Genomic DNA, 54,548 nt, shown 5'->3' with positions numbered 1-54,548 from the left:
GGTTTTGAACATAATCTACATTTTTTTTTTTTTAACTATTGAAAAAAGCACCTCATGATTGATCACCCGTTAGTATGTAAGAAACCTTGTATTTCTAGATTTACTGAATGAATAAATGAGATGAAATAAAATGTATATATGTATGTATGTACGAGTATATATAAGTACAGTGTGTCTAATATTAGAGACACGATCGGCAAAATTAAAGCTTAGAGCTCCGTCATAAAAAAAATTTAAGTGCTGCTAAATAGGCGTATCCTTTTCGCAATTCGCGTTATGCAATTCGTTAGTTTTATGAGGAATTTTGAAAGTATACTTTGTTTTTATAAAGCGACTTGAAGCAGAGTACACTCCCTAAAGGTGCAAAAATGTCACGTGCATCTTTTTTTTTATTTTTATGGAGGTGGCAAAAAGCACTGAAAGCCGAAAAAGTTTTCGTCGCGCGGGACGACCGTTAAGTAATATAAGGTTGGCAAAGAAGTCTTGCGATATTTCCGCAAGCTTGTCTTTGCAAGCGCGTAGTTCTGGTTGTATTCGTCGCATCGGTTCACGCTAGAGCTTTTTGGAAAGCTCTTTTCACGTGTTTGCTTTTAGTCGTTCGTGAGTTATAGCGTCGCAAACATGGAGCAAAATAAAGAGAAAATACGGAATATTTTACAGTACTACTACGATAAAAGCAAAAATGCATCTCATGCTGCCAATAAAATTTGTGCAGTTTATGGACCCGATACAGTTTCCATTTCCACCGCACAACGATGGTTTCAACGTTTTCGTTCTGGTGCAGAGGTGATCGAAGATGCGCGACGGTCCGGAAGGCCTGTCGTCGAAAATTGCGATAAAATCGCTGAATCGCTGATCGAAAGAGACCGGCATAGTAGCAGCCGTAGCATCGGCCAAGAGCTGGGCATGAGTCATCAAACCGTTATAAACCATTTGAAGAAGCTTGGATTCAAAAAGAAACTCGATGTATGGGTGCCACACGACTTGACGCAAGAAAACATTTTTGCCCGTATGGATGCATGCGAATCGCTTCTGAATCGCAACAAAATCGACCCGTTTTTGAAGCGGATGGTGACTGGCGATGAAAAGTGGGTCACTTACGACAACGTGAAGCGCAAACGGTCGTGGTCGAAAAGCGGTGAAGCTGCCCAGACGGTGGCCAAGCCTGGATTGACGGCCAGGAAGGTTCTTCTGTGTGTTTGGTGGGATTGGCAGGGAATCATCCACTATGAGCTGCTCTCCTATGGCCAAACGCTCAATCCGGACCTGTACTGCCAACAACTGGACCGCTTGAATGCAGCACTCATGCAGAAGAGGCCATCTTTGATCAACAGAGGCAGGATTGTCTTCCATCAGGACAACGCCAGGCCACACACATCTTTGGTGACGCACCAGAAGATCCGGGAGCTCGGATGGGAGGTTCTTTTGCATCCACCGTATAGTCCGGATCTCGCACCAAGTGATTACCACCTATTTCTGTCCATGGCGAACGAGCTTGGTAGTCGGAAGTTGTCCACAAGAGAGTCCTGTGAAAATTGGCTCTCCGAGTTTTTTGACAATAGGGAAGCGAGCTTCTATAAGAGGGGCATTATGAAGTTGGCATCTCGTTGGGAACTCGTCATCGAACAAAACGGCGCATATTTGACTTAAATCGGATTATTATAACCAATTTTATGAACAATTGAAAATTCAATAAAAATACCGCAAGACTTTTTTGACAACCTTATATATATATATAATTGGCGCGTACACCCTTTTTGGGTGTTTGGCCAAGCTCCTCCTCCTTTTTGTCGTGTGCGTCTTGATGTTGTTCCACAAATGGAGGGACCTACAGTTTTAAGCCGACTCCGAACGGCAGATATTTTTATGAGGAGCTTTTTCATGGCAGAAATACACTCGGAGGTTTGCCATTGCCTACCGAGGGGCGACCGCTATTAGAAAAATGTTTTTATTAATTTTGCTTTCACCGAGATTCGAACCAATGACCTCTCTGTGAATTCCGAATGGTAATCACGCACCAACCCATTCGGCTACGGCGGCCGCAAACCTTAGCATATAATATTTGAGCGAATAATTTATGCCGCATTCTCGGACCGGAGCGGATAGATCACATCAACTATCGCCTATGTTACAACGATGAATGCCTAGCTGAGCTAAACGACTTCCAAATCGCCGACTACATCAAGCTTCAGCGTCGTAAGTGGGCTGGACATGTTCTGAGGATGGATCCAAACGAAATTGTAAAAAAGGTCTACAATAGAAAGCTTATGTGCCTTATAACAGGGGTCGCCCGAAGAAAACTTGAATTCATATAGCTAATGATGGCGCCAAAATCTTTGGACTGAAAAACTGGTGGAAGTCTGCAAAGGGTCGAGAGTCTGGGTCAAAGCTATTGAGGGAAGCCAAGGTTCAACCCGCACTGTCAGGCCAATGATGATGATGATAAAAATTGTAACTTTCGAAAGAATTTTTTATTATTCAAAATTTAGGCGTAATAAATTCCTTTTTGCTTTTTATCGATGGTTTCTTCTAAATTTGGGTGCTTGAATTTGTTATTTTACTAAAATTCAAGATGAACTATTTGCCATTCTTTGGTACCCCTAACTTTGGTAAATTTTGGTGACATTATTGAACATTTATAGTCAAATGCAACTAAAAATTGAAGACTTAAATATTTTTTTATAATTTTGAAGAAAATAGTATTTATTAAAATTTAATAATAATAATAATTTTTTTTTTCGGATATATGAGGGAGTTATCAAGGCAAATTCGGCTGATTTGAAGCCGCTTACTTCCACAACACGCGCAGAAATCAATAAAAAGTATAACTCAAAGATGTGAAGCCGTTAGAGGTAATGGAGGTAGCTATGCCTTTTATTGAATAGAAAAGTAAGTACTCTACGTCCATGCAAGGCAGTTTGTTGAATTGGCCAATCAGTGTCCAAGTTATTGCGGTCACACTTCTATTACACAGATTGTGTATATGTGTATGTTTGTGGAGCTTTAGAAGCATTCCCAAAAGGCTAAAATTTGATGTTGCAAAACAACAACTTCTACATTTAGTAAACCACAGTTACATCTTTTAAAAGTATTAATCGATTAAAATTTATTATTTAACCAGCGAATAACAGTATAATCTAGTATGGACAAGCTCACTAGCACACACATACATACAAGCTTTTATGTATGTTTATATGTATTTGCATACAATTAAAGTGTAACCTTGGCCATTGGCAGACCCTTCGCACCTAAGCCAGTAATCTTGTAAGTGGTGCCAGCCGGTGCAGGTTGGTCGAATTTAGCCGATGTCGTCACATACAAAATATCGAGATTGGGACCACCCCAGGCGGCTGAAGTGATTTGCTTGGTGGGGAACTTGATTTCCAGAAGAACTATGCCGGTGCTGCAGAAACAAAAATTTAAATAATAACTTCTCTTTTCATTACATTTGCTTCAACTTGCCTTGGGTTGATCTTGTAAATGGTGTGACCGTTGAATGTGCACACATAGAGATTTCCATCGCTGTCAATGGTCAAACCATCGGGCAACAGGTTGTCCTTCGGGTTCGATTGACGCAAATTGAAAACAACTTTTGGGTTACCTCCAAATACAGAAATAAATGAGATCAGATAAGTTAATTTCATTTACTACTTTTCGCACTACTTCAGCCCTTCTTACTTGGTACACCGGCATCAAAGTCATAGTCGTACTCCTTCACCTCGTAGTCGGCCGTGTCAATGTAGTACATTTTCTTCGTCTGCTCGTTCCAAGCCAAGCCATTGGAAATGCCCACATCCGTCTTCACCACCGATACTTTGCCACCCTTTTCATATTTGTACAATTCACCGAAACGCTCCTTGAACTCATCGCCCACATAAATCATGGTGCCGGCAAAGAGGCGGCCACGTGGATCGGCTTTGCCATCGTTGAAGCGGTTCCTAACATATTTGTCACCGGGTTGCACTGAAAAGAGTACGCGATCTACTTTGCTTGTCTCGGAAACGCCGTCCCATGAGACAACTACCACACTGCGTCCGGCACCGACGACAAACTTGTCACTCTGACCCGCGACGGGCACGATGAAAGAGGCTAGATCTATACCCTCGACTTTGCTGCCGTACACTTTGTTCTCCTGGTAGTCGTAGCGCAATATTTTGCCAGCTTCGATATCGACGTAGTAGAGACTCTGCGACTCGACGTCCCAGTGAGGACCTTCACCGAGGTGGGCGTAAGAGTTGGGCAATGGCTCGATGTTGAACGACATCTGTGTGAAGAAAAGTAAATGATAAGTAGAGGCTATGTTATTTGAAGCTAAATGAATTCATGGGAATGGTAGGATATGTTTCTTTTGACGTGATAACGTCTTATAATTCGATTTAACAGGCTGCACGCACGAAAAAATGTGTCGTTACCTTGCTCATTAGCGTTACCTTGCTCATTGCCGTTACCTTGCTCATATGTCGTTACCTTGCTCATTGCCGTTACCTTGAATGAACTGCAAGCGAAAGCGCGGAACGAACGACAAAGCAAATAAAGCAAATGAACGGCAACGTTCGACATCTTGCTCTCTCCTACTTAAGTGAGCGTATATGTGTATGTATATGCGCATATGTACATATATAAATTCACGTATTTGTATTTGCATATGCCTTCTTATTGATTATTATTAATTTGATTTACTTGAAGAATTTGAAATAAAACCAAGTTTGTTAATAATACCTGTTGTTTTAGTGTTATTATTATTTTTTGACGTGATAACGTCTTATAATTCTATGTAGCCAGCTGCACGCACCAAAAAATGCGTCGTTATCATGCTCATGCGTCGTTACCTTGCTTGAACAGCATGTTATGTTGTGTTATGTTATGATATGTTATGTTATGTTATGTTATGTTATGTTATGTTATGTTATGTTATGTTATGTTATGTTATGTTATGTTATGTTATGTTATGTTATGTAATGTAATGTAATGTTATGTTATGTTATGTTATGTTATGTTATGTTATGTTATGTTATGTTATGTTATGTTATGTTATGTTATGTTATGTTATGTTATGTTATGTTATGTTATGTTATGTTATGTTATGTTATGTTATGTTATGTTATGTTATGTTATGTTATGTTATGTTATGTTATGTTATGTTATGTTGTGTTATGTTATGTTATGTTATGTTATGTTATGTTATGTTATGTTATGTTATGTTATGTTATGTTATGTTATGTTATGTTATGTTATGTTATATTATGTTATGTTATGTTATGTTATGTTATGTTATGTTATGTTATGTTATGTTATGTTATGTTATGTTATGTTATGTTATGTTATGTTATGTTATGTTATGTTATGTTATGTTATGTTGTGTTATGTTATGTTATATTATGTTATGTTATGTTATGTTATGTCATGTTATGTTATGTTATGTTATGTTAAAGTATATTATGTTATGTTAATGTTAACTCATTCTCTATATCCATACAAAATATCTATCAAACAAATAAAATTAAAATTTTCTTTTGAAAAATGCAACCATTCAATTAGTATTTTCTTATGACGTTATCACGTTAAACTATCGTCAGTAAACCGACTTTACAGACAACCTCTTTTTTTTACTTAGTGTGGGTTTGCATCCAAGCCCTATCTGCTTGACTTTATTGTGCATATTTCAAAAATTTTGGGTTATGCTTTTATAAAATAAATCTGATGAGGTGATTGTCTTGTATTTTTCCATTAAAGCAAAAAAATATTTCAGTGTTATTGTCTCACAGCTGCAATGTAATAAATATTTCGCAAGGTTTACAACAAATTGACGAGGGTTATCAGCCTTTTAACCTTTTCAAGCAGCTGGTTTAAGTATAATAAAATATTTACAAAATCAAAATCAGATACTTTTTTTGTTTTTTTTTTCGAAGGAAAACGTTTAAGTTGTGTTTACAATTAATTACAGGCAATCAAAGCGACCAAATGTGTGACCATATAAATGAAAGTGGGACCATCGAAATGAAATAGTAAATGACAAAAATATTTCTTCTTCTTAATAGTAATTACGGCTCGGCGGCCTTTGGCAAACTTCGTAGTGCATTTCCGCCATGGCGCGACTTCTGCCACCAAACTACCTAATAAAAGTTTGTCAGTCAGAATTCGTTGAAAGATGAGATCAGAAGAGATTTTCAAAGTATTTGAACGCATTTGACGATCGATGCATTGCCCGAAAAATTTGATCTTTATTCAACGTTCAGCCAAACCAAAAATCGGAACTAAACAAAGCTACGGAAACATGGCGGCGATAGTGTAAAGACCGGTATGGAAAATTCGGAATTAATTGAAGGGAAGTCGGATAAAATATATCAAAATATTATAATTAAAAACAATTTGTTTGCAGTGTTGGGAAAGTGGGTATACTCGAACAAATCTGGTTGTGTTAAGAGCAGAAGGTCATTCCTGTTTCATATGGAACGGGGCTAAGTGAACGCCCCGACAGTCGGTTCTTTATTTACTATATATTCGGCCAAGGACTGTCATTCGAGCAGCACTCCCTGTACTTGTATAGGGAATGTTTATGCCGCTACAACAACAACAACAACAGCGCTACTGGAGGAATGGCGAAAAATTCCACATGCCATTACTTGGAAGTTTGTCGGTTTAATAGCAAGCAGTCAACCGGCTTTTATTAACGCAAAAGCCCATCAAATCAAACTATCCACAAATTTTTTCAACCTTTAACCCGGAGCTATGTATCAAAAAATTTCTGTTATTAACTTTTCAGTGTTTTTAGTTTTTACGCTGTTCGTCAAGAATTTGGTAACATAAATCGCCTCTTCTGGCTAAAATAATCACAGTGAGTCTCAATGAAAATCGCACAGTTATTTTGCTGGCAATATCTTGAGACTTTGCTTTTGTTTTTTGTTAATTTCTCCTAAAAATATAGTCTAAAATATGCCAAAAAAATTTAAAATTAACCTCTTTAACTAAAGTCACAAAACTCGAAAAAAAGTTCATAAAATTTCAAATATTTCAAAAATGTTATTAAAACTCCAAACTCTTTAACTATGGTAAACTTAAAAAAATCGAAAAAAATGCATAAAAATTTTAATAATTTTATTCACTTTTTTTAGAACTTTCCAGATCGTGAAATATTTGGCTTATTTAATTTTATTATTACATAATCGAGTGGAAGTTCGAAGTAACTACCATCACCGATTTGGAGGTTATGAGGTTTTTTACAGATACTTTTTGCTATAGAACGAATTCTCGTAATTTACATTTCTATGAACCAAATTCACAAGGCATAATTTTTAAATAATTTTTAAATTGTAAGCACTGGCCACTTATAACTTGCCCCATACTAACGGAACTTCATGTGGTTGCAATTATTGAAATCTTTTCGCTTCATTGTAAATTTTGCAAAAAATATTGTTTGTTAGGTTATGAATTATATTTTTATTATTCGGGAAATTCCGATTAAAATTTTGCAAACTTTTTGAATTTATTATAGTACATTCTTTTAAACATTTTTAAATTATTTTTTTATTAAATTGTTCATTCAGTTTTTTAAACAATTTAGAGTATTTTTTTTTCGTTTTAACAATATTTCTACATTAAATAAACATAAAAGTAAAAAAAAAACGAATATTGTAAAAAATATGTGGATGTGCGTTTTTCCGTGACGCTCACTGTATATTTTACCACAAGCAGACAATCGCATTATTTAATTATTGTGTTTTAATTTTTAAATTATTATGATTTAACCCTAAAACAGGTACTGTATCAAATAAGTCGCGAGTCACTGTGTGTGCGTGTGTTCAAAATTGTTTTCTAACAGTTGGAAAATAGAAATTTTTTATATATTATATTAATATAATATTTAAAAACATTAGTTATTAAAAAACTTTAATTATTTATAGGCTTTTCCTGAATTTTATAGAAATGTCAGCAATTTAAACTACATTGGCACCAAATTTATGCCTAACGCTGTACCTTTTCGTAACATAAAATAATTTGCCTTGAAAACTTCATACCCAGCTGAGGTCTCTTTGCCTCAGAAAATACAGTTCGCGCAATAAAAAACGCATTTCAAAGTATGACAAAATCTAATCATAAAAAAATCACTTAGTTCCGTTTCACAACTTTATGAATATTTATGGTTTACTCCCCAAACACCACTAAATAGTTTCCTTTTATTTCCCGCTGCTTATTTACCATTGCTTCCTCGTCAATTTCCGCCTCATTAGCGTTTGAGCACAAAATAAGTGAAATTATTATTAAACTTAACAGATCCATTGCTTTAATTTATAAGAAAAATGTACTCAAGTACTAAATTCTGCCTCCGCAAAAAACAAACCGAATGAGGTACAACACAGCGCGGCGTTACAAGACACTACTGAGGCCTTGAATGTGACTGCAGCGGCGCTTTATAAGTTTACATTTTAAGTTATTGCCAATCACCGAAGTCAGCTGGTCGCAGAGACAGTGTGCGAGTGCTTATTCATACATACATACGGATATGAAGCACTGCTAGCAGAGAATGCAGCATTAACATTCTCTGCTGCTAGTGCATTGAGAAAAAAAAACTACATATAAAAAACTATGCAGTTTAGGGCATCTTAAATAAAGGGTCGCTTTCAAAATTTTAATTCATTTCATTATCCTCTATGAAAAAACATTGTCAAAATGTGCTTAGATATTCTGTTGCTGCAGTGACCTCCACTTGACCCTCACCAAATCACATATTATCTTCCCACTATGCACGATTAATTAATAAACTATCCAAAACTTGACTAGTTACACGAACTCTAAAGTTCTGTAGTGGCTGCAAATTATCACTTTGTATCTTAAAATCGCCATGTAAAAGTAATTATTGAAAGCATTGCGCGTAGAGGAGGCATAACTAGTGACATCCCTTGAAAATGAAGTTCTGCGCTAGTGCTCAGGTTTACTCGATTTACTGCAGAGAAGCTCCCGCAACGCCTTGCCAAATACCAACTAAGCGGCGAGCATTTTGAGTGCAAGAGAGGAATTTACAAATTGCATTCACTTCTGAGGGCATACATTCTCAAAATGCTAATTGAAATGCCTTTCAAATAACAAAAAATACAAATCGATTACACAAACAATTCTCTGCTGAGTAACTCTTAAACTTTGTGAGTACGCCCGTAAACGGCATCGGTATTATATGAAGTTTATGTGAATATGAATTTGTGGAGTTGAGAGAGCTTTAGACACTTCACGCACTTAAGCTGGGATAAAGTATTTTTCATCCAACGCTTTTTAATGGAAATGGAAATCAGTTAATAAACTAACAATAAGAAATAGTTTCCTATTCTCGTTCAATGCCAGTTATTTCACTTAAATTCTTGTTAATCGCTAAAAACACAAATCACTTTGCACCAAAAACACTTCTAAATTTTGAAGTTCGTATTCGTACCTTTGCACTTATTTAGCACTTTTTGAGGATCACGAAATGATTAAACAACAGAAGACGCACTGAAAAGCAAACTGAAAAGCAATGGGCTGAAGAAATCTTTTTATAGGCAAATTACCGGCAAAATAGTCTTATGCGCGCTACACTCAACCCACTCGGCACTTCTTTTATTAGATGATCGGCAAATATTGGGAATTTAAGAATTCTTTGAATTAGCTGTGGTATATTTACAATAATTTCCTTACTCTAAATTTAGTTCTATTTGCAAAATATTTGCTCTTTTTTAGGAAATTTTTTACTTCAAAAATACAATAGATTAAAAAACTTTCTTCTTAATAAGACCTTTTTCAGTGGCGCGATCGAATGGTTTTTTGGTTTGGAACTGCCATTGCGACGGTGTTCGTTCATATCACCCAAGGAGACTAACTTAATGAAGGTTTTCGGATACTTGAACATTATTTTTCAACGCCACTGCCTATTCGTAAAGGGCAAAAAGGTGGTAAAACTTCGATTTCAACTCAAGAAGCTCACTTACCAGCTAATAAAAATAGTTGGCAATATATCGTTACGATGACCAGAAAGTGCCTGTTTACTAAAAAAATCAAAATATTTAGCGATATTCGTAGCGCCTCCATTGCTTCGTCTATGCTGATTCCTCAGATAGAAGACTTTCCTTGATAAGCCAGCAGCAACTACAGATGGGTGGGGATGTATGTAGTTGTGTTTTGTATTGTTTTTATGCCATAAGTGAATTATTGTGCGTAAACTCATTCTGGTATACATAAATACAGATGTTTTGCCATGTGCGTGAGTCCATTTGTAAGTGATTATTTGCATGCGTCTGTATGTATTTTCGAATGCCGGCTGTCAATAATAAATTAAAATGTTTTTTATTAAAAAACATAGGAAGAGTGGCTTTAACCGAGTATACTCGTAGAGCTGCCAAAATCTTTGAATCGTGGAAAAATTGCCAAATCTGTTGAGGCAGGGCCTGCAGCTGGTCTAAGATCGCTTTTGGGTGGTCTGAATTTTTCAAGAAGCCATCCAGCGCTGAAAATGTTAATTTTCAAAATTCAGTTTGATTAAGCAAACGAGCAAAATAAATTATTTTTATTAAAGAGATAATTTATTTTTATTAATTTTATTTCTTTATCTTAATAATCCAAAAAATTGAATTTTACAAACAGGCAAAAGAGTTGCAATTTCTGTATGGGGGAAATGCGGAAAAAAGAGAAAGAAGCTATTCAACTCTTCTTGTTATATGACTACCACCTCAGATATCTGGGAACCCCTTCCATCAAATCCATGAGGATCCGAAAAGTTTCGACACAGTCCCGTTGAGGGTTTGACTGAATTTGGTAAAGATCTAAATGATTTAAGAGCGTGCATGAATGGGACCGCGGAAATCTTTCCGGACTTCATGATGGAATTCCGAGGCAACCGCGACAACTGTTGCTGTTGAGAGCAGCCTTTTAATCCTACCTGATCTAGGTTAGGTTAGGTTTGGCAGCCGCATCGCACATAGAGACAACGATGCGACTTAGACCACAAAAGGGGTCCATTGTGAGCCGCGGGGGCTGGGCTACATTTCCCTTACCATACTGAACCATCCTGAGTTTTTGACAAAGCGTAAAAGGTTGTTGATACCTAAAGTGTATAGATTATCTATATTCGTTAAGAAGTAGGATTTTAAAAATCGGTTGTTACTTCTGGCTAGAGCTGGGCATGTGCAAAAAAGGTGTTGAATTGTTTCCAACTCCTCCTCATTTCTGCATCTACGACAGAAATCATGCGTGTAAACGCCTAATCTCTTTGCATGATTTCCTATGAGACAATGTAATGTGAGGGCCCCACTAAGGTCCTAATTTGAAGTCTATTCAGTTTTATAATACTCTTGGACATACGTAAATTTAGCCTTGGCCATGTTTGCCTAGTAATTTCACATGTGTTAACGCCAATCCATCTTTGATTTGCAAAACTGATTAATGCATCCTTAATGAGAAGCTTACAAGTTGCGAGAGGTATCTCCATAAAATTACTTATGTCTGGCATACAGGTACCTTCTCTTGCAAGTTGGTCTTCCCTATAGTTCCCTGGTATATCTCTGTGGCCTGGAACCCAACATAAGATTATACGATATTGTTTGGCCATCTCATTTAGAGATTGGCGACAACGTAAGACACCCCTTTATGTGGTTTGGAATGCACCCAGGGCTCGCAGCTTGGCTGTCTGATAGAATGCAAATATCTGTTGATGATATTCTGTTTATCTTGAACCATTTTAAGGCTTCATGAATAGTTTTTATTTCCGCTTGAAAAACACTACAGTGGTCCGGTAGTTTAAAGGATTCACTAATAGAAAGCTCTTCGCAAAATAACCCTGATCCTACACCGTTGTACATTTTAGATCCGTCTGTGTAGATCTTAACGGGTGTGTTGGGTGTTGGATCTTCCTCAAACCATTCCAGTCTAGAAGGGATTTTCATTAGGAAATTCCTTTCGAAACAAAGAATGGAAGGTTGATAATCATAATCTCAGGGTATATCCGTTTAGGAGTCTAAGATGGTTGAATGTCCATGTGTGACTGTCCTCCATTGTGAGCTCGCTTTGAGCCTTAAAGCGGAGCAGGCCACTGAGTATTTTAACTTTACATATAAAATTCTATACAAAATCAAAAACCAAAGTTGATGAGGTCCTTTGTTCAATGGGTAAATCCTTTTTAAATTCACTTTATTATTATAAAAATTATTCAAGAACTGTTTAGGGATCCATTCGATTTGAGTTGAAGAAGTTTTTCTGCTATCGAATACCAACACTCCACTCACAAAATATGGCTCATATGTCTATTGAGACTCAAACTCACAAAGCACTATTTGGGATTGCAGGGAGTGGAACACTCCTGATAGTTTTGACTGCTTCCTTGGAGTTCGAAATAAAATTTGTTGGCCATAAACCAAATTTTGTCGCCAACAGAAGGCAAAACACGATTGAATAGGTGACGCATTTACGCGAACAGTTTAACGATGGAGTCACCACCTTATTGAACTTCAAAAAAGAGGAGTCCAGGAGACTCCTAAATCAGGGTTATGCAACTTCAAAAGAAGAGAATAAGGCTGAATATGAGCTCAAGCCAAAATAATCGATGTAGGGAGGCAAAATGATTTTACATGATTTGAAAATTCTGCGGTAATATTTTTATTTATTTCAAGTCTAAAACCTAACTACAGTTTTCACAGACCACTTAGAGTTATATTTGAACTTAAATCACTGCAGGTAGTTAAATAAATAAATTTAAAGAAAGAATTAAGAAATTTATAAAACTTATTCTTTGACACCGGAAAATAAAGCGGTCTCAGGTATCAAGTTGAGATCTCATTGAATTCTCTTAGAGTGCGGGTTCCTATTGCCCTCTCCTATATGCGCATAATTCGTGTTAGAAAATTTAAGATGAAGTGGATGAGGATTGCGTAGAGATCTATTAGGGACATGAAAGTGAATGCTCCGTAATAGGGATGAACAATCAATTTCTCCTTTAATTACACTAAAAACAAAGACAGTGAGAGCATAGACCTTCTACTCTCTGGAGACTTTACAGACTTTAAGTTAATTCAAATCAAATGGGAATTATAACAAGGAATAGGAATTTCAAGACTTGACAAGATGAATAAGTAGGGCAGACGAAAAAAACCTAATAAATAGTCAGACAAAATCCTTACCGAAGGTCTAATGATTATTATAGAAATCGTTGCTAAGCCCTTCAGCTTCCAGATGTCAGTGTGAGTCCCAACACAGCTGAGAAATGGAAGCTGTGAGCTCAACGCCTTGCTGGAGGAGTCAGTGATTGTGACCCTTGCACAATTTTGTGACCCTAAGGTATCCGTCAGCTATTCATAGGAAAGACTGGTCAAAAGACGAAGAGTAAAGCTACTGAATTCTTACTTTTTAGATCTTTGTAATATTTCACTATTCCTATTTTTCATTTCCTATTTATTACTTCGGTCAACTCTGTTCCGAACGTCCAGCTTTTAATAAAAGGTAATCATTTGAAATTCCCTAAAGAAAGTCACGACTTTCATAACTTTAGAAGTAAATTATAAGAAACTACGACAGGCTGTAATATTTTTAGTAAGTCGGACCTGTCTTTCTATTTTTAGTATTTTTGCCCCAGAAACGTGGGGGAGGCCAACCAAAATGTTTCTTCGTTGTGGTTCTTTTAGTAATGAAAATTTTAAAATAAATTGATTTTTAAAAATATATTTATATGTATCTATATTACTTTCCTAGAACTTCTCCAGCCATTTGTTTATACTTTTGGGTTACGTTAAATGTATTTCCTTCTCTCATAGAAAAGTCTTCACCGGTTTGTATGGGGAATCTGCCTTAATTTATGGCAAAGGCACTACCCAACTGAGCTCTTATTTTTCCTAATTGCATTAGGAAACGTTTTTCTTTCGAAAGATTTATTGCACAGGAAAGAATTTGTTATAAAGTGTTTTTTTAATAAGAGGTATTATTTTGATATTCTAAGAAAAATGCAATTTTTTAATATAAATGATGGGATGTTTATTTCATTATAAGGTGCAAGGTATGCCGTTAATAGAGGAAAATAACATCAGACAAATGACCACCACGACCACTCTCACAAAACAATATCCTTTTCATGAAATTTTCCATAACCGAATTGCAAAGTGGCTGTTCTATGTCCTCGATAGCCTCACGAATTCCATCTTTGACGTGTTGAATCGACCTTTGGCTGTTGGCGTAGACCTTCTTTTTCACGTGGCCCCAAAAGAAAAAAGTCACAGCGTATTAAATCACAAGATCTCTCGTTGGCCAATTGTGATCACCTCTTCGAGAGATAATAGTGTCCGGAAACTTTCCCCATAAAATATCAATGGTCTCATTGTTTGTGTGGCACTTAGCGCCGTCTTGTTGAAAATAAACGTTGTCTAGATCAAAACCATCCAATTCCGGTCATAAAAAATCGTTAACCATCTCTCGATAGCGCATCCATTCACCTATAATGTCTCTAATTGGAAAACCCTTTACATAAAAGGTGTAGCTATTGTCATATCAGACTGACCCTGTAAAGCCTTTTACTCTGATGACTGGGCAGATGCTATGGCATTGAAGACCCTGGTGCAGTGATACCTCAACTAAGTCTATAGTTTCTTATTCTGCAACTCACTACCTAAGGGGAAAAGCGAATGTAAAGGCAAATATTTCAATAAATAAAATCGCAACACTTTCAGACAACTCCCTCAGCTGCGAAGGTAAATATTTCCTCAGTTTATTACCCCGGGACATTGACTGAAAGGGCGGAAAAATATCTAAGAACCAACAAATTATACTTTTTAGTGTTGGCAACTCTGCTAATGGCTTCACCCTCGCCTGATTCTCTTCTTGAAGATGCGCGCCTCTTCGGATTGTTTGCGTGAGATGTCGCACAGCTGACCTTTGCTTATGATTTGGATTAAACATTTTTGTGTAATAAAAAATATGATTTTCTCTGCCTATTAAATATATTCACATCTACAAAAGTGGGAAATTAATACAAATTACAATTCTGTGTGTATGTCGATTCTTTGTTACCCGAGCGCACTACGTCACTGTAGCTACTGCGGCCGAAGCTTCAAGTTCCTTTAAATCTATAGCCAAATATTCTGCTTATCACTTTAATGGGCTTGTAATTTATATATTTTAATTGTTCTAATGACATTTTAATTAATTTCGAAGATTTATGAGAATTGCGTGCGGATTTTATAAAATTATTTGTATATTTAATTAGTTAAATCTGACTGGTTAAACTGATACGGAAGCTAATAAATGGGGATCCCTACAAAATGCTGTATATCAAAATTCTTTTCGTACGAAATACTGTAAATTAACGTAACAAAATTCTGCAGTGACAAAATTCTGTATTTACAGAATTCTGTATTTACGAAATTCTGTAAAAACAAAATTCTGTATTGAAAAAATTCTGTATTAACAAAATTCTGTATTGAAAAAATTTTGTGTTGACAAAAGTCAACGAAAAAAGGAGTTCTACGCAAAAATACGGTGGATTGCGTAGCCGGAGTTGGACTGATGAGGGTTATTTTTTTGAAGCGCGGCCGAAGGCCGCCCACGCGAAGAGGAATTCTACGCAAAAATACGGTGGATTCTATCGAAACTGAAGAAAAAAAGTGCGCACTTTTTTTATAAAATTTGTTGAATTTCTTATCATTTACTTACAGCATTTCATCAATACAGAATTTCATCAATACAGCATTTCGGCAATACAGAATATTTTTTACAGAATTCTGAAATACAGAATTTTGTATACAGCATTACGTACCCAACCCTTATAAATGTCATCTAAGTATATTTTTTATGTTTTCATTCAACTTTCTGTCATAAGAGGGAAAATAGTGTTAAAATTTTTCGACGATAAAAAAGTGAAATACCCCAAACATATTACTCTAGTATATAAGATTTGTAAACTTATTGTTAGTTTCTTATAAAAGAAAGATTCAATAAATAAAGAAAAATGGAAAAAAACCCCAATTTCGAAACAGTCCCGTGATCCCCATATAACAAACTAAAGTATCGAAAATTTACATCCATCTCGTCTTTAAACGTTCAAGTTTTGTCTTTCAATTTGCTCACATTTACGACTTGTCAAGAACCATTCGAATTGGCAGCTATGACGTCGACTGCGAGCAATTTGATAGGCAACTTCATTTTCGAGATCCGTTGGCAGGGAAACAACTGAAAATCTTCTCTTAATAATTTCATCTCAGCTTGAAAAGTAAAAATTGTATGCAAGCTGATGATCAAACTGAGAAAGTGTGAGTATTTTGGAAATTGAAATCAAATCGCGTGAAAAGTTGCAGTTTGCAGGTACAATCGTGATGAGGCTCAATCATATTGATTGGGAGAGGAAAGCCCAGAAACGACAGCAGTAGTTCCCACAACGGTAGCAGCATTTTTTTTTATTGAAAAAAAAACCTCATACTATATATTTCTTTTGCTTTTTAAAAATGTTATAAGCACCTTTGCTAGCAGCTTGCCAGTGGAGATGAACTGTTTTAGACAAACCGACGACAGATACAGACGGTTGAATCCAACACTCATTACAGCATCAAACAGAAGACAAGACAATAGTTTGTGAGTGTCGGACTATTGCACATTCTCCGATGTTTCATTACCCGATGTTACAGCTTTTGACGCAGTGAGAAGAGTGGATGCTATCGTTGGCGTAGAGTCTCCATACGACCACAGGAGCCTGAAGGCAGAAACTATTTGTGTCAATAAACACAAACCCAGCTCTACCTTGAAGAAATGCTAACGCGATTCCAGGGTGGAAATCAGTCGACGAGGAAGAATGTTATAGTGTTAGTGGGAGCATGCCGCACATATCATTGATGTGACGGCACCTTTAGTAATGTTTCTGGCATCTTGATTTTAACCCCCTTACCAAAACGAAAAAAAAAAACAAAAACAAAATAAAAATAAAGGCTCCATAAATATTAAAGAAATTTAGTACAATATTCAAAATAATTTATCGGCAAAAGCGGATATAATAATGCAAAAACAAAAATTGTTGTAGAAAAAAATGTATGTATATATACTTGCAACAAAAAATTTGCAGATACAGCCATGTTCATATAAATAGCACATTTAGACTTTGAAAGCAAAGAGTTGAATATGTTTTTAAATAATTATTTTTTATTGGAAAAACAGGCAACATAAAATATAAAAAACTTATTTACTTCCACTTTAAAACAAACGTTGATATCTCACGAAACCTCCTGGACGTATAAATAGCACATCCAAAAAAATTCCAAATAAAAGCAAAAATATAGTAATAAACAAATCAGATAGTTAATTAATAATATTGTTTTATCGGGTTAGTATTTTGTAGTCTACCCACCGTTTTTGATTACTTCTTCAAGCCGTCGCTCCATGGTTTCTACAAGCTTGTGGCATCTTTGCTTTGTAATCGAGTACCAAGCCGCCTCAACTGCGGCCCACAAATCATCAAATTTTTAAAATTTTTGTTAGGGATTTTGACCTTAACGTGATTCCACAAATTTTCTATTGGATTGAGATCAGGGCTCTACCCCGGCCAATCCAGTACATTGACATTTTCTCTTCCGGCCCATTGCTTCACTGTCTTTGCAGTATGCTTTGGATCATTGTCCTGCATAAATGTCCAATTTAATGACATAAACTCAAACACAAATGGCTCAATTTTATTCTGGAGTATATCCAGATACTGAAATCTATCCATTTTACCAACCAGGCGAACAATCGGCCCAACACCATGCCAGGAAAAAGCTCCCCTAACCATGATGCTGCCGCCGCCCTTTTTAATCGTCTTTTTTGTGTACCTAGGATTTAGCGCTTGATTTTTTGGACGACGGACAATAGTTGTCCTATCTGGTCTCATTGTATTTATTTTGGTTTCGTCGGTCCAAAGTACGTTTTTCCAAAACTGAATAGATTTGTCTTTGTGTGTCTTTTGCAAAGGCAAGTCGGTGTTTGATATGTCTTTTTGAGAGGAGTGTTTTTTTCTGCTTATGCGGCCAGACAGCTGGGCTTCGATAAGCCGCCTTCCTACAAGCTTTCTGGACACCTGTAGACCAGATTCTTGGTTTATTTCAAGCATTATTAGGCGGCCGCCGTAGCCGAATGGGTTGGTGCGCGACTACCATTCGGAATTCACAGAGAGAACATCGGTTCGAATTTTGGTGAAAACACTAAATTAAGAAAAACATTTTTCTAATAGCGGTCGCCCCTCGGCAGGCAATGGCAAACCTCCGAGTGTATTTCTGCCATGAAAAGGCTCCTCATAAAAAAAAAATATCTGCCGTTCGGAGTCGGGTTGAAACTGTAGGTCCCTCCATTTGTGGAACAATATCAAGGCACACACCACAAATATGAGGAGGAGCTCGGCCAAACACCCCAAAAGGGTGTACGCGGCAATTATATATATATATATATTATATATTAGGGTGGTCCAAAACAAATTTGTATGCTACCGGATAACTCAGTTTCTCTTCATAATTGGTCAGGGAATAACAACCAATTATGAAATAATTAATTTTTTTTGTATTAACTATTTTCATAAAAGTAATATAAAATATTGTTTTTCGATTTTTTCTTAGATTTTCGTTTTATGGGGGCTTTTTGGGGTTCTATAAAAAATAGTTAATACAAAAAAATTAATTATTTCATAATTGGTTGTTATTCCCTGACCAATTATGAAGAGAAACTGAGGTATCCGGTTAAAATATATTCATTTTCCAGGTTTTTACATGAAATCTACGAAAAAGTATTTTTTTCCCATGCAAAATACATGGGATATTTCAAAGCCCCGGCGGCACCATTAAATATGGTCTGATTAAAAAAAAAAAATACGGGTCTTTTTATTTTTCATTCTTTACCATTATGGGGGGCGGCAGCATAAAAATTTTAATATAAATTTTTTCCCGTGCATTTTTGGACCACCCTAATATATATATTCAAAGTGCCGACTTGATCGGGGCCTCATATTAGTCGGCTTCCAAAAAATCGATTGTTTTTTTGCTGCAATCGATAGATATATTATAGGAGAATACGCCCTCAAAATTTTATAGCGGAATTCAAAATGATTTCGGAGTTACAGGCCTGTGTACCGTCCCTCGTGTGAGTATACTGTCTACCTTCTGAAAACTTTGAAACACGTTTTCTCAAAATCATGTTTTTGAAAATGGCGCGTAAGATTAAAAGAAATGACGGAAGTTATCGTTTCAAACCGATACTCTATATAAAGATAATTAAAATGCGCAACAAATTAACCAACAAAATACAAAAAAAAAATTCATTTTTTAACGTTATTTCACACCTTTTTTGAAAAAAAATAGCGAAAAAAAGCACTTTTTTCAATAATTGATTGGGTGTTAATTTTTTCATATTTTTTTACAAGAGTAGTCTATTATATGCGGGAGAGCTTTCTGAATAAGATAATATTTTTCTTTTATGTTTCAGGTGAAAACTATGACCGCAATCTTACACGCCGTTTTACTAGCGCGCAACGAGAAGCTGTGCGAGATCCCTCATATGTCCGCCATTTTGTTTTTTTATTTATGTTAAAAAATTGCTTATTACTCTTCAATCATGAATTCAAATAAATGCAAACGATTATTCCTGTGTGTCGCCTTTTTCGCCTCGAAAAAAAATTGAGAAAAAACACCTTTTTTTGAAGCCACTGATAAGAGGCGCCCCCCTTAAAACGATCTGCTTTGCTCTTGCGTATTATGGCTCTATCCACATTAACATCAGTTTTTCGCGGCTTTGGTTTTCTTTCCGTTTTTTTGCTTAGATACGATGAGTCTTTCTTAATAAATTAAGAGCATTAAAAACCATTTTCCGAGAGCACATCATCATTTCAGCTATTTCTGCATAACTTTTTCCGTTTCGACTCATCCGGTATATAGGTAAGAGCTCTTTTCTCCGGCGTGCAATGTTTTTCATGTCCCATTTTTAGTAATTACTTTAAAATTTTATTTAAAAAACAAAAAATTATACTAAAAATCGCTGAAACAATATTAAAGTTTTACTCTCCGCTGCACAAGTTGAAATGTGCTATTTTTGTGTCCACTTCAAAACATCAAAAGTGTAGGTAGGTAGGTGAAATTATTGAAGTACCAGACTTGCAGTCCACAAGTAGCATTAAAGCGCGGTTCTGATACCATTTTGAGACCTCCAACGGGCAGAAGTAAGTTGTGCAATTCCTCTTTAACAACATTCAGAGGGGTGCCGTTGCCCGAGTGGGGGACCTCTGAGACCAATTCAATCGACCACTTCATGTTTGTACATCACTCAAAAATATAGTGGGAACTGATCATTTGAAATTCCTTTTAAACGGATTGTCGAATTAAAAGGGTCAATCGGCAAATAAAGTACATTTCGGTTGTTTTCGGTTCGTGTAGCACTTGGCGACTTTTGCATGTGTTCAGGTGGTCCACTAGCGTTTGGAGTTCGAACTATTGATGCTATGCCTTAATAAATAAATATTATAAGACCATACAATGCAGTTTGTTAGAATCGAAATGGTCTAGTAATTCCTAAGTTATGACTCTTCAGAAGCATCCCCAAAAAGCTAAAATTTTATGATTCAATAAACCCCAGTTACATCTTTTAAAAGTAATAATCGATTAAAATTTATTATTCAACCAGCGAATAACAGTATAATGCAGTATAAACAGCTCACTAGCACACACATACATACAAGTCTTTATATATGTTTATATGTATTTGCGTACAATTAAAGTGTAACCTTGGCCATTGGCAGACCCTTCGCGCCTAAGCCAGTAATCTTGTAAGTGGTGCCAGCCGGTGCAGGTTGGTCGAATTTAGCCGATGTCGTCACATACAAAATATCGAGATTGGGACCACCCCAGGCGGCTGAAGTGATTTGCTTCGTAGGGAACTTAATTTCCAGAAGAACTATGCCGGTGCTGCAGAAAGAAAAATTTAAATAATAACTTCTCCTTTCATTACATTTGCTTCAACTTGCCTTGGGTTGATCTTGTAAATGGTGTGTCCGTTGAATGTGCACACATAGAGATTTCCATCGCTGTCAATGGTCAAGCCATCGGGCAACAGGTTGTCCTTCGGGCTCGATTTACGCAAATTGAAAACAACTTTTGGGTTACCTACAAATACAGAAATAAATGCAATTTTCATTTACTGCTTTTCGCACTACTCCAGCCTTTCTTACTTGGTACACCGGCATCAAAGTCGTAATCGTACTCCTTCACCTCGTAGTCGGCCGTGTCAATGTAGTACATTTTCTTCGTCTGCTCGTTCCAAGCCAAGCCATTGGAAATGCCCACATCTGTCTTCACCACCGATATTTTGCCACCCTTTTCATATTTGTACAATTCACCGAAACGCTCCTTGAACTCATCGCCCACATAAATCATAGTGCCGGCAAAGAGGCGGCCACGTGGATCGGCTTTGCCATCGTTGAAGCGGTTCCTAACATATTTGTCACCGGGTTGCACTGAAAAGAGTACGCGATCTACTTTGCTTGTCTCGGAAACACCATCCCATGAGACAACTACCACACTGCGTCCGGCACCGACAACAAACTTGTCACTTTGACCCGCGACGGGGACGATGAAACCGGCTAGATCTATACCCTCGACTTTGCTGCCGTACACTTTGTTCTCCTGGTAGTCGTAGCGCAATATTTTGCCAGCTTCAATATCGACGTAGTAGAGACTCTGCGACTCGACGTCCCAGTGAGGACCTTCACCGAGGTGGGCGTAAGAGTTGGGCAATGGCTCGATTTTGAACGACATCTGGGTGGAGAAAAGTGAAGAAAAGTCAAGGATGAGTAGAGGCTATGTGATTTGAAGTTAAATGAATTCATAGGAATTGTAGGGTATGTTTCTTTTTTTACTGAAGGGGATTTGTATCCATGCCCTATCTTCTTGAATTTATTGTGCATGTTCCAATAATTTTGGGTTATGCTTTTATAAAATAAATCTGATTTTTCCATTAGCTTTAGACACTTCACGCACTTAAGCTTGGAGAAATTATTTTTCGTCCAACGCTTTTTAATGGAAATAGAAATCAGTTAATAAACCAACAATAAGAAATAGTTTCCTATTCTCATTCAATGCCAGTTATTTCACTTAAATTCTTGTTAATCCTTCAAAACACAAATCACTTTGCACCAAAGAAACTTCTAAATTTTGAAGTTCGTATTCGTACCTTCGCACTTATTTAGTACTTTTTGAGGATCACAAAATAATTAAACAACAGAAGACGCGCTGAAAAGCAAACTGAAAAGCAATGGGCTGAAGAGATCTTTTTATAGGCAAATTACCGGCAAAATATTCTTATGCGCGCTACACTCAACCCACTCGGCACTTCTTTTATTAGATGATCGTCGAATATTGGGAATTTAAGAATTCTTTGAATTAGCTGTGGTATATTTACAATAATTACACTAAACTTAGTTCTATTTGCAGACTAACATCGTTGCTATTTTTACGAAATTTTTTACTTAAAAAATATAGTAAAAAACTTTCTTCGTAATAAGAACTTTTTTAGTAGCGCCATCGGGAACTTTGTTAAATTTCTAACTGCCATTGCGACGGTGTTCGTTCATATCATCCAAGGAGACCAACTTAATGAAGGCTTTCGTGTACTTGCACATTACTTTTCAACGCCACTGCCTATTCATAAAGGAAGTACATACATATATTTAAATAGCGAAATGTTTTTGCAATAAGTTGATTTTAATCTTCACGGCTTGCATATGCGAAAGGATTTGCAGTTATTGATTCTATTTCGGTGAATGCTTTTTAATGTTTGCCTGTTAGAAATGAAAGAGAGTTCCCCTAAATATCTCTAAAATTTTCTCTACTATCTCTAAAAGTCCCCAACTCGGGGCGTACAACAGACATCAGATATTCAGCAAACTTATTAATTCATAATCTGAAGCAAATTTCCAAGTTTGCTATCTAACACAAGTCGATTCATCCAAAAGCATTCAAGTGGTTTAGAGATAACTATAGTGAGTCGTGACAACGGACGATATCAGAGCTTCTAGCAAAAAAAAACTTTATTCTACTATTACTAACCAACCAACAAACAACTAAACAAATTTAGTGCATAGAATAGTGTTTTTTTTTTGCACGGCATACTGACAATTGAATTTCGTTTCGATTCCCGTTTCGGACATCAAAGATGGAAATTATAGAAAAGAAGTTTTCCAGCAGAGGACGTACCTCAGCCGTCAATACTTAACGTTCGAGTGCATTTCAACCAAGAAAAAATATCTCAAATAAATACTTTGACAATTGTGGAAAAGCGCCACCCTAAAAATTAGAGGAGAATTATTCCTCGTAAATTTCTTAAATCAAATCTTGAGCCCTGTGGTCGTTGCTATAGTAGAAACTGCCTGTTAACAAAAAAAAATCAAAATATTTAGTGATACTCGTAGCGCCTCCATTGCTTCGTCTATGCTGATTCCTCAGATCGAAGACTTTCTTTTGATAAGCCAGCAGCCGCTACAGATGGGTGGGAATGTATGTAGTTGTGTTTCGTATTATTTTCATGCCATAAGTGAATTATTGTGCGTAAACTCATTCTGGTAAATACAGATTTTTTGCCATGTGCGTGAGTCCACTTGTGGATGATTATTTACACGCGTCTGTATGTATTTTCCAATGCCGGCTATCAATGATAAAGTAAAATGTTTTCATTGAAAAACATCGGAAGAGTGGCTTTAACCGAGAATAGAGCTGCCAAAATCTATGAATCGTGAAAAAATGGCCAAATCTGTTGAAGCTGGGCCTGAAGCTGGCCTCAGATCGCTTTTGGGAGTTCTCTGTTTCTTGAAAAGTAATCCAGCGCTCAAAATTATATTTTTCAAAATTCAGTTTTGGGTTGAGCATACGAGCAAAATACAATAATTTATTTTCATTAAAGAGATAATTTATTTTTATTAATTTTATTTGTTTATCTTAATCCAAAAAATATAATTTAACAGACAGGCGAAAGAGTTGCAATATCTGTATGGAAGAAATGTGGAAAACGGAGAAGAAATCTATTGAGCACGCTTTGTTATATGACAACCACCTCAGATATCTGGGAACCCCTTCCATCAAATCCATGAGGATCTGAACGGTTTCGACACAATCCCGATGAGGGTTCGACTGGATTTTCCAAAAAATCTGGATGGTTTAAGGGCATGTATGAATGGGACCGAGAATTTTTTCCGGACTTAATGATTGAATTCCGAGACAACCGTTGTTTAATCTTACCTAATCCACTTTTACATATAAAACTTTATAAAAAAGCAAAAACCAAAGTTGATGAGGTCCTTCGTTCAATGGGTAAATCGTTTTTAAATTCACTTTATTATTATAGAAATTATTCAACAACTGTTAAGAAATCAATCCGATTTGAAAGGATATTTTGAAGAAGTATTTCTGCTTTGGAATACCAGCACTCCACTCACAAAATATGGCTCAAATGTCTATTGAGACTCAAACTCACAAAGCACTATTTAGGAATGCAGGGAGTGGAACACTCCTTTTGGTTTTGACTGCATCTTTGGAGCTCAAAATAAAGTTTTTTGGCCATAAACCAAATTGTGTAGCCAGCGGAAGACAAAAAGCGATTGAATAGGCGATGCGTTTACTCGAACAGTTTAACGGTGGAGTTACCAACTTAATTAACTTCAAAAAAGAAGAGTCCGGAGACTCCTAAATCAGGGAGATGTAACTTGAAAGGAAGAGAATCGTGCTGAATATGAGCTCAAGTAAACATAATCTATGTATGGGAGGCAAAATGGTTTCACACGATAAGAAAAATCTGCGGTAATATTTCGTATTTTCGTTTGAGTTGATATCTCTTTGAATTCTCTTAGAGTGCGGGCTTCTATTGCCCTCTCCTATACGCGCATAATTCGTGTTAAGAAATTTAAAATGAAATGGCCAATGTGGTCCTTTTAGAGTGAAATTTTCAAAAGAAATTGATTTTTAAAAATATTTAGGTATTACTTTTCTTGAAGGTTTCCAGCCATTTGTTTATACTTTTGGGCTTTATTAAATGTTTTTCTTTCTCTTATAGAAAACTCTTCACCGGGTTGTATGAGGAATCTGCCTCAATTTATGTGCAATGAACTACCCAACTGCACCACAAACTGAGCTCTTAATTTTCCTAATTGCGTTAGGAAACGTTTTTCTATCGAAAGATTTATTGCATAGGAAAGAGTTGGTTATACATACGGGGTGTGGTTGTTAACTAACGAGACTGACCCTGTAAAGCCTTTTACTCTGATGACTGGGCAGATGCTGTGGCATTGAACAATCTGGTGTTGTGATACCTCAACTAAGTCTATAGTCTCTTATTCTGCAGCTCACTATCTAGAGGGGAAAGGCGAATTCAAAGGCAAATATTTAAATAAATAAAATCGTAATAATATTTCAGGCAACTCCCTCAGCTGCGAAGGTCTATATTTCCTCAGTTTATTACCCGGGGGCATTGACTGAAAGAGCGGAAAAATATCTAAGAACCAACCAATAATACTTTTTAGTGTTGGCAACTCTGCTAATGGCTTCACCCTCGCTTTATTTTCTTCCTGATGATGCGCGCCTCTTCGGATTGTTTGCGTGAGATGTCGCACAGCTGACCTTTGCTTATGATTTGGATTAAAAATTAGTGTACTTTATATAAAAAAAATGATTTTCTCTGCCTATTAAATATATTCACATCTGCAAGTGAATTTACATTTAGGAAATTAATACTAATTTTGTATGTACATAGATTTTTTTTTTAACCGAGCGCACTACGTCACTGTAGCTACTGCGGCCGGAGCTTCAAGTTCCTTTAAATCTATAGCCAAATGTTCTGCTTTTCAGTTTAATGGGCTTGTAATTTATATTGTAACTTATTGATAATTGTTCTAATGACATTTTAATTAATTTCGAAGATTTATGAGAATTGCGTGCGGATTTTATAAAATTATTTGTATATTTAATTAGTTAAATCTGACTGGTTAAACTGATACGGAAGCTAATAAATGGGGATCCCTACAAAATGCTGTATATCAAAATTCTTTTCGTACGAAATACTGTAAATTAACGTAACAAAATTTTGCAGTGACAAAATTCTGCATTTACAGAATTCTGTATTTACGAAATTCTGTAAAAACGAAATTCTGTATTGAAAAAATTTTGTGTTGACAAAAGTCAACGAAAAAAGGAATTCTACGCAAAAATACGGTGGATTCTATCGAAACTGAAGAAAAAAAGTCCAAACTTTTTTTATAAAATTTGTTGAATTTCTTATCATTTACTTACAGCATTTCGTCAATACAGAATTTTGTCAATACAAAATTTCATCAATACAGCATTTCGGCAATACCGAATATTTTTTACAGAATTCTGAAATACAGAATTTTGTATACAGCATTATGTACCCAACCCTAATAAATGTCATCTAAGTATATTTTTTATGTTTTCATTTAATTCTCTGTCATAAGAGGGAAAATAGTGTTAAAATTTTTCGACGATAAAAAAGTGAAATACCCCAATTTCGAAACAGTCCCGTGATCCCCATATAACAAACTAAAGTATCGAAAATTTACATCCATCTCGTCTTTAAACGTTCAAGTTCAGTATTTCAATTGGCTCACATTTACGACTCGTCAAAACCCATTTGAATTGGCAGCTATGACGTTGACTGCGAGCAATTTGATATGCAACTTCATTTTCGAGATATAATACCGGAAGCAAAACGTTGGTATAGTTACTCAAACTCGTCAAGAGAACTGTGGCGTAATCTAAAAAAAAAAATTTAAATCCATGGCAAAGAAAGACCTGAGTGTGAGATTGACCTTGATGAACTTAAGGGGTCATGGTGGTCTAGAGCTCAAAAATTTAGGGTATTTTCAGGAATTTTTTGCAATAAAAAAATTTACAATAAAAAAATTAAAAACGATAGTAAAATTTTTTAGGCTTTTTATTTAACTTCTTTTACATACAAAAATTAAAAAAAAAACTTAATTTTAATAATTTAAAAAAATGGTCCCGAAAAATTGGACCTGGACGGTGTTGTCCATTTTGGCTCTTTTACTTGTATTTATCTGAAACACAAAAACCAAACAAATTAATAGGACTATGAATAAGTTCGTGCGGTTTTACAACAGATGGCGTAACTTGATTATTATTCCATCGATCCACATTTCCAAACATTCATTGGAGAGCTACTGTCGTAAGGCACAAACGTCAGTATAAGTTTTTTATTTGAAGCGTAAACAACAATATTTTTACCACACTTGAAAATGTCGAATTTCGTGCCAAATAATGTGTTTTTGCGTGGAATTCTTCTTCATTATTTTAATATGAAGAAAAAAGCAGCCGAAAGTCATCGTATCTTGGTGGAAGTTTATGGTGAGCATGCTCTAGCTGAGCGAACGTGCCAGAAGTGGCTTGCACGCTTTAAAAGTGGTGATTTTGGCTTGGAAGACGAAGAACGCGAGGGTGCGCCGCCAAAGTTCATGGATACCGAATTGGAGGAATTGCTCGATCAAGATCCGGCTCAAACGCAAGAAGAGGTTGCAAAAACTTTGGGAGTTGATCAATCAACCATTTCCAAACGTTTAAAAGCCATGGGAATGATCCGAAAGGTAGGCCATTGGGTGCCGTATGAATTGAAGCCAAGAGACGTTGAACGCCGTTTTATGGCATGCGAACAACTGCTTCAACGGCACAAAAGAAAGGGTTTTTTGCATCGAATTGTGACTGGCGATGAAAAGTGGGTCCATTACGACAATCCAAAACGTCGGGCAACGTATGGATACCCTGGCCATGCTTCAACATCGACGTCGGCGCAGAATATTCATGGCCTGAAGGTTATGCTGTGTATCTGGTGGGACCAGCTGGGTGTTGTGTATTATGAGCTACTGAAACCGAATGAAACGATTACGGGGGATGTCTACCGACGACAATTGATGCGTTTGAGCCGAGCACTGCGAGAAAAACGGCCGCAATACGCCGATAGACACGACAAAGTTATTTTGCAACATGACAATGCTCGGCCACATGTTGCACAAGTGGTCAAAACATACTTAGAAACGCTCAAATGGGATGTCCTACCCCACCCGCCGTATAGTCCAGACCTTGCGCCATCCGATTACTATCTCTTCCGATCGATGCAACATGGCCTGGCTGACCAGCACTTCCGTAATTACGATGAAGTCAAAAAATGGATCGATTCGTGGATTGCGGCAAAACCGACCGAATTTTTCACAAAGGGAATCCGTGAATTGCCAGAAAGATGGGAAAAAGTAGTAGTAAGCGATGGACAATACTTTGAATATTAAATTTGTAACCATTTTACGTCAATAAAGTTTCAAATTTCGAAAAAAACCGCACGAACTTATTCATAGTCCTATTATTAATCAGTATGACTGTAGCCATGCCCCGTACTTGATTAAAAAAGAAATCGACAAAATGGCTTGGTTTTGAATTTGACACTCTAAAAGGTTTTTTTTTCAGTTTTTCAATCAGAAAAATACGAAATAATTGAAATAATAATATGATTCTAATACGGGCGACGACAGCCATTGATGCTGTGAACCACATATTGAAATTTCAGACTATTCGGTTGAATATTTTTTTAAATTATTTTTGACAACATCAAGCCGAAAAAACTCGTTTCGAGATAAATGAGGAGCTTCCCAAATCTCCAGGAGCATTAAACTACGAATATTCGCCTCATGCGTGAAGTCCATATTGTTGTACGGAAACGAACCTTGGCTGGTCTCTAACACCATCACACAAAGGCTACAATCCTTCATCAACAAAAGCCTCCGCATCATCTGCAGAATATTCTGGCCAAATACCATCAGTAACGGCGCACTGTGGAGATTAACGAACGAGGAACGCATCCTTAGGCAAAACAAACGCAGAAAGCGGCGATGGATAGGACACACATTGAGCAAACCACCAGATAGCATCACGCGAATGGCACTGGACTGGAACCCGCAAGGGAGCAGAGGTCGCGACCGACCAAAAAACACTTGAAGAAGGTCAATGCTGCGCGAACTAGCAGATGCCGACATACATATAATGATATGGTGCAAAAACAACAGCACAGAACCATGTACGATGGAAGAGTCTTGTCGAGGCCCTACGCTCCCGAGAGGAGTGAACAAGGAAAAAAAAACTGCACGCGTTTACAGCTGATATACTTAGATCCCGGAAGCAAATCTATACAAATTTGAACTTATGCCGATGATATCGTAATTATAGCCAGAAACAAACAGACTCTACAAGAAACATTTATGCGTCCAGAATCATCTGATAGGATGGTAGGACTTATAATTAACGGAAAAAAATCAAATATGTATATGGAAGGCGCAGCGCACAACGCAACACATAACTTAAAAATCGATGGCTATAGCTTTCAAATAGTGAATGAATTTAGGTACCTTTGAGTTGTGCTTTGAGTCTTATTTCGCACTTACAAAGTTGATGAAGTCGAGATATTTCAGGAAACCAAAAACTACGAATATAGAAAACTGTCATGAGACCTACACTCTGATCAGTTACGAGTAAACTGTTTTGAAAGAAAGATCATTAGAAAAATATATCAGCCTGTACGACTGTACGACGAGTTGGACACACTTATCAGGGGTGGAAATGTAATCAGGCACATCAAAGCGCAAAGGATTCCATGGTGCGGTCACATTCTACGAATGAGCAACGATAGAGCTATAAAAAAGATCTTCGAAACAAATCCACAAGGCGACAGAAAAAGAGGCCGGCCGAGAAAACGATGGAGGGATGACATTGAAGACGACTTTGGAGCTATGGGCATATCTGATATCAAGAGAAAGGCTGATGACCGAGTGACGTGGAGGTGACTTGTAGTGGAAGCAATGGTTCACCCCGAACTGTGATGCTATAAAGATGATGATGTTTATGCCGTTACAACAACAACAACGTCTAATTCAGTTGACCTGAAAAAGCATACGAATTGGGTGTCGGAGTTGTGGTAGGCGCGAACCCCTGTCAGTCGAGCATTTCACCACATTCCCCCTCAACAAATCGCACGCAAAATTCTGTCCCAAGACGAAGCAAAATTTCAAAGAGTTTTCTTGGGAAACCACGATTCTAATGCAACTGAGTTTGTAGAATTTTACAAATGTACGGGAGAATGGAACCCACTAGAATTTATATAACTTTGGAATTCACATGAATTAGTAAATGCATTTTATGCCAGCCATTTCGCGCTCATACAAAATGGATAATTTACCTTCGAATAAAATTTCGAATTATTAAAAAACTGTGCATTTATTAAAAAATACGAGTCTCGAATGAACACAACCCGCCTCTCTTTGTTCAAGGTTCTGGATTGCTGTCTTTATCGCTTCACTTTGTCGAAAATGCTACTGGGAACGGTGTTTCGGTTAAGGAGCCATAATTACAGATTTATTGTTGGCTAAACTTGGTGCTCTGAACTTGAATGAACTTCGGTTTCGACAGCAAGCGCTTCCATGTCAGACAGCCCGTCAAACATGTGTGGATATTTCGCATACAGTTCGGTAGTCGCGTTATCGGCCATCCTGGTGAAATCAATTGGCCGCCTCTTAGTTAGACTCCATTTAAGTTCATTTATTTCTGGGTTATCGTGAGAGATCGGTCTGGTGCGAGTATCTAGCATCGATTCACTTCTCAAGGCTAATATGGAATGACAAAGTGATCTTGGAAAGTTGGCTTGAAAAGACGGAGCGGAACTGAGTGCAGTTGCAGGGCGAACTGAGTGCAGTTATATTTTCTGAAAAAATCATTGGAAAATACTGAACGGTGGTTTTAGTTATAGTTTTTATTTTTACAGTCCACCCTTTAATATAACACCCACGTGTAAATAAACACAGGATTCCATAAATATTAAAGTAAATTAGTACTAAAAATAATTTATCGGTAAAAGCGGATATTCTGATGCAAAAAAAATTGAAAAAAATGTATGCATTGTTTCTTATAAAAAACTGCACACTTGCGCTATACTTACACTTATCTTGCATGCCTCCTTCTTGCACAACAAAAAATTAGCAGATAAGTACTGCAGCGGCGGCACAAGGCCAGATTACAGGCATAAATATGTGCGACTGTGTGTATGTATGTATGAGTGTAGGTGGGTAGGTGAATGGTTGAAGTAGTAGACTGGCAGTCTACAAGTAGCATTAAAGCGCAGCTTTGATACCATTTTCAGACCTCTAACGGGCAGATAACTCCAGAGACATTCACAGAGAAAGTGCTCAACAGTCTCCTTCTCTGAAAAGTCGCCACAGCTTCTGCAATGGGCGTTAAGCGGACCCGGTGGTCTAGAAATTTAAAAAAATCGATTTTTTGTTTTCTCGATATTTCGAAATTATAGGCTTTTAAGAATATACAGTGAAATTTTCATGCGGAAATGCCCAATATTATAGCTTCGACAGCCCATTGACTAGGTAGAGATTCGGTTCGCGCGCTCCTGTACATCAAACTTTAAACTCATTTATCTCAAAACGACTTTTTTCGGCCTGGTGTTGTCAACCGAATCATCTGAAATTTTACTATGTTGTTCACAACATCAATGGCTAGAATGGTACTAACGGGTGATTTTTTAGCTATTATCTTTTAAAACAGTTGGTTTAACCAGCTGACGCACGTTACGTGTTTTATTTCATTGTCAAACATCATCAGTTTGGTCTATAATTTAACCATGTTTTATTATAAAAATGCTTGTTCTGTTAAGAAAGTTTAAGATCTACTTTTTTATCGAAAAATTGTGTTCAACGACGAGCCTCATTTTTGGATCAATGCGTACGTAAATAAGCAGAATTGTCGATTTCGGAATGAAGATCAGCGAGAAGAATTGCAAGAGCTACCAATGTATCCAGAAAAGGTCACAGTTTGGTGCGATTTATGGGCTGGAGGTATCATTGGACCGTACTTCTTCAAAGATGCTGCGAATCGTAACGTAACTGTGAATGGTGAGCGCTACCGTGAAATGATATCCAATTTTTTTTTGCCCAAAATGCAAGAGCTTGACTTGCATGACATGTGGTTTCAGCAAGACGGATTTGAGAGGCGGTGAGAGTTCGGTGAACATTTTACTTCACGTTCGGGACCTGTCAATTGGCCACCCAGATCGTGCGATATAACGCCTTTAGATTATTTTTTGTGGGGCTATGTTAAAGTTATTGACTATTCAGAGAAGCCTGCTTCAATTAACGCATTGGAAGACATTGAGATACCGGCCGAAACATTGGAAAGCGTATGCCAAAATTGGACTAAGCGGATGGACCATTTGAAGCGCAGTCGCGGTCAACATTTGCATGAAATAATCTTCAAACATTAAATTTTATGGACTGTACTATCGATTTAAATAAAAATTGCATGCTTTTTTCTGAACTTTACGTGTGTTTTTTTTTGAAAAACTTTCCTATAGCTCTTAAAAATCACCCTTTTATATTATTATTTCCATTATTTCGTATTTTTTTTATAAAAAAAAAATCATTTTGTTAAAATTTTTTTTTGTCTTTTTGAATTCTAGTACGGGGCATAGCTACAGTCATATTGATTAATAACACAGGCCGACAAAATTTAACCAACATTCAGACCCAGAAACCAGACTATATATTTCCGAAGGTTTATGATGCGCTGAATCCAAATCTGGCCTCGGAATTGCTCTATCAGCTCTGGTTTTCGAGATATCCTAACCTAAAAGTGCAAAAAACCCCATTTTTGCCCATATTTGAGGTTATGTAGCCTTGCAGATGTTTTCTTTCACCAAAATTAAAGGATGGCATCTTTAAATACAAGCCTTCTTTTTTCAAATGGCGTTTTGTTTGCTCAAATATCATTTTTTTTCGCAGAGATATCGCATTTTGAAATTTTCATGTTTTTTTTGTATTTTTTGCACTTTTAGGTTAGGATATCTCGAAAACCAGAGCTGATAGAGCAATTCTGAGGCCAGATTTGGATTCAACGCATCATAAACCTTCGGAAATATATAGTCTGGTTTCTGGGTCTGAATGTTGGTTAAATTTTGTCGGCCTAGTTCCATTAAACACGAAAGATACGATTATCGTAAAAACTCAAACTAATAAATTAATTTTAGTTATCAATCCGAATTTTGCATGGACAGAGAAGCAGATATTAGTTTAAATTATTTCGGATACTTTTCCTTGTAGACTAGTGTAATTTGTTTGGTTTTTAGTTTCAGAAAAATAGAGGAGCCAAAATGGACACACCGTACGGGTCCAATTTTTCGGGAGGGTCAACTTCGGCGCCATTTTTCAAATTATTAAAATGGAAACAAAAACTCTTTTTTTTTCATTTTTGTATGCAAAAGAAGTTAAATAAAAAGCCTAAAAAGTTTAAATATCGTTTTTCATCTTTTTTATTGTAAATAAATTCCTGAAAATACCCTAAATTTTCGAGCTCTATACCACCGGGACCCCTTATGTGGTAAACCTAATTGCCGATTGTCCAATTAATGGCAAGCACAGCTCCGAGTTTGGAAATTGAATGGCGTGGAGTGCCCAAAACTTTCTGCGTTCTGCGTCGATTGTACTGGGGCCAAAGGGTTTTCGAAATCGCACACGAAGAAATGTAGCTCCATTTAAACTGCGCTTTCCTGAAAAATATGTAAGTTGTGCTATTCCTCTTTAACAATAGTCCGGGAGATGCCGATGCTCGAGTGGGAGACCTCTGAGACCAATTCAATCGACCACTTCCGTATGTACATCCATCAAAAATATAGTGGGAACTGATGATTTAAAATTCCTTTTAAACGGATTGTCTCATTAAAAGGATCAATCGGCAAATAAAGTACATTTCAATTGCTTTCGGTTCGCCTAGCACTTGGCGACTTGCGAATAAACAACTCGTCGATGGTTGCAGGTTTACAGGTGGTGCACTAGCGTTTGGAATTCGATGATTTTGATGTTTTGTCTTAATAAATAAATATTATGAGCCCATACAATGCAGTTTGTTGGAATCGAAATGGTCAAATAGTTCCTACGAGTCAGTTATGACATTTCGGAAGCATCCCCAAAAACCTAGAATTTTAAACCATCAAGAATAGTAAAGCACAGTTAAATCTTCTAGAAGTAATAATCGATTAAAATTTATTATTTAACCAGCGAATAACAGTAGAATGCAGTATAAACAGTATGGATAAGCTCACTAGCACACACATACATACAAGCCTTTATGTATGTTTATATGTATTTGTATACAATTAAAGTGTAACCTTGGCCATTGGCAAACTCTTCGCGCCTAAGCCAGTAATCTTGTAAGTGGTGCCAGCCGGTGCAGGTTGGTCGAATTTAGCCGATGTCGTCACATACAAAATATCGAGATTGGGACCACCCCAGGCGGCTGAAGTGATTTGCTTGGTGGGGAACTTAATTTCCAGAAGAACTATGCCGGTGCTGCAGAAAGAAAAATTTAAATAATAACTTCTCCTTTCATTACATTTGCTTATACTTGCCTTGGGTTGATCTTGTAAATGGTGTGTCCGTTGAATGTGCACACATAGAGATTTCCATCGCTGTCAATGGTTAATCCATCGGGTAACAGGTTGTCCTTCGGGTTCGATTTACGCAAATTGAAAACAACTTTTGGGTTACCTACAAATACAGAAATAAACACAACCAGATAAGTAAATTTCATTTACTGCTTTTCGCACTGCATCAGCCTCTCTTACTTGGTACACCGGCATCAAAGTCATAATCGTACTCCTTCACCTCGTAGTCGGCCGTGTCAATGTAGTACATTTTCTTCGTCTGCTCGTTCCAAGCCAAGCCATTGGAAATGCCCACATCCGTCTTCACCACCGATACTTTGCCACCCTTTTCATATTTGTACAATTCACCGAAACGCTCCTTGAACTCATCGCCCACATAAATCATGGTGCCGGCAAAGAGGCGACCTCGAGGATCGGCTTTGCCATCGTTGAAGCGGTTCCTAACATATTTGTCACCGGGTTGCACTGAAAAGAGTACGCGATCTACTTTGCTTGTCTCGGAAACGCCGTCCGATGAGACAACTACCACACTGCGTCCGGCACCGACGACAAACTTGTCACTCTGACCCGCGACGGGGACGATGAAACCGGCTAGATCTATACCCTCGACTTTGCTGCCGTACACTTTGTTCTCCTGGTAGTCATAGCGCAATATTTTGCCAGCTTCAAATATCGACGTAGTAGACATTCTGCCTCTCGACGTCCCAGTGAGAACCTTCACCGGGCGTAAGAGTTAGGCAATGGCTCGATTTTGAACGACATCTGGGTGAAGAAAAGTGAAGAAAATTAAATAAGGATGAGAGGCTATGTGATTTAAAGCTGAATAAATTCATAGGAGTGGTAGGATATTTTTGAATGCATTTGACGATCGATGCATTGCCCGAAAAATTTGATTTTTCTTCTACGTTCAGCGAAACCATAAATCGGGCCTTAAGCTACTACGAAACATGGCGGCGATAGAGTGAAGGCCAGTATGGAAAATTCGCAATTCATTATCAGAATATTCAAAAACAATTTGTTTTGCAGTACTGGGAAACTGGGTAACTCGAACAATTCTGGTTTAATCAGGGCCAGAAGCACACCTCTGTTCCATATGGAATTGGGCTAAGTGAGCGCTACTGGAGGAATGGCGGAAGATTCCACATGCCATTACTTGAAAGTTTGTCGGCCTCTTCTGGCTAAACTTCTTTTTTATAAATTTTTAGATTACTGTAATAGCAGTTCCAGTCTTTACCATCTCGGGTCGCTTTCGCTCTATTATACTGTCTTCTGCTGTCATTTCTTAATGTTGTCAGGACCACCAGGGCGGTTTTTTCTTCCCCTTATACTCAATCAGAGGGCAGGCCTTATTTAGCGCAGTTCTACAAACCTCCGTAAGGATTTGTACGTAGTCGTCGTGCAGTGATTCTCTATTTTCAATAGTAATATTTTGGGAATTAGGAAGTCTTTCCTTAAGTTCCCATTTATATATAATATTTGCCAATTGGTCTTTTTCAAGTTCCTCTGGGCAGGCGGGGCCCGTGAGCTGTTTCCCTCAATTCTTATTTCTATATAGCGATGATCGGAGTAAGAGTGTTCGTTCAGAACTCTCAACTGCGTCATCTTTTCGTGGAGGGTGTGACATGCTAGCGTAATATCAAGAACTTCGTGTCTATTGCGCGTAATAAATGTGGGTTCGTTGCCATTGGTACACACTAAAAGCTTACTACATATAATATAATTAAAGAGAGACTCACCACATTCGTTGGTATCCGAGCTTCCTCATACGGTATGGTGGGCATTGGAGTCACCTCCTAGAACTAATTCATAATTGTGTGTTTGCAGTCTTCCACAAGATTTCTTATTAGCGGCGACGGCAGTGGACCGGTGTCGTATCCAGCATAGTAAAATGAGGTTAGCCAGGTGTTGCTTCCGGTCAGTTCCCAGTTAACCGCCGCGTTACTGAAATTTTAAATCATAAATATGTATATTAAGATGTGTTTTTGCTATTATACATGCTCTTTTAGTACCTTCACAATTTTTCTTATATACCTTGCAACCTGATGTCCTCAAGACGCAGATTTCGCCATTCCGTACCCAGGGTTCCTGGATGAGGACTACATCCGGACGATCTCCTGCCAGACGATCCAGGAGGGTAAGGCATGCTTCCTTATAATGGTCTAGGTTTATCTGAAGAAGATGCATCAGCTGTTAACGTTATGTCTGGGTCTTCTTTATTTTCGCATAAAAGTTCCCTTTCGGAATACTTACGCTGTTGTACGGAATACTTACTCTCCCCTCCGACCGCCCATTTCTGAGCCTGAAGAGGCGTATTCTTCTTCGGTGGGATGATCGTCTTCGCTCATCGGCTCTGTTTCGCTCAGGGGTTCTAATTCGCTCATGGGCTCTGTACTTTCCTTAGTGTTGAGGAACTCTATATCAGTTTTGTAGATGTGAAGCTGTACTCTTACAAAACCGTATCTCAATTGCCAATCGCATTTCTCTAACGGTGCACTTGAGTTTTCAGTCAGGAGCAGGAGAATCTGCATAGTGGCGCGATTCTGTTCTTTCGATTCTTCTGCGCTGTTCTTGTTACTTAATGTTTTTACGTATTTCCACTCCTGCGTTGGGATGTCCGGATTGCAGACCCGAATAAGCTCCATTATCTCTACCGGGTCTTCAACAGTTGAAGGTAACCAGACCCTTGCTCGCAGCCTGGGCGGAATATCCTTCTTGTCCACGACCACCAGCTTGGCATTCTTGTACACTTCGCCGACTTTTGAGATGGCCTTTTTATACAGCTGAACCGATCTCTCATCGCCACACGCTATTATTTTTATCTGGTCTTGGTGCCAGCCTAAATCTAGGTACGCAGGCGGGGGGCCGGGGTTCTGCAGAATAACCTTCAGTGCCACTTTCGTCAGCTCGGCCTCAACCCATTTCCATTGGGCCTTGGGGATCATACCTCCAAGATTGTTTTCGTCCAGAACTCCTATAATAATGAAGTCTTTTGCAACCCCCGCAGATGATTTTCTGGGCGTCTCGCCAATTGTTTTGTGCCTTTTTACGTTTGGCTTATTTTCTTCCAAGGACCGTTGTCGTTTTGTAACAGGTTGTGCTGGTTTAAAGTTGGGGTTGAAATCAGGAATGTTATATTTAAAGATAGACTCTTTCGCTCTTTCAATAGCTTCTTTGAACAGTTCGCTTTTCTTTAGGTGGGTTTCGTACACACTCCTTAGGTGCCTTGTGGTGTTTCTGTGATCCTGGTATCTCACTTTCGATGAGTCTAGCACGCACACATCCGGCCATTCTTCGGTACCGGAGCTAGCCGTAGCTGTGCTTCCGACCGGGACCATTTCTGGGGGTTGAATCGTAGTTGACTGCTTAGATCGAGCTCGGTGCATCCGTTGCTCGTATTGCGAAACTGACCTCCTTTTTTTTGTTTGTTTTTGTATTAGGACTTTGCATTTTGCTGTACTATTGAGGAGTATCGAACAATAACCGTACCTCCTGAAAATAGGAAAAACTTAGTTAGGTTATGAATTATATTTTTATAGTTCTGAAAGTTCCGATTAAAATTTTTGAGACTTTTTCGATTTAAGTAAATTTCTTAAGCAATTTATAGCTTTTTTTTAGTTTAAACAATATTTTTACAATACAAGCATAAAAGTAAAAAAAAAAAAATAAATATTATAAAAAAACATATGTGGATGTGCGTTTTTCCGTGAAACTCTGTGTATATTTTACAACAAGCGGACAATCACATTTTTTAATTATTGTGATTTTATTTGTAAATTATTATGATTTAACCCTAAAACAGGTACTGTATCAAATAAGTCGCGAGTCACTGTGTGTGCGTGTGTTCAAAATTGTTTTCTAACAGTTGGAAAATAGAAATTTTTAATGTATGAATATAATAATTATTTAAAAACATTAGTTATTGAAAAACTAATAATTTTTATAGGCTTTTTCTGAATTTTGTAAGGAATGTCAGCACTTTAAACTACATTGGCACTAAATTTATGCCCAATGCTGTACCTTTTCATAATATAAAAGAATTTGCCTTGAAAACTTCGTGCCCAGCTGGGATCTTTGTGCCTCAGAAAATACAGTTTGCGCAATAAAAACGCATTTCAAAGTATGACAAAATCTAATCATAAAAAATCACTTAGTTCCGTTTCACAACCTTATGAATATTTGTGGTTTATTCTTCAAACACAACTAAATAGTTTCCTTTTATTTCCCGCAGCTTATTTACCGTTGCTTACTCGTCAATTTCCGCATCATTGGCGCTTGAGCACAAAATTAGTGAAATTATTATTAAACTTAACAGATTCATTGCTTTAATTTATTAGTAAAAAATGTATGCAGGTACTAAATTCTGCCTTCGCGAGGAACAAACCGAATGATGTACAACACAGCGCGGCGTTACAAGACACTACTGAAGCCTTGAATGTGACTGCAGTGGCACTTTATAAGTTTGTATTTTAAGTTATTGCCAATCACCGAAATCAGCTGGCCGCAGAGACACCACAAAACTAAATCGAAAGGTGCAAACAAAGAGTTGAATGAGTAAAAAGTTATTTGTTATTTTAGTGTTTTTGTGCGACCTGTTGGCTGGTCTGAGAGCAACATCGGATTGAGCGAGTGCTTATTCATACATACATACGGATATGAAGCCCTGCTAGTACATTGAGAAAGAAAAAACTACATATAAAAAACTATACAGTTTAGGGCATCTTGAATAAAAGGCCGCTTTCAAAATTTTAATTCATTTAATTATCCTCCATTAAAAAAATTGTCAAAATGCGCTCAGATTTTCTGTCGCTGCAGTGACTTCCGCCTGACCCTCACCAACTTACATATTATCTTCCCTCTATGCACGATTAATTAATAAACTGTCCAAAACCTGACTAGCTACACGAGCTCTAAAGTTCTGTAGTGGCTGCAAATTATCACTTTGTATCTTAAAATCGTCTTGTAATGATAATCAATTGAAAGAATTGCGCGTAGAGGAGGCACATCTAGTGCCATCCCTTGAAAATGAAGTTCTGCGCTACTACAGAGAAGCTTCCGCAACTAAGCGGCGAACATTTTGAGTGCAACGGAGGAATTTACAAATTGCGTTCACTTGTGAGGGCATTAATTCTCAAAATGCTAATTGCAATGCCTTTCAAATGACAAAAAATACAAATCGATTATTCAAACAGTTCTCTGCTGAGTAACTCTTAAACTTTGCCTGAGTACGCCCATAAACGGCATCGGTATTATATGAAGTTTATGTGAATATGAATTTGTGGAGTTGAGAGAGCTTTAGACACCTGACGCACTGAAGCTTGGATAAAGTATTTTTCATCCAACGCTTTTTAATGGAAATGGAAATCAGTCAATAAACAAACAACAAGAAATAGTTTCCTATTCTCGTTCAATGCCAGTTATTTCACTTAAATTCTTGTTAATCGTTCAAAACACAAAACACTTTGCACCAAAGAAACTTCTAAATTTTGAAGTTCGTATTCGTACCTTTGCACTTATTTAGTACTTTTTGAGGGTCACAAAAATGATTAAACAACAGAAGAGGCGCTGAAAAGCAAACTGAACAGGAATGGGCTGAAGAGATCTTTTTATAGGGAAATTCCCTTCAAAATATTCTTCTGTGCGCTACACTCAGCCCACTCGGCACTTCTTTTATTAGATGATCGGCGAATATTCGGAATTTAAGAATTCTATTAATTAGCTCTGGTCTATTTACAATGAATCCCTTACTCTTAATTTCGTTCTATTTGCAGACTAACATCGTTGTTTATTTTAGGAAATTGTTTACTTCAAAAATAGATTTCAATTGCTTCAATGGCATTTTAATTAATTTCGAAGATTTATGACAACTGCGTGCGGATTTTATAAAATTACTAGCAAACCCGGCCCGCTTCGCTGGGCAAAGACACGGCGGGTCCACGTTTTGGCATATATCTCGAGCCCTATCCACCAATAGGTATCCAAACTATACGGAAACCATCTTCAATACCTTCTTAACAATGTGTGTAAGTTTGGTTTAATTCGGTGCAAAGACACGGCCGGTTAGCGAACACACACAAAAAGTTGACTTTATTTTATATATAAGATTTGTATATTCTTATTAGTTAAATATGACTGGTTAAACTGATATGGAAGCTAATAAATGTCATCTACTCGTGTGTACATTTTTTCATGTTTTCATTCATGTTTCTGTTATAAGGGGGAAGATATGGGTTAAATTTTTGTAACAATAAAAAAGTAAAAGTACCCCAATTTCGAAACAGTACAATTTTTACAAAATAAAAAACTTCAATTTCGAAACAGTCCCGTGATCCCGATATAACAAATTAAAATATTGAAAATTTACATTCATCTCATCTTTAAACGTTCAAGTTTTGTCTTTCAATTTGCTCACACTTACGACTCGTCAAGAACCATTTGAGTTGGCAGCTATGACGTCAACTGCGAGCAACTTCATTTTGGAGATCCATTGGCAAAGAAACCACTGAAAATCCTCGCTTTGGTAATTTCATCTCAGCTTGGAAAGTAAAGTTTGTATAAAAGCTGATGGTCAAATTGAAAAGTGTCAGTATTTTGGAAATTGATATCAAATCGCCTGAAAAGTTGCACGTGTAAATCTCAAATTTGATCAGTGATTCCACAATCGCAAGTAACAGCGTTATTAAATACCATTTTTTTCATATTTTCTCTAAATTTTTTTAAATTTCCTTTCCATTTTGTTTGCGCTCACCGATTTTCTTCAACAATTTTTTCTTTGCCTTTTGTCAACAAAATAATATTTCAGTAAATTTACGCCCACTTAAATATGTAAATATATAAAACATACAACGAGCAAAAATAAAACAAAAGAGTACAGACTAAAAGCTCTCTGTTATAGCCTAATCCGTAGTGGGACCTGGGTAAAAATAAGACTCTAACTTAAACAAAGAGACAAAAAGTACAGTTCCATAGATTAAATAACTCTTTGCTAGCTTTTGTTATAAAGAATTAACTTATCCCATAGAATAAACGAAATGTGTGTAGCCACCACTTCAAGGACAAGTAAGAACAATAATCGAGACAATATTTCATTTGGTTACAGAAACCCTTTCAATCGAATATTCGTACTGAAATGGAATGGAGTACGTCAGCTGACTGCCGCGGTTGTCGATCAATTCGAGGCATTTCCTACGGAAACACAGGTGAGAGTGACGTCACTGTGAATTCAAAGGGACTATTCCAATCGAGAACCTGATCGAAAATATGATAGTTGTAGAACCAGCTACAGATCAGATAAGTCTCTTTCTGACGATGGCGAAAAACATTGTAAAGGCTATGGTTTCAAGGCTCTGATGAAATCGTAGTGAAAACAAAAGCTGAGCTATGCTCCAACTTGGAACTCTAGAAATTGAGGATTAAAAACGAAAAGCAAGACAAGTCAATCGGATATTGTGACGTCTGCGGACCCACAACATTTGGTGCTACCTTACCGGAACGACCACGACTTTATATCCGGCCTAGAACTGTCACTCCAGGAGCCAACCCCAAACATTTGTGGGGAATGTTTATGCTGTTATGAAGTGATCCCAGGGGTAAAATAGGGAGATGCGCTTTCATCCCTGCTTTTCAACTCACACACTTACACACTTCTATAGGTGATATAGATCCCGGAGGCACATTTTTTTGCAAATCTACACAAATTTGAACTTATGCCGATGACATTTTAATTATAGCCAGAAACAAACAGACTCAAGAAGAAACATTTATGCGTCCAGAATCATCTGCTAGGATGGCAGGACTTATAATTAACGAAAAAAAAACAAAATATATGGAAGGTGCAGGGCGCAACGCATCACATAACTTACAAATCGGCAGCTATAGCTTTGAAATAGTCGATGAATTTAGGTACCTTTGAGTTGGGCTTTGAATCTTACTTCGCACATAGAAATTTGATTAAGTCGAGATACTTTCAGGAAACCAAAAACTACGAATATAGAAAACTGTCTAAGACCTACACTCACATTCGGGTGCGAAGTCTGGGTGCTGAAATCCAAAGAAACCGATCGGTTAAATTGTTTTCAAAGAAAGATTCTGAGAAAAATATATGTACCGGTACGACTTGAAGGCGGTACTTACCAAATTTGGACACACTTATCAGGGGTGCAAATGTAATCAGGTACATCAAAGCGCAAAGGATTCGATGGTACGGTCACATGCTACGAATGAGCAAGGATAAAAAAGATCTTCGAAACAAATCTACAAAGCGACAGAAGTAGCGACCTACCGAGAAAGTGATGGAGCGATGACATTGAAGGCGGTCTTGGAGCTATGGGCATATCTGATATCAAACGAAAAGCTGCTTTACCCCGAACTGTGATGCTATAATGATGATGATTTTTATGCTGTTACAACAATAACAGCTGACCTGAAAAATCATACGAATTGGCTGTCGGAGTTGTGGTAGGTGCGAACCCCTGTCAGTAGAGCACTTCACCACATTCACCCTCAACAAGTGGCACGCAAAATTCTGTCCCAAGACGACGCAAAATTCCAAAGAGTTTTCTTGGGAAACCACGATTCTAATGCAACTGAGTTTGTAGAATTTTACAAATGTACGGGAGAATGGAACCCACTAGAATTTATATAACTTTGGAATTCACATGAATTAGTAAATGCATTTTATGTGCATAGGAGTATACCGTAAAGGGTTGTCCAAGGGTTGGTTTATTTTTAGATCGCATGTTATTTCGACACTGGCAGGAATTTCGCGCTCATACAGAATGGATAATTTACGTTCGAATAAAATTTCGAATTATTAAAAAACTGTGCATTTATTAAAAAATATGAGTCTCGAATGAACACAACCCGCATCTCTTTGTTCAAGGTTCTGGACTGCTTCCTTTATCGCTTCACTTTGTCGAAAATGCTACTGGGAACGGTGTTTCGGTTAAGGAACCATAATTGTAGATTTATTGCTGGCTAAACTTGGTGCTCTGAACTTGAATGAACTTCGGTTTCGACAGCAAGCGCTTCCATGTCAGACAGCCCATCAAACACTGGATATTTCGCATACAGTTCGGTAATTGCGTTATCAGCCATCCGGGTGAAATCAATTGTCCGCCTCTTAGTTAGACTCCATTTAAGTTCATTTATTTCTGGGTTATCGTGAAAGATCGACCTGATGCGAGTATCTAGCATCGATTCACTTCTCAAGGCTAATACGGAATGACAAAGTGATCTTGGAAAGTTGGCTTGAAAAGACGGAGCGGAACTGAGTGCAGTTATATTTTCTGAAAAAGTCATTGGAAAATACTGAACGGTGGTTTTAGTTATAGTTTTTATTTTTAAAGCCCACCCTTTAATATAACACCCACGTGTAAATAAACACAGGACTCCATAAATATTAAAGTAAATTAGTACTAAAAATAATTTATCGGCAAAAGCGGATATTCTGATGCAAAAAAAAATTGAAAAAAATGTATGCATTATTTCTTATAAAAAACTGCACACTTGCGCTATATTTACACTTATCTTGCATGCCTCCTTCTTGCACAACAAAAAATGAGCAGATAAGTACTGCAGCGGCGGCACAAGGCCAGATTACAGGCATAAATATGTATGTGCGACTGCGTGTGTGTATGTATGTGTGTAGGTGGGTAGGTGAAATGGTTGAAGTACCAGACTGGCAGTCCACAAGCAGCACTAAAGCGCAGTTCTGATACCATTTTGACACCTCGAACGGGCAGATAACTACAGCCAGACAGAGCTTTTGATGCAACGAAGAAGGTTGATGGGATTTAGATTGGCGCACTGCCTCAGCCTGTCGAAGAAAGGAGCTCACAGTGACCTTAATCGTCTGGCTGCGAAACTCAAACATTCACAGAGAAAAAGCGCAACAGTCTTCTTCTCTGAAAGGTCCCCACAGCTTCTGCAATGGGGGTTAAATGGTACACCTAGATTTTCTGCGTGCTTGCCGATCGTCCAATTACCGTTAAAAACAGCTCCGAGTTTGGAAATTGAATATTGTAGAGTTCCCAAGATTACCTGCGATCTGCGTCTATTGTACTGGCGCCAAAAGGTTTTCGAAATAGCACACGAAGAAACAGAGCTCCATTTGATCTGCGCTCTTCTGAGAAATAAGTTTTGCCACTTCCCCTTTAAGAACAGTCAGAGGGATGCCGATGCCCGATGGGATGGGAGAACTCTGAGACCAATTTAGTCGACCACTTCCTGTTCGTACATCCGAAAAAAATACTATTTATATTCCAGGAACTGATCTTTTAATTGGCCTGTTTCAAGGGATTGTCGAAATTACAAAAAGGAAAATCGGCAAATAAAGGACTTTAGCTGCTTTCGGTTCGCCTAGCACTTGGCGACTTTTGTATGGGTACAGGTGGGTCTCCTGGTGTTTGGAGTTCGAACTATTGATGTTATGTCTTTGACAGCTAAAAGAGCACCCGTGATTTGTCAAAAATTTAATTTATGGTTGGAGATATACAAAATTTATCGCTTTTTGCTGTTAATAGCGGAGAAAAATTTATAATCAGCCAAAACTATAAGTCAATTGGCCACCCAGAAGCTGTGACTTGACTCCGATAGATCCTATTTTGTGAGGCGCCTGTAAAAAAAATGGTTAGCGTAAACCTTTCAGAGAGCCATTCAAGAGTTGAAGCATGAAATCGAAGTTGCCATTAATGAGATAACTGCTGAACTCGCGAAAATACATATCGCAAAATATTGGGTACACAGAATGGGTCGTAAAAGTCACTGGAATGGAATTGTGTTGCATGTTAATGGCATTGGCAAGATATTAAAAAATTTATTGAAAAATATTCAATTTCTTTCAATATATTCAACGTCTTTTATTTAATAAGTTCGTGCGGTTTTACAACAGATGGCGTAACTTGATTATTATTCCATCGATCCACATTTCCAAACATTCATTGGAGAGCTACTGTCGTAAGGCACAAACGTCAGTATAAGTTTTTTATTTGAAGCGTAAACAACAATATTTTTACCACACTTGAAAATGTCGAATTTCGTGCCAAATAATGTGTTTTTGCGGGGAATTCTTCTTCATTATTTTAATATGAAGAAAAAAGCAGCCGAAAGTCATCGTATCTTGGTGGAAGTTTATGGTGAGCATGCTCTAGCTGAGCGAACGTGCCAGAAGTGGTTTGCACGCTTTAAAAGTGGTGATTTTGGCTTGGAAGACGAAGAACGCGAGGGTGCGCCGCCAAAGTTCATGGATACCGAATTGGAGGAATTGCTCGATCAAGATCCGGCTCAAACGCAAGAAGAGGTTGCAAAAACTTTGGGAGTTGATCAATCAACCATTTCCAAACGTTTAAAAGCCATGGGAATGATCCGAAAGGTAGGCCATTGGGTGCCGTATGAATTGAAGCCAAGAGACGTTGAACGCCGTTTTATGGCATGCGAACAACTGCTTCAACGGCACAAAAGAAAGGGTTTTTTGCATCGAATTGTGACTGGCGATGAAAAGTGGGTCCATTACGACAATCCAAAACGTCGGGCAACGTATGGATACCCTGGCTATGCTTCAACATCGACGTCGGCGCAGAATATTCATGGCCTGAAGGTTATGCTGTGTATCTGGTGGGACCAGCTGGGTGTTGTGTATTATGAGCTACTGAAACCGAATGAAACGATTACGGGGGATGTCTACCGACGACAATTGATGCGTTTGAGCCGAGCACTGCGAGAAAAACGGCCGCAATACGCCGATAGACACGACAAAGTTATTTTGCAACATGACAATGCTCGGCCACATGTTGCACAAGTGGTCAAAACATACTTAGAAACGCTCAAATGGGATGTCCTACCCCACCCGCCGTATAGTCCAGACCTTGCGCCATCCGATTACTATCTCTTCCGATCGATGCAACATGGCCTGGCTGACCAGCACTTCCGTAATTACGATGAAGTCAAAAAATGGATCGATTCGTGGATTGCGGCAAAACCGACCGAATTTTTCACAAAGGGAATCCGTGAATTGCCAGAAAGATGGGAAAAAGTAGTAGTAAGCGATGGACAATACTTTGAATATTAAATTTGTAACCATTTTACGTCAATAAAGTTTCAAATTTCGAAAAAAAACCGCACGAACTTATTCATAGTCCTATGTATGTTATTATTGACATCAAATAGTATACAAAAACGTTTTTTTTACGTATGTTTTTGTAGTAGTGTGGCACCAAAGTAAGCGTCTCAAAAAAAAGATAGATGGCTTGTCGACAGGATCTTGGCTCTTCAGGACATCTGAAACGAAAAAGTTACACTGATTATTATTCTGTAGGCTTTCTGGAAGGTGCTACAGTGAGAAATCTACAGTCTGATTTCCACCCGAAAAACATACCTTTTTTTTCAAAAGTCCGCCATTTTGTTATTTTTCAAAAAAATTTTCCCAGCTATGGGCATATTTGATATCAAACGAAAAGCTGATGACCGAGTGACGTGGAGGCGAATTGTAACGGAAGCAGTGGTTCACCCTGAACTGTGATGCTACTATGATGATGATGATGATGAGAGTTGATTCATAAATCGCTGCGTGAAAAGAGAGTCAATTAAGAAATAGAGTTCTGAAGTTAGAAAAAGAAGTTCTAATATACTATAAGTTCACACTTTCTAAGGAGCATTACTTCCTTTGACGCAACGAAATAGATTTGTTCGAATAACTAAAATTTGTAAAATAACAAAGAAACGATTTATGAAGAATTGCGATAAACCCCGTAGATTCAAAAGGGTGGCTAAATTTTAAGGGCCGATGTTGAATGTCAACCACACCTAAACGTTAAGTGTTTTTCTGCATTTCATTTAACATTTTTCAATTTCAGACTAATTCAATTTGAACCATGGATAGATAAACAATCGAGCAATGCGTTAAAGTTATTCAGGCTTATTATGAAAACGTGCAACAGTGAATGGAAGAAAATCATCTTCAGTGATGAGGCACATTTTCTCCTCAGTGGATTCGTCAATAAGCAGAATTGCCGCATTTGGGCGAATGATAATCCAAGAGGGATTGCCGAAAAACCAATGCACCCACAAAGAGTGACTGTTTGGTGCGGTTAATGGGCCAGCGGCATCATTGGGCCGTATTTTTTCCAAAATGAGGCCGGTAAGGCAGTTACTGTGAATAGTGTTCGCTATCGTGAGATGATAACGAACTTTTTATGGCCCGAATTGGAACATATGGATGTGGACGATATGTGGTTTCAACCGGACGGTGCCACTTGTCACACAGCTAACGAAACAATGGCTCTTTTGCGCGAACAATTTGATGGCGCAATAATCTCACGTGGCGGCGATGTCACTTGGCTGCCAAGATCATGTGATTTGACACCGTTGGACTTCTTTCTTTGGGGTTATTTGAAAGAAAAGGTGTACGTCGATAAGCCAGCAACAATTCAAGAGGTAAAGGATGAGATAATTCGGCACATTAACGGCATAGACCCTCAATTATGCCTCAGCGTCTTCGAAAATTTGGATCATCGGATGGAGGTATGCCGCCGAGGCCGCGGCGGCCATTTGGCCGATATTTTGTTCCATACGTAATTGAGCCATACCAATATTGTCACAACAAAGAGAAATGACAATAATTTTCTAAAAAAAATGCATTTTATTCTCCTCTCCCCGTCCTCAGTTAGAGAGAAGAAGTTACTTTTCCTAGGCCACAAAGTGGCTTTGAGCCTATAAATTCGTAGGCCGACCCTTTCCTGGTTAATTTATCGACCATTTCGTTCCCAACTTCGAGCGGTTAAAATCCCTAGATGTTGATGACATCCTTTCGGCATTATTCCAAAAAGGCATATACCTGCTTCTAGAACCACTTACCAAAATTTCTAGAACAAGTATCGCACTTTTTTTTTAAAGGAGGTTGAAATCAAAATGTCAGAAACATCTCAAAGGTGCCGTCACACCAATGGTATGTGGGGCACGCTCCCACCAATACTATAACAATGCTCCATCTCGGCTAATTCTGTCCTGGGACCACAAAAGTATAACTTCTGAGTAGAGCTGCGTTTATGTCCGAAGACTCATCAGGTACCTGCGTCCAGGTTCCTCCCCTGTAGGCATATGAAGGCTATACACCGTCTATAGGTAGTCCCAATTACTCCCACTGTGTTTATAGGTGGTTCCAAAGTAAAGGATACATCGGAAAACTTGCAGTAGTGTTATCTTAACTCACTACCGTCTTGTCTTCTGTACGATACTGCATTGAGTGTTTCACTCAAACGTCTGTGCTTGTTGTCGGTTCGTCAGAAAATGTCCGCCTTCTCTGTTGCTGAAACGCTTTGCGTTCCCAATCAATATGGCGAAGTCGCATCAAAATTTTACCTGCGAACGTTTGCGCTTCCTCACACTTACCGCTAGTTGCGCACATATCTCGTATGAGGATGCTGGAGAACGATTGATGACCGAGGGCTTGCTCCAGGATAGCTCGTTCCTCTCTAAAGCGGGCGGAATAAAACATGAAGTGTGAAAGTGATGTTTGCCAGCTTCAAACGGTGCAGGTATTCCTGAAAACAGCCATGTCCGCTGAGCAACTGCGAAAGGTGATAGTCGGTGTCTCCATGTTTTCTCATTAACCACTCATCCATGTTATAAGTTTGTAGGTCCAACGTCCGCTTTGTGACTTATCCCACCGCTGCTGCCACCGGCCTATTGTCAGCAGTCGCACTTAGTTATGTACCAAAGATATGGAGGTTGGCAAAAGTGATATTTATATCGACGGTTAGAAAGAGGGGCCCACTTCATCCTAAACTCTCCAGGCCAATTTGTGTTGCCTCATTTAGATAAAAAATGATAGAAAAGGTAGTACAGAACTATATGAGGGCCACAATCCTAGCAGAACCACAGCTACTATGGTGGTGTTCGAGGCTGATATTAACCTCTGCCGTACGATGGGTCCGTCCAACCATTTGCGAGGCAACAGAGCCAAAAAGGCTCGACCCACATTTGGGTGTTAAACCACAACCACCACAATATTCCCCGGGGGCCGTCCTCCCGAACAGCTTGGAGCGATCTCCAGATATAAGTTTCCGGTCAGACTTTGTAGCCAATACTACTACCAGTTGAGCTTCCACGCAGCTCTGGGCTGGTGGCTATACTCCAAAGCACCCAACAGCATAAAAAACCCTAGTCAATCAACTGAACGCCTAAAAATTTCACTTCACGCGCAAACTGATCTTACATTTCGACATTCCGATGGGTTGAGACTACATCACTTACATCATACCGTCCAACGGTCCAAGTAATCCCCACACCCCCAAGATTCCTAATGTCTGAGTACATCCGGTATTCGAAGTGGACACGCATCCAGTATTCTCTTGGCGACTCACAAACACATTCCTTACTTACAGACAGTTGCCTCTTACGCAAGAATGCATGATCTCTAGATAAAATCTCTAAAAAACAGGCGCACGCAGACTCTGGAGCTATAACATCTGATGTCCCATAATACTTACGTATTTGTTGCGGCCGCACCTCAAATCTGGTCCCTGATGACCCAGGGTTTTTGGATCAGCACTATTTTCAGTTTAGACTTGCGTTGCCATCGCTATTACCGCCCTTGCGTCTTCGGCATAGTGAGAATTTATTTGGGCGAAGCCAGCATTAATCACCTTTTTTCACGATTGCGGATACCTAACGAAAATGAAAAAATCGGCGACGTTGACATCGAGTTCGAGGTGTTGAGGCAGCTTGACATAGGAGACTCGGACAGAGTATCACTGTTAGACATCGATGAGGTTATGGCGGTAGATGAAAGTGAAGCGGTAACATAATCTTTAGGTAACATAATCCTTACCGCTTCATTTTCATCTATCGTCATAACCTCATCGATGTCTGACAGTCATACCTTGTCCAAGTCTCCTATGTCGAGCTGCCTCAACACCTCGAACTCGATATCAACGTCGCCGATTTGTTAATTTTCGTTAGATATCCACAATCGTGAAAACGTTCAGAGTAACCTAACGCTGCTCATCTCGTCTTTTGATCCCTGTGTTGATGTCGGCTTGCCAGCAGAAGAAGTATCAGCTGAGCCTTTCTCAACTTCTGTGGATGTTTTTACCCCCGTTGTCGCTCAAGCAGGAGCATCTTTATTACTGCGTCCTTTGTATAAGTGGAAGTGAATTGTGTCTAATGTATAAGATATCCTACAGTTGCTTTCCGTGATTACTTTTATTGACTGGTCGAAAATTCTTATAGTTAATAGTTTGCATAGACGCCTGTTTTGGATGACGACAAAGTCCAAGCACTTCTTTGTTTCAACGCCAGCTGCTTGTGGTAGGTCCACCCGGTATATTTTCCTCGTCGTATATGCCTTAGTCTGAGCCTTCCCAGTCGGATATTTTTCAAACTGTTTCTGGCAACTAGGTGGCTTCATTTTGGATGCACAATAGAATAGCCTGGCCGAAGTGTATACTTTTGATACTTCTCTCCTCAATGAGAAGCTGCTCAGCCCTTGCATGCTCCTCCTCCTGAGAGTGTTTCTGTAGGGAAAGATTTCAGTGAAACAGCCAGTATTCAACCCTTAACGATGGTAGAGTAGTTAGCACCAAGTTTCCCAGAGTCTAAATTGGTTTTCTGGACAGCTTTGGATGCATAATTTATTACGCTCGAAGCTTCAGGTACTTTATTCTAGCTTGCAGACTATACCCTCCTGTTTTGCTACAATTCCTCTCAGCTGGGCTGAGTTCAATAGCACTGCGTTTCCTTGCTTTTGTAGTACATTTGGGCCGCTCTATCCCCTTCTGCTTTATGTCCCTTGGTGTTAAGTCTTCTTTGAGAAATCCTTTTATGAGCACCATTTGGTGCAAGAAATTTCCACAGAGGCCTGTCCAGTACCAGTACTTGACTTTGAGGTGGTTCCCTTGAATGTTTAAGCACCAGGGAGCCCAGTTGCCTTGTGCTTTCCTTCCGTGAGTCTGTCACTTTACGGCTCATCACTTACTGTCGCCACAGATCCGAATTTATAAGGTACCTGGCTAACTTTGCACTCCGTCAAACTTGCTGCTCTCCGTTTAGCAGTTTGCACGTGGCAGTCCTGGCGATGTAGCTCTACTAGATCGGCCAGTTGAGATGCGGATTGCGAACTCGCCCGCTTAAATGTTTTTCCTATATTTGCTTGGCTCATAATTATAGTTGTCAATTCAATTGGTTTTTGACAAATCGTGCGTGTGAAAAATTGAAAGACAAAACTTGAACATGCAAATAAGAGCATCCCATCAATTTTTGGGGAGTTTTGGTATTTTATTTTGTAATCTCTAAATCAAGGGACTGCCGCGAAATTGGGAGGTTTTTTACTTTGTTAAAATTTATTGTTAAGAAAATTGAACACATTTACGGCAGAAATATGAATGTGAAAATTTTCCAATTTTGAGTTAATCGGTTGACTTGGGAAGCCTTATCTTATCTATTTATACCAAACCCCAGATGATAATTAGAAGTTATAAAAGAGAGCTCGCAGTGAGAAGTGAAGTCGATTCCGGAAAATGCATTTGAAAGGTGTTTTCATAATGGTATTGAATCACTGGCATAAAAGGATTATTTCGAGAGGGGTCTCCCTTAAAGGCATTGCAGTAAATTTGAATGAATGAAAAAATATTTTGTGGTATTTTGTGGTTTGTTCACCAATTTTCGGTACTTTTTTCACAGAATATATTTAAAAACCAAAAAATATTAATGAACTTGAAATTAAATGAACTTGAAATTAAATGAAGTTGTATGTATGTATGTATGTATGTATAGGACATAAATACATAGATGATATTTATTTGCCTCCATATCAGTTCATATTTAACTAATAAGAATATATAAATAATTTTATAAAATCTGCACGCAGTTGTCATAAATCTTCGAAATGAATTAAAATGTCATTAGAGCAATTAAAATATTATATATAAATTACAAGCCCATTAAATTGATAAGCAGAATATTTAGCTTCAGATTTAAAAGAACTATATAAGCTCGGCCGTAGAAGCTACAGTGACGTAGTGCGCTCGGGTAAAAAAAAGCTATGTACATACAAAATTGCAATTAGTATTAATTTGCTACATGTAAATTGACTAGTAGATGTAAATATATTTAATAGGCAGAGAAAATCATTTTTTTTTAATATAAAGTACACAAATTTTTAATCCAAATCATAAGCAAAGGTCAGCTGTGCGACATCTCACGCAAACAATCCGAAGCGGCGCGCATCTTCAAGAAGAAAATAAGGCGAAGGTGAAGCCATTAGCAGAGTTGCCAACATTAAAAAGTATTATTGGTTGGTTCTTAGATATTTTTCCGCCCTTTCAGTCAATGCCCCCGGGTAATAAACTGAGGAAATATAGACCTTCGCAGCTGAGGGAGTTGCCTGAAATAGTATTACGATTTTATTTATTGAAATATTTGTCTTTGAATTCGCCTTTCCCCTCTAGATAGTGAGTTGCAGAATAAGAGACTATAGACTTAGTTGAGGTATCACAACACCAGATTGTTCAATGCCATAACATCTGCCCGGTCATCAGAGTAAAAGGCTTTACAGGGTCAGTCTTGTATGGCAATAGCCGCACCTTTTATGTAAAGGGTTTTCCAATTAGAGGTATTACAGGTGAATGGACTGCGCCTTTGAGAGATGATTAACTATTTTTTATGGCCGAAATTGGATGGTATTGATCTGGTTAACGTTTATTTTCAACAAGACGGCGCTACGTGCCACACAAGCAATGAAACCATTGATCTTTTACGAGAAAAGTTTCCCGACCGTGTTATCTCTCGAAGAGATCACAATTGACCACCGAGATCTGGTGATTTAACACTTTGCGACTTTTTTCTTTGGCGCCACGTGAAAGAGAAGGTCTACGCCAACAGCCCAGGGTCGATTCAATACCTCAAAGATGGAATTCGTGAGGGTATCGAGGACAGAGGGTAGCCACTTTGCAAATTGTAAGCGTGGTCGTGGTGCTCATATGTCTGATGTTATTTTCCTCTATTAACGGTATACCTTCCTCTTTATAATGAAATAAACATCCCATCATTTATATTTATATATTTAAATATATTTTTTAAAATCAATTTATTTTAAGAATTTCAGCACTAAAAGGACCACAGCAAAAAAACTTTTTTGTTGGCATCACCCGCAGTTTTTGGGTTAAACGTAATAAAAAGGGAAAAAGAGGGATCCGATATTTTAAAAATATTAGTGTCTGTCATAACTTCTAAGTAATTTACTTCCAAAGGTAAAGAAGTCATGAATTTCTTTAGGGAATTTCAAATGATTGCCTTTTATTAAAAGCTGGACGTTTGGAACAGAGTTGTCCGAAGTAATAAATCGGAAATGAAAAATAGGAATAGTGAAATATTACAAAGATCTACAAAGTAAGAATTCAGGAGCTTTACTCTTCGCCTTTTCACCAGTCTTTCCTATGAATGTTTGATGGATACCTTAGGGTCACAAAATTATGCAAGGGTAACCATCACTGACCACTCAAGCAAGGCGCTGAGCTTACAGCTCTCATTTCTTTAGCTTTGTTGGGACTCACACTGACATCTGGAAACTGAAGGACCTAGCAATGATTTGTATAATAATCATTAGACCTTTGGATTAAAAACGATTTACCCATTGAACAAAGGACCTCACCAACTTTGATTGTGCCTTTTTATAAAATTTTATATGTAAAAGTGAATTAGGTAAGATTAAACGGCTGCTCTCAAAAGCAACAGTTGTCGCGGTTGCCTCGGAATTCCATCATGAAGACCGGAAAGCTTTCCGCGGCCCCATTCATGCACGCTCTTAAATCATCTAGATCTTTGTCAAATCCAGTCAAACCCTCAACGAGATTGTGTCGAGACTGTTGAGATCCTAATGGATTTGATGGAAGGGGTTCCCAGATATCTGAGGTTATAGTCATATAACAAAAAGTGCCGAATAGATTCTTTCTCCTTCTTTCACATTTCCTCCATACAGAAATTGCAACTCTTTCGCCTGTCTGTAAAATTATATTTTTTGGATTATCAAGATAAGAAAATAAAATTAATAAAAATAAATTATC

General features: G+C 37.9%; 2 protein-coding genes and 1 pseudogene across 4 annotated transcripts; all 3 read right to left on the bottom strand.

The window, feature by feature from the left end:
- Window positions 1-3,081: 3,081 nt before the first annotated feature.
- On the bottom strand, window positions 3,082-22,250 carry LOC129237179 (uncharacterized). The gene is made up of 7 exons (XM_054871687.1): window positions 22,168-22,250; window positions 21,167-21,752; window positions 20,963-21,101; window positions 20,714-20,903; window positions 3,679-4,264; window positions 3,463-3,601; window positions 3,082-3,403 (listed from the first exon to the last, which is right to left on the bottom strand). Exons 2-7 carry the CDS (start codon window positions 21,750-21,752, stop codon window positions 3,211-3,213), a joined length of 1,833 nt encoding a protein of 610 aa, XP_054727662.1. The 5' UTR covers window positions 22,168-22,250; the 3' UTR covers window positions 3,082-3,210.
- An 11,815-nt stretch (window positions 22,251-34,065) lies between these two features.
- LOC129237187 (regucalcin-like) lies at window positions 34,066-35,256 on the bottom strand (annotated as a pseudogene).
- Window positions 35,257-35,296: 40 nt separating this feature from the next.
- LOC129237186 (uncharacterized) lies at window positions 35,297-37,830 on the bottom strand. Of its 3 annotated transcripts, none has more exons than XM_054871696.1 (2): window positions 36,745-37,830; window positions 35,297-36,663 (listed from the first exon to the last, which is right to left on the bottom strand). In XM_054871696.1, the coding sequence occupies exon 1, from the start codon at window positions 37,827-37,829 to the stop codon at window positions 36,762-36,764; it is 1,068 nt and encodes a 355-aa protein (XP_054727671.1). In that variant the 5' UTR covers window position 37,830; the 3' UTR covers window positions 35,297-36,663; window positions 36,745-36,761. The 3 variants fall into 3 exon arrangements, with proteins under 3 accessions (XP_054727671.1, XP_054727670.1, XP_054727672.1); XM_054871695.1 differs by having other exon boundaries at window positions 36,766-37,830; XM_054871697.1 differs by having other exon boundaries at window positions 36,653-36,681; window positions 36,766-37,830.
- Window positions 37,831-54,548: the final 16,718 nt, after the last annotated feature.

The sequence above is a fragment of the Anastrepha obliqua genome, chromosome 2 (assembly GCF_027943255.1).
Source record: "Anastrepha obliqua isolate idAnaObli1 chromosome 2, idAnaObli1_1.0, whole genome shotgun sequence".
Lineage (NCBI taxonomy): Eukaryota > Metazoa > Arthropoda > Insecta > Diptera > Tephritidae > Anastrepha > Anastrepha obliqua.
This window is presented reverse-complemented; position numbering and strand designations above follow the sequence as displayed.

What these genes read in the sequence shown, in the direction of transcription:
- LOC129237179 (XM_054871687.1), bottom strand. Translation starts at nt 21,752, where the DNA reads ATGTCGTTCAAAATCGAGCCATTGCCCAACTCTTACGCCCACCTCGGT. An exon ending in ATTTACAAGATCAACCCAAG is followed by an intron (nt 20,904 to 20,962) that starts GCAAGTTGAAGC and finishes TTCTTTCTGCAG; the next exon opens with CACCGGCATAGTTCTTCTGG. An exon ending in CAATGGCCAAGGTTACACTT is followed by an intron (nt 4,265 to 20,713) that starts TAATTGTACGCA and finishes TTCTTCACACAG; the next exon opens with ATGTCGTTCAACATCGAGCC.
- LOC129237186 (XM_054871696.1), bottom strand. Translation starts at nt 37,829, where the DNA reads ATGGTCCCGGTCGGAAGCACAGCTACGGCTAGCTCCGGTACCGAAGAA.